Raw genomic sequence first — 64,938 nt, forward strand, 5'->3', positions numbered from 1 at the left:
TGTCCCATTGTCTCCCAGGCTGATCCCCACGGGAACAGTACCACAAAACCATCGTTTCCTTCCTGCACTGGATTGAATAGTGTCCCCACCCCTCCCACGTTCATTTCCACCCGGAACTTGTGAACATGACCTTATTTGGACACAAGCCCTTTGCAGATGGAAGCAAGTTAAGATGAGGTCATGCTGGATTAGGGTGGCCCCTAAGTCCAATAGGATTGGTGTCCTTATAAGTAGAGGGATATTGGGCACAGAGACACAGACGCACAGGGAAGAGGCCGCGCGAGGAGGGAGGCAGAGACTGGAGGGATGTTTCTACCCGCCAAGACACGCCAAGCGTTGCTAGCAACACCCAAAAGCCAGGAAGAGGCGAGGAAGGAATCTTTCCTAGAGCTTCCAGACAGCACAGACCTCTGACATTTAATCTTGGTCTCCAGAGCTGTGAGAGAATGCATTTCTGTTGTTTTCAGCCCAGGTTATGGCAATTCCTCCTGGCAGCCCAGGAATATGACACGCCTCCTATCAAAGCGATTGGGCCAGAGCCCCTGTGCTGTGGGACCCAGGGCAAGTCAACCTCTCCTCCCAGAGCCCCGGTCTCCTCCTCTGTGGAGCCGAGACGTGTATTCCCCACTCCCAAGCCTGGACTGGAGGCATCACTGTGAAGGGCCCAAGTCGGGGCCTGGCGCTCAAAAGACTGACCGTATCATCGTTGCAAGAGTTGACGGGAACTGTGATTTGCTCGTTCAGTAAGTGCATGTCCGTTCCGTGTGCCAGGCTGGCATCCGGTAGGGTCAAGACAGACGAAGCCTTTGTCTTCGTGGAACTCCCACTCCAGGGGTGGGAGAGCAGGGAGTGACAGACAAGCCACTAACGCGGATACTTTGAGGGAAGAAGCCTGGTGACGTGGGCTTGTTCCTCGGGGCTGGGCTGGGAGACCTTGCCCCGACCACCCTCCTCTGTTCCTGAGCTGCCCCCACTTCTCCACTCTGTGGTTTAACACGTGCCACTGCCTGAAGGCCCCGTGAAAATGCAGATATCTTGGCTCTTCAGCCTCTTTGGTGGGCAGTCGTGAGCACCTGCTGTACGCGGGGCCCCGGGAGGGAGCGGGACACACGAGCAGGCGTTGCGGCGGCATTGACCCAACGCCACTTCATTAAGCACCGTGTTCATTTCTTAGGGCTTGGGCAACAAATATCACACACTAAGTGGCTCACGCAACAGAAATTCGTTGTCTCCCAGCTCCGGAGCCCAGAAGTCCAAGAATAAGGTGTTGGCATGGTTGGTTGTTTCCGAGGCCCGGGAGGAAGACCCTGTTCCATGTCTTTCCTACTTCCTGGGGGTTAGCTGGCCATCTTTGGCTCTCCCTGGCCAGCAGACATGTCACCCCAATTTCTGCCTTCATCTTTACATGGATCTCCCACCCCACCCCCGTGCGTCTGTCTCCGCATTTTCCCTTATTAGAAGGACATCAGGCGGACCCTGACTCCACTACTCCATTCTGATCTCGTCTTAACGAATTACAACCCTATCTCCAAGTAGGGACACATCCAGAGACCCTGGAGGTTAGGACAGGATGGCCGTCTATGAATTTGTGGCGGGGCATTCGGCGTGGGGTGTTGAATGTCCCGCTGTTTTCTTTTCAAGCCGAGGACTTTTGCAGAACACCCAGCTCTGCTGGGCAGAAGGCAGTGTGTCTCCTCATATCCCCATCCCCCGTGTCCGGCACTGGACTTGGGAGTTACATGTCACCAGGGTCCAGGCCTCTGCAAATTGAGGCTTAAACATGCTGTTGTGAGGAGTAAATGGAACAGGGGCGCCTGGGTGGCCCAGTCGGTTGAGCGACTGACTCTTAGTTTTGGCTCAGGTCTTGCTCTCAGGGCCCTGGGATCTAGCCCCATGTGGGGCTCTGCGCTCAGCACGGAGTCTGCTTGTCCCTCTCCTTCTGCTCCTCCCCCACTCCTCTCTCTCTGGAATAAATAAATAAAACCTTAAGGAAAAAAAAAAGAAGTAAATGGAATAGCCCGCAAAGTGCCAGGCACAGGGCCTGGCCCATGGTGAGCACCCCCCACAGTGTCAGCCAGGACCTGAGGGCCGTCACGGTGAGGCTGCAGGCATGTGGGAGGGAGGACGGCTGCCTGCCCCCACTTCCCATTCCACTCACACCTGGGATTAAAAGAGAGGCCTCCGGGGTACAGGGCACAACATCCGCAATTTATACTCCCTTCTGTCTTTTTTCTGTCTCCAATAACCCAGTTTTCTCTACCCCACTCAAGGCCAACAAGATGGCAGCGTGGGGAGGTGACGTGTCTTGCTGGGTCACTAACAGGGGGGGAGACTGGACTCCAGCCAGGTCCTCTAACTCTCCAGCTCCTGGCTGGATCCTTGTTACCTGAGTGTGGGCCCCCCCCGGAGGTCCATCCCTCCCGGTCCTGCTGGCTCAAGCCTACTCTGCTCCCTGGCCTCCAAGCCTCACTGACCGGGCCTCCAGGTAGCTTCTGTGTCCCTAGAGCCCAAAGGGGCCCAGTGTTAAGGTAACATGCAGACAGCCTGGGAGCATGGAGGCTTTCATGCCGTCTCTGTGTAAATGTGTCCCCCTGCCGTGGGGAAAGGGGTGTCCAGGGCACATGGCTGCCCATTGACAGAGGGAAGCCCTGACCGGGTGGGAGGCTGTCCCCACCCCCGCCCCTGCCCACGGCTCTCTGAGCTCTTGGGAAGTTGGCGCCATCGCCCCTTGCACCCTTGCTTTCAAACACCCCTCTCAGCACTTTGCTGCCCTCCCCCAGGGCTAGCCCCTCCCCCCCAGGCTGTGGCCGATCAATGGCCCGGTGGCCGCCAAGTACAGAGGACCTCGATTGCACAAGATTTTCTGCTTTTCAGACTGTGCGGCTACTAGCCTGTCCGGTCCGCGGCCCGGGCCACTTTGTCTTCTGAAGGACAGGATGCGGTCCAGAGACAGGGCTTGGGTCTCTTCGCCCCCGCCCCCCACCGAATCCTGTCCCCCTGGGAAAGCTTGAGCAGCTGGGGGGGCGGGACAGGGCCTGAGAGGAGGGGAGGATGGAGGGAGGAGAGAGCACAGCTTGGGGCGGGGGCTGGGAGAGTGGGGTGCAAGGAGGGGGCCTTAGTCCCAGGGTCCCCACAGGGGCAGGGCTGAGGAACAGGAGATGTAAGGGAAGGTGACCCCCACCCGGGTTCCCCGGCCAGCCTCACTGCAGCCAGCGCGCGGGGCAGAGATCGTGCCCAGAGCCCCGGCTCGGACACCGGCTCCTGATGGACACACCCCAGGATGCACATGGATCTCTCTCTCATACACACGCCTCACACTCCGCACTCACACACCTCACACCCCATACTGCTCACACACACACCCCTTACGCTCCACACACACACACGTCATCCCACTTCACACTCACGCACACCCTGGGACCCACATAACACAGCACACAGGCTTTCAGGCGGGCAACCCCCTCACAGGATCACTTGGACCAGCCTGTGCGCACCCAGGACACCCCAGTTCACGGCACGTGCTCTGGGGCACACGCGGGTCAGCCCCTCCATGCCCACTGCGGCCCTGCTCACTAGCGCTGGGATGTGAGCCACACGTGTGAGCTCGGCGGGCTAGGAGCCAAGCTACAAAATATAGAGAGAAGCAGGGGAATTGAATTTTAGCCATGTTTTTACTGAATCCAATATAGCCACCATGCTGTCATTTCAACAGGTCATCAATGTGAAAATTCTTGGGATGTTTTACGTTCCCTGTTTGCACTGTCTTTGAGACCAACTGCGTATCTTTCCCACGAAGCGCATCTCGGGTCAGAATGGCTGCATCCCAGGGGCCCAAAAGCCATGGGTGGCCAGTGGCCACCAAAACAGAGAGCACAGCTCTAGAGAACCATGGGGTAATTCAAATAATTTCCAGCAGAACAGAAAATAGGATCGAACCCCACCCCCACCCCACTTTCTCCTTTTCTGTCCCCCTGAGCTTGTGGGCCTTCCGTTCTCTCTCTGGCCACCGGACCCTCTGGTCTCACCAGTCTCGGTAAGGAGACCCGCGAGAGCCCCTGCCCCACAGCACGGGCCCCTCTGCACAGCCACCCCCGCCCCTCCATCCTCAGCCACCCCACCTCCTGCTCTAGGGGACCAGGGGCTGTAACCAGGCAGGAACGTCACCAGGCAACAGGCCTCAGGGGAGAGCTCGGATCTCCCGCACCTGCCTGCGAGCCTCCGGGGTGCCTCCGGGGTGCCCACGGGGCGGGGTGGGGCGGGGCGGGCCATGCCTGGCTCCTGCCTCCGGCCTGTTTACCTGTGCTCAGTCACAGTGCCGACCTGAACCCGGCAGAAGGCCCATGGAGCCCGGGGCCACAGGCCACAGGGGACAAGGGCCAGACACCCTGGCCATGGCTCTGGGCCATTGATCCAGCCCAGGAAGGCTGGGTGGGGGTAGGGAGACCTTGGCCTGGACAAACAGAGGCTCTGGGGCCTGCGTGCCGGCCCGGCACCCACCTGCCACTCCCAAAGGTAAGCGGGGGGCCTCCAGAACAGGGGACCGGGATCCAAGAATGACCTGGTGACGGTGTCCATTCGGAGAGCCAGGCCTGTCTCCCTGGGGCTGGAGCCATTGGCCCTGCTCTGAGGCCAAGATCGGCAGGGCCCCATCGGCCAGGCAGTGACTGGGTAAGCAGAAGGCAAGGGGCCACAGAGCGGGGGCTGAGGCAGAACAGGGTGTCGTGAGGCCAGGCGTATGGACAGGCGCAGGGGCTGTGGAGGGGCTGCAGGTTTGGGGTGCTGGCAGGCCTGGGTTCAGGTGGGGCTGGTGGACTCTGGAGCAGGGACTGGGCGGAGGGGAGACACCGTTTGCTAGGCTGAGCACCCCACCCTCACTCTGCAAGACTGGACGTGCCCCCCTCCGAGCCTGCATTCCTCCCTGGGCTTCCTGGTGTGGGAGTCTGGCCCCGAGCCTGACGCTGCACTGAACTGGGGACCCTTAGCTCCCAGGCTCAGACTGAATGCAGCTGGCTCTGCGTGCGTGCGTGTGTGTGTGCGAGAGTGAGAGTGCACACGCTCTTGCACGTGCACACGTGTGTGAAGTGCAAGCAATGCATCCATGAGTTTGTGGGTCACAGGCAGGTGTGTGGGTACCTCCCTGGGTCTCGGTCTATGCACACCCATGTATGCATTTGTAATGCATTTGCGCTTGTGGAAGGGATTTCCATGCACACAGTCCCACACTTGGGCACGCACGAAGTGGCTTGTAGCAGGGATCTACTCTAGGCCCTGGGGGGCCTCACTGGAAGCTGCCTCCCATGGCCCTAGATCAGGTTTCTCGTTCTGTTCCTCCTTGCTCTGCCCTGCCTCGGATGAATGACCCTGGCAAGTCATTTTATGTCTCTGCACCTCATTTTCCCCAGCTATTAAATAGAGATAACGAAGCACATGTCCCCGGCTACTGGAGGCTGAAGGAGAATGTGGCTGGCGGCATTGCCCAGCAAAGTGCCCGCAGGCGGGAGGAAGTCCAGCCCCCACCCCCTCGGGAGTTCTGCTTCCAGGGGGCAGCCTGAGGACACTCCAGGGGTCAGAGAGCAGGAGGAACAGGTGCCAGGGAGGGGGCCAGGTGCTGGGGTCAGAGAAGAAGCTTGGGCCACGTCCAGCCTCTCCTTCCAAGGGGCTCACCATCCGGGGGCAGGGGATGCCCCCACGGTGAAGGGCGCAGTGATGGGGGTGGCCCAGGATGCTTCAAGAGAGGCAGCTGCTGAGCCCTCTGGGAGAGCTGCCAGGAAGAGGTGGGAGCTGGGCTGAGGTGTGCAGGGGTCAGCTGGGAGCTGGCCAAGGCAGAGGAGGGCAGCCCAGGCAGAAGGGAGAGCGTGTGGGAAAGCCAGGTGACGCGGGTAGGAATTTTCAGGGTTCGAGAAACAATCCATGTGACGTTCTTCATGCTACGAGCCCTTGCTCTGTAGAAGTTTTCTCCCATCTGCGTATTGATAGAACGGATAGCCGACACGTCCAGTGTCACTGGGGTGCCAGAGGGGAGAAGAGGGAGCGGGGAGAAAGAAGGCCAGGCCACGTGTGCCCACAGCACCCTCCAGCTGTTGGGAAGGAGCTGGGATCCTAGCATTCAGTGGCTCGACAACGATGATGGGGTGCCGGGCTCTGCCGTCGGAGCAGGGCACGCAGCGGGGAGCAGCATACGCCCCTGCTCTTGTGTCACTTACAGCCAGAGAGGAGACAGACAAAGGACACGGAAGCCTATCATGCAATTGAGGGCCTGAGAAGTGCTATGAAGAAATTGGAGCAAAGACGTGAAGGAGGGAAAGGAGCAGGCCATGGGGCAAATGGAAGGAAAAGCGCTCCTGGCCGAGGGAACAGCAAGTACAAAGGCCCTGAGGCAGCACGCACTTGATCTGTGGAAGGTCTGGCAAGGAGCCAGGAGTGGCTGCAGTGGAGGGTGGGAGAGGACAGAAAGACCAGGGCCATGTCCCCAGGCCCTTGTGGGCTGGGATCTGGGCTTTGGGCTCTGTTCTAGGTGGACGAGAGCCATGTGAGGCCCATGAGCAGGGCACACAATGAAAAGTCCACTCCGGTGGTCATGTGGGAATTCGCTGGAGAGCATGAGCAGGCGGCTGGCTATTGCAGTGGTCAAGGTGACAGATGATATTGACCTGGAAGATGGTGGGAGCCATAGAGGTGCCAGGAGGGGTTGGGTTCTGGGGGCAGTTGGAAGGTAGAGCCAAAAACCCTTCTGATAGACTGGACCCTCGAAATAATGGGGATGGGGGGAAAGGTCAGCAGGGAGTTGGCCAACTCAGGTAAAATAGTAAAAGACAAGAGCGGTGAGTCATCTTCACAGCACTCAACGGTCACCACTGCCCATCTCCTGCTGGGCTATCAGCCCCAAGAGGACTGGAGAGAGGTCTCCTGTCCCCCAGTATGCCCCCCCCCCGCCCAGAGCAGAGCCTGCACAAAGCAGGTGCCTGACAAAAATGGAATGGTTCAGTAACCAAAACCAGGCCTCCATATGCAGACAAGGCATGTAAGCCCCAGCCCCTAGCCTCCCAAGTCCAGCTTCCTGGAGGTGGGTATGTGTAGGAGAGAGCACTGCACCAGGAGTCTGGAGACCCTAGCCATTCACTCTTTCCTTCATGCAGCAGGGCCTGTCCTGGGTTCTATGGGAAAGCAGGGTTGAATGAGACACAGACCCGTGTTTCCTGTAGGGGGAGAGAAACAGAGCCAAAGGCAGGCATACTAGGGGCGCCTGGGTGCCTCAGTGGGTTGAGCGTCCGACTCTTGGTTTCGGCTTGGGTGCTGATCTCATGGAGCCCCTCGTCGGACTCCACCCCCAGCAGGGAGTCTGCTTGAGATTCTCTCTCTTTCTCTGCCCCCACCCCGGTGCACTCTCTCTTTCTCAAATAAATAAAGACGTCTTTAAAGAGCACATACACACCCAAGCCAGGCATACTGCTGACCTGACCCAGGGCTGCCCAGGCAAGGAGGCAGCTTACCACCCAGGGCCTAGAGACCCATCCCCGGGGCCGGTGGCCTTGCACGCGGGCCTTTAGGGAATCCCTGCAGTCCTCAGGCAGAGGGCCGGGCGGCACAAAGATGCGGTTTTGTAGGCCTGCAGGGTGACGTGCCTGATGGCAGTTAGCCATCAGAGTGGCTATTAGCCACAAGGGGATTCTGAGTGGTGGTGGGTGGCTGGCGGTGGGCAGGGAGGGTTGTCTTGCAACAATGTGAGGACATGTTGGAGGAGGAGATGAGAGACAGCATGCCCAGGTAGGAGGCTGCCCCAGGAGTCCAGGTGGGAGGTGATGGGGAGCCCAGGTGAACTGCACCCCCTCACCTTGGGCTGTATCTTATCTTGGGTTTTTACACAGTGGCTTTTCTAGAAATGGGCTCCTCTGAGATGCTCACCGTCCTCCCAGACAGGAGAAGAAGGGAGGGGAGGTCTACTGAACCTCCTATCTTGGACTGCTTCCCTTGGTGCCTCCTCTAATAGACGTCTGACCTTCTCTGCGCCCCATTTTCCCCGCCTGTACCCTGGTGATGTGGGAGGCCGTGGAGTGTAGGGGTGAGGGCACTACTCTGGAGATACACCGCTTGGCTTTGCAACCTGGCTCTGCTGCTAACCAATGGGGAGACCTTGGCCAAGCCGCTCAACCTCTTTGTGCCTCAACTTCCTCATCTGTAGAATGGGGGTGATAGAAGAACCTAGGTCCACAGGGTCTCTGTAGGTGTGCAGGAGACAGTGTGTAGAAAACAGTTGAAATAAATGTCCCCAAGGCTCTGTGAGTCATCCTGAAATAGCTCCTTAGTGATCCAGACTCAAGAGTAAACCAGGGGTGTGGCCACCTGGGGCAGAAGGGGTGGACCTGGGCTGAGAGAGGGCAAGGAGTCGGCCTGTCCCCTGGGTGCACCCTGATCTAGCCCCGCTCAACTTGTCGGGACAGCCTGTTTCTCTTTGCTGTGGACACTTTGGGCAGTGGGCAGGGCTGTCCCTGCCATTGCAGGATATGTACCCTCCTGCACTGTGGCCCCACGAAAGCCAGCAGGACCTGCCCCATGTGTGGTGATGTCTTGGGGTGGACGGGGTCTCATGCAGCTGAGAATTACAAGCAGTCCTTCCTCCCTTGCACTGGGTGGGGACAGAGAGGGTCACGGTGGCTGGGTGCCAGAGCAATGCTAGGAGGAGCGACAGGGAGCAGGGAAGCAGGGAGGAGGGCCAGGAGGCCCCTTGAATCCAGGTAGAAGGACTTCAAACTTCACTGAGGAGCCCCATGTTCAGAAAACCCACTGTGTAAAAACCGAAGACTTGGCTCCAAGGAGACCCCACCTCCCAGACCCACATACACATCGGGGCTGTATATTAAAGCCCCTGCGGCATTTACGGATGCATAAGAGGCGACCTCTCGGTGGTCTAGAATCCTCGCTCTGCTGGTGGGTGGGTGGCTGGAGGGCCTTCTCTGTGCCGTGGGAAAACCTGCCTGAGAAGCTGAGTAGCTTTTTGGCGGGGGGAGGGGGCATCTGAAGATACAGCTGCAGCCTCAGGGCACTGAGAGGGGCGTCACTCAGTTATTATTAAATCATGATTGTTCATTAACAGCTCATTGAACAGGAAGCAGCCCAGGGTGGTGGGAGGAGCAGGGGGTCAGACACCTGGACTTGGCCCCCCCACCCCCGCTTTCCCGCTGTGTGACCCTGGGCCAGGGGCTTAGCCTCCAGGGTTCAGTTTTTTCATCCGTACAATGGGGTTGATAACAAGTGACAGATATTCCAATCACATTGGGAGAAAGAGGCTAGGAACACCCCGGACTGAGTTGAGGCTAAAACACTCTGGGTCTCAGTTTCCTTCTCTGTCCAATGGGTACAGAGCCTTGAATGGCGTTTGGAGGTTCAAGCAAGATAGTACGCGTCACGTGTCTGCACAGAGTGGACCTGAGGAAGAAGAGTGTGTGGGGACAACAGTCCCCACATCCCTGGACAACCAGAGGATGAAATGAAATGCGTTCCATAGATGCTCAGTGACTGGTAGTTTGTGCTTCCTTCTCTGTCCCGAGGAGACCTTTGGTGGGGTGGGGTGGGGAGACCAGAGGGATGGGACTCCTGGAAGGACAGCTCCTTGGCCCAGCACGGTGCTGGCTCAAGGGGCTGCCGGGGGAGGACCTAAGTGAATGGAAGGCATCAGTATTTTGGGAAGCTGTGCTTTGGAAAACCAAGAGGGAGGAAAAGCACCCAGCAGAAGGAAAGCCAGAGGCACGAGGAGCTGGTTTATAGACATTTGTACTCCACATATTCCAGGTGTGGAAATAATCTCGGGGGGGGGGAGGGGAGCTCGGGCACTGAAACCTCCATCTGTCCTCTGACCATAGAGGGGCTGGTACAGCTGCAGAGATGGGGGCTCCCCAGCCAGACAGGGTCCGGCTCTACTGTGTGCCCTCTGGAGCGAGCTGCTCTGAGGTTTGCTTTCCTCCTCCGAGCTGCCTTGGGGCCCACTCTTGATCACTGGTTCCTGGAGTTAGGATCTTCCTGTCTGAGAGGCGGGGATGCTGTCTTACTTCCGTGCACCATGGATCTTTGGCAAAAGCTCCTGTGCATACGTCAGGCCATTTCCAAGCCTGGTCTGTTTCTCCACCAGGATGCCCGTGGCCGAGGCGCCCCAGGCAGCTGGCGGACAAGGTGATGGAGGTGACGGTGAGGAGGCAGAGCCGGAGGGGATGTTCAAGGCTCCTGAGAACTCCAAGAGAAAAGCCCGGGACTACCTCCGCCTGGCGCCACTGTGGCTGGCCCTTGTCGTGCTGGCTTCAGTGGGGGTCTTGCTCTGGTATTTCCTAGGTAAGCGGGGGGGCCCTTTTGGGCGAGGCAGCTGGCGAGGACTTGGGATGGCTGTGGGGGGTGCAGCAAGACAGAATTCCAGGCCCAGCAATGCCTAGCAACACACTGCGTGAACTTGGGCAAGGCACTTCCTTTCTGAGTCTTCCTTCTGTCCTGGGAGATCAGAGAGCTACCGCACCTATGTTCTAGGTCCTGGGGCTCCGGCCAAGTGCAAGTTCCTTGCTGGACCCAAGTGCCCCCAGCTCCCATCAGCTGGGGAAAGGAGTGCTCTCGCAGCACCCCACTCTTGTGAACCACCAAGTAGGAGTGTAACCATTGCTTCCCCTTGTCTGAAGCCCTCCTGGGTTGCCCCTGGGCTCGGAGCCAGTTGGCTCATGGGAGGAGGCCCAGTGGCGCCGGTGGTGCCTGGCACGAGTTAGCGCCTCTGCTCACTTGAGCCCAACCTGAGAACTTTTCTAGGGTGGGGACCACAGCTCTGTCACCTCTGGGTTTCCAAGGCCCCAGCATGAGTGGGGAAAAAGGGGAGGGAGACACAGGACTCGAGTACCCAGGGGGGTGTCCTTGCACAGAGCTGGCTTTCATATCCCAGCTTGGGCACGTTTGCAATTCAACACGCAATGAAAGGGGATCAAGAGTATCCCAAGCAGGCAGCCCGGGGCCCCTCCCTTGTCCTGAATCTGGCCTCCCCCTCTGGTATCACAGCCCTCAACTAGTCCCCTGGAGCCTCGGGAGCACCTGGTCCATATCCTGGGTCCATTTGTCTATCCTTCCATTCATTCATTCTTGCATGCATGGATTCGTTCATTCATTCATTCATTCATTCATTCATTCAATAAACACTCTTTTTTTTTTAAGATTTTTTTTTAAATTTATTCATTTGACAGAGATAGAGACAGCCAGTGAGAGAGGGAACACAAGCAGGGGGAGTGGGAGAGGAAGCAGCAGGCTCCCAGTGGAGGAGCCTGATGTGGGGCTCGATCCCAGAACGCCGGGATCACGCCCTGAGCCGAAGGCCGATGCTTAACGACTGCGCCACCCAGGCGCCCCTCAATAAACACTCTTGAGCTCCTACTATGTCCTGCTCCGAAACTGATGGAGAGTATACATCATTCCTTCTGCTCCTGGCAATGGGAAGGGACGGATAAAGCGCATTAGAAGGTGCCGATGAAAACATTCCCCTATGCTGCAGAAGACTCATTCACTCATGCATATTCACATATTCAGTACCAGGCACCTTCTGTGCCCCAGGCTCTGGGCCAAGCTCTGCAGATCGCCCCTGCCCTCACCAGAAAGCATGGCATGGGCTAGGACAGAGGAAGCTGCGGGCCCAGGGGAGCCATGGTGGAGACAATGCACCTTGCCCAAGGGATCAGAGCCTTTCCATAAATATTCGTACTGATGGAATTTCAGGCCCTTTGAAAGGAATAGGGACCCATTTTGGAGTATCATCAGGTTGACCCTCCGCCCATCTCCAAGGGAGGTCTGGAATCGGCCCCTGGGCCCAGGCCTGCCGCAGACCTACCTACCTCTAGCTCAGAGGGGGCCGTGAACCTTCTCGGAGCCTCAGAGCCGACAGAGAGTGATGTGGGCGGGGGCGGGAGTGGTGGTGGTGGAAGCTGTGTGCATTTCACCACCGGCAGGAAGCCAGCACCCCAAATAGCGCAGGGCCGCCAAGGCCTCCTTAGGCAGCCAGATAATTAGCCTTTGGGGTAAACCTCGCTGTCAGGCTGGAGGGCCAGGAACTCGACTGCCAATTGTCTTTCTTTGGAAGTCTAATTTCTCCTGACTATGCTCCAGGGGTGAATCAACCCTCAGGGAGTGGGTGCTCCATGGGGCTGAGGACCCAGGGGGTGAGTGCTGCAAAGCCTTAGCTGGGGGAAGCCAACTGCTGCACCCCCAAAGGGATTTAGGGTAAAGGCGGCACTTAAGGAGCTGTTTGAGGGCTCCCTCCTGACCAGGCTCAGGCTGGGCTCTGGTTACCGGGCACTGGGCAAAGACAAAGAGATGCATCTAGAAGGGGAGAGAAAGGGACCTAGTCTACGGGCACAGGAGAAGCTCAAAGTGAGTTGCCAATGACTGGTTGAGTGGCAGTCTGACGCAGAAAGGGGCCCGAGAGGAGAGGCGGGGGTGACAGCTGGCTCTGTCCCGCACCGCGGGTAGGCCCGGGCCCCGGGGGTATCTTCTGCTTGTGCTGGGAACCCTTAATACTGCCCAGCTGTATCTTCCTCATACCTTCCCCCTCCTGCTCTCCTGGCTGACAGTTCATTCTTTCTTCCCAAACCTACCCACCCACCCACCCACCCACCCACCCACACACACACACACACTTTGCCTCCTGTTTCAACGGGTAAATGGAACCATTCAGAAGACAAGCCCCATGGATGCTGGCCACACACCTTTCCAGATACACCCATGGGATCTGCCCTCCTGCCCCGTCCCCCACGGGTGAACCGTCCCTGCCCCTTCCAAAGGCAGCTGTCCTCCAGCGCGGTGGCCGGGCTCCCGCAGCGGCCCATCCCTTACAAGCACACTCCTTGCTTCCCGCACCAAATCCCGCTGGTGCCCCCCATTTCTCTGCTCCCCCTGGCAGCAGACTTCTTGAAAGAGCTGTCTCCAATTCTGTACCCCCAGCCCCTCGTGCACGTTTCCCAGCTGGCTCCCCGCCCCCCTCCAAGGGTGCTTACCAAGGTTGCCAATCGTCGGCTTGCTAGATCCGACCAGTCCCCAGTCCTCATGGCATCCCAACCATAGGCAACACTTGACCAGGCACCTCACTCCCTCCTCCTTGAAACCCTTTCCTCCCTTGGCTGCCAGGGGGCCCCACATTTCTTTTCTCCCAGCTCATAGCTGCTGCTTCTCCTGCTTCTCCAGCAGGATGGATGACGGCAGGAGATTCCTGTGGGTCTCCTTGCTTCTGCCCTTGCTTCCTGAGAAGCTGTTCTCCACACAGTAGCAAGGGATCATTTCAGAAAGCATCTCAAAGCCCCTAACCTCTCTGCTGAAACCTCCCACAGTCAAAACAAAGTCCCCCCGTGGTCGGCTAGACGTTGTGCGGCTGTCCTCTCCCCCTTCTCATTGCTTCCTGCTCTCCTCTCCTTCACTCTTTGCTGTTTCTCAGATCCACCAGACGAGCTCCTGCCTCAGGGCCTTTGCACTGGCTGGTCCCTCTGCCTGGACCGCTCTTTCTATAGATTAACATTCACGTAACTGACATCATCATCCTCATCCCTGGCCTCCATGTGACAGCCCCCCCTCCCTGACTCCCAGGACACTTATACTTCTAATGTGTTGTATACTATGCTTGTTTATTGTCTGACTTTCTCGCTAAACTACAAGCTCTTAAGGGCAGGGTTCTTTTTTCTGTATTGTTTTATTCATTGTCATACGGCTGTATTCCTGAGTGCTTTAGACCTGTCCCTAACGTAGTAGGTTCTCAAGTAACATTTGTTGAATGAATGCATAAATGAATGACTAGGGGAATACGCCCAGGGCTAAGAATCAGTCTCTTCACATCAGCAAAAACGGGTCTTTACAAAGTGGAAATCTGATGACATCATCCCCTATCTTAAACCTTTTGCGGTTTCCTTTTGTGCAGGTAAAGACCCAAATCCTGCCCCACTGAGGTCCCCGCTTCTTGTTGCCCCTCCCCTTACCTGATTGCTCCAGCCAAAGAGGTTTTTTAACCCAGTCCTCACCATTATCCCTCTGCCGCAGGGCCTTTGCATATGTTTTGCCTCTGCCCTGAAGGTACTTCCCTTCCTCCCCTCTTCCCAATGGATGCTCCAATCCTCCCATCTCAGCCAGACCGTCACCCAGGCCCAGGCCCAGTTTCTTTGTCATGTTCCCTCAGTGGTACCTTGGGCTCCCCTTGCAGGCCTCACAGATGGGCCTGTGTGCTGTGAGGTCATTGGAGTCATGCCTGTCTTACCCAGCATGGGCAGCTCTGCAGGGGGAGACGCAGCTGTCTTGGTTTATGAGCATGCCCCACATGGTAGGTGAGGCCGGAACACGCTGGGGAATGGAAGGGTGTATAGAGGTGCTAACCCACAAATTTGACCTTCTGGGCCCTGTGGGTTTCCTGGCTTTCATGTCATCTATATCCTGGACTGATGATTACATCAGCTTCTGACTAGGAGCCTTCAGGATACGGTCCATCTATGGGCCTCTTTCCTCCCTGTCACTAAATACACTGGGTGACATGGCGACAGTCACAGAGATGATGATGACGGCTGTGCCTCAGAGGCCCAAGATGCTGGAGGCTGAGCTGGGGGTTTGGGTGGCAGGAGAAGGCGTGGGGGAGACAGGAGCCTCCGCCGGCAGCCCCGTTGGTTGACCTTGTTGGTTGCGTCCTGGGCAGGGTACAAGGCGGAGGTGACGGTCAGCCAGGTGTATTCCGGCAGCCTCCGCGTGCTCAATCGCCACTTCTCCCAGGACCTCGCCCGCCGGGAGTCCAGCGCCTTCCGCAGTGAAACTGCCAAAGCCCAGAAGATGGTAGGGAAGGACTGCAGGGATGGGCAGGGTGGGGAGGGGTGGGGGATCTGGCCCTGATCATGCCAAGCCGATGGGTCAGTCCCTTCAGAGCACGCCCTGGGAGCAGAGTCCTGGTCCAGGCATGATGGAAGGGGATGTGGCCTAGGGTGGTGGGAAAGGTAGTGGGCTCTGGGGTCAAAGGCACTCAGATTAAATTGTGATTGTGCCACGTACTAGCAGTGGAAGTGGGGGGAAGACAAGGCAGTGCAAGGACGCTGTCAGGACCTAGCCCCGTGCCCTCCCATCCAAGGCAATGTTTTCCTGCCCTGGGGAGGGTCTCTGGCTGCCAGCACCTTCCATCCTTCCGCTGTGGGACTGCACCCTGCCCAGTAGGACAGGCCGGAAGTGCGGAGGAGTGGTTAGCCCTAGGAACAACCCTTGGGTGGATCAATAACCCGGCTCCCTCAGCCTTGGTGAGGGGACAGTTCTGAGGATGCCCCTACTCTCTCCCAGAGCTCCGTGTCAGTCTCTGTCTCAGCTGCCCACGGCTCTGTCCTGCTCCTTCACAGCCGCGATGGCTGTCCCCCTTCTGGTCCGTCTTCCTCACCCCCCACTGGTGTTCTCCAGAGTCACCTTCAAATAAACCCCTCTTCCCACGTCCCTGTCCTTGCTTCCGGGCGACCCCCCCAAGGCTAGCTTCCGTCCTCTGAAAAGCGGATGAGGACAGTGCCTGTCCAGAGGGTTGTGGGCTGAATGAGATGATGTGGACATTCTTTCTCTGCTGTTCAAAGTGCTTTACAAGCAAACAGTCCTGTGGCCCCTGTCCCGCCATCAGCCCTGGACTTGAACCCGTGCGCACACCGACCAGCTGAGCTCCCGTGGCTGGTGGCTGGTGGCTGGGAGTGAGCAGTGGACTCTGGAGCCAAGTGGGGCTTTCCAGAGTTGAGGGGTGACTTTTCACAAGAGGGAGAGGAGCCGTGGGTGGTCTGGTGTAGGCCAGAGCTGGTGGAGGGGCAGTGCTGGGGGGCAGTGCTTAGGTACGGGGGGAGGGGAAAAGAATGAGGGTGAGGCTCGTTTCCCTGTGTGGCCACGGCCTGCCGGGTGACCAGGGGCAAGCCCCTCTACCCCGCAGATTCCTGTTAAGTAGGGCTGCCGGGAGGGGCACAGGGCATGCCAAGGCAGGAAGGGGGTTTCTGCAGATGGTCACCGGGGGGGTCTTGCTTCCCCTCCTTCTAGCTCAAGGAGCTCATCGCCAGCACCCGCCTGGGTACTTACTACAACTCCAGCTCAGTCTACTCCTTTGGGTGAGTCGCCCTGGCCCCCCAAACAGCCCTCACTAGAACCTTAGACTCACAGAATAGGAGGGGTTGCTGTAGGCTTCTGATGCAATGCCCTTGTTTTTAAAAATGGGGAAACCGAGGCACAGAAAGGCAACTCGGCTGCCTGTGTGTGACCTCCCTTCACTGAGCTTGGTTTCCTCATCTGTAGAATGGGCACAACGATATGGTAGGGATGCGCGCTAGACAATGGCTGCAGCGCGCTTGGGCCTGGCACGTATTAGGCGAGGCCGTGGTGGGAGCGGGAGTGGGGGGTGGCCCCGCCGTGCCTCTGATCGGTGGCAGACACCCCACCCTCTGGTGCTTCAGGGCCTCCCTGTGACACGGGGAGGTAGAGAGCACCTTGGGGGTTGTGAGGAGGTTTCCATGAAGGTAGACAGCAGTGCCTGGGAGGTAGGAAGTGTGCAGCGGGCGTGAGCCACGCTTGGTGGTCTCCCCCGACAGGAGCAGAGGGCTGGCTGGGTAGGGCCAGATTTCGGGCGCCTTCCCAGCCCCTCTCGCTTCTGCCTGCCTTAGGGAGGGACCTCTCACCTGCTTCTTCTGGTTCATCCTCCAAATCCCCGAGCACCGCCGGCCGATGCTGAGCCCCGAGGTGGTGCGGGCGCTGCTGGTAGAGGAGCTGCTGTCCACGGCCAACGGCTCGGCCCCTGCCCCCTACAGGGCCGAGTATGAGGTGGACCCCGAGGGCCTGGTGATCCTGGGTCAGTACTGGGGAGGGCGATGAGGGACGGTGTGGCCGAGGGTGGCGCAGGCTGCCTGCCGGGGCTGGACGCTCTCAGGGTGGGCCTCCCAGCAACCCCGGAGCCAGGACCGAGGCTGGGCCGTGGCAGGGGTTGGCACTCAGGGTCCATCTCGGACAGGCTGGCTCTGATGGTCTCTTCTGTTTTTAGTTTCATTTTTTATTTCGCTTTCTTTATTTACTTTTGGTCTTTGTTTATTTGTTTGTTCCTTTCCTTTTAACAGAAGCCAGCGTGAAAGACATAGTTGCACTGAATTCCACGCTGGGTATGCACTTTTGTTTCTCCGTCTCCACTTCCTTTTGAGTTGCTGTTTTGCTCGGCTTGGTCAAGTGTCAGGGGACCACGTGGCTTCCGGTGGGCGCAGGGAGCAGTGGCCTGGGGTGATCCCAGGGGTGCCATGGTGGACTTAGTGATGAGTCCTGAGGAAGGCTGGAGCCTGTGCGGGGAGGGGATTGCGCGTGTGTGCGTGCACGTGCATGTGTGCGTGCGTGGCCCGCGTGGGGTGTGAGAGTCAGTAGCAGGTTTAGGTGGACATAAACGTGACCACTTTTTTGTCCTGAATTCAATTCGCTCCCAAGCTAATTTCCACCCATCTTGGAGATGTTTCTGTCATATTCAAGGATACTCCTGTCACATTTTCCTTCCCCTTCTTAGCTGAGGTCATCTGCTCTGCCCTCCAACCCCACTCCCATGCCATATTACCAGAGTCACCTGTTTTCCTCCCAGAGGTTCCATGGTCTTCCTCCTGGGTCCTGGGAAGCCGAGTACCAGCAGGGCCACCATACTGCACAGTGCCAGGGAGCACTATCCACGTTGCAGTCTGTGTGACTGGGGACCCCTGAAGTTGTGCAGTGCACCACCTGTGCTACTGTACCCTGTGGTCCCGAGCACAAGCTCTTACATTCTCAGATTCTTCTTATGCTACCTAGAGTTTCTACCCAGAGCTGAGGCCAGGCTGAGGGCATCAGCCCCCTCTCAGGGAAGGAGGCAGGATTTAAATCCTCGTTATACCCTCTTTTATCTTCTGGCTAGTCAGATGCTCACTTTCTTGGTGGATGGAGGCAATGAGGTCAAAGAACAGTTTTCAAATTGCTAAAATCATGATTCTCAAGTAAAACTGTAGCGAGCACACATCAAAGATGTATTTAACTTATTAGTGAGGGAACCAGTAGAATGGTAAAACTGGTTCAAAGGAGAATGTGAGAAACCGATCCACCTGGCTACCTACCTACCTACCTACCTACCTACCTACCTATCCTCTATCATCTCACACTGCACTGCTACTCACATCGCCCTGATCCTTGATCTGGGATGAGCCTTCTGGCTGCCCTTGCCCGTGCTGGCTGTCCATGTGTCCCCAAGTTTTCGGCAGTTGCCTTGTAATTATCTTGATTTGGTTCAGTGCACGTCCGGAGTCCCTGGCCTCCAGGTGCACAGTGTCTCACGGGGCGAGGATGACAACTCAAAGCCTTTATACAGGCTTCGTGAGCATTTCCCCCATGCCAGGCCCCGTGCCTGCTCTGGGGATGCGAGATGACCGTGTCCTCACCCCTGCCCTCGGAGGAGCTCTGAGCCCATGAGAGAGACAGACAAATAAACAGAATCTCATCACAGCAAGTGCCAGTGCTAGAATAGAGGTCCCAGAGGCAGTGGAGAGGGGGAATTGTTCCGCCCTGGGGATGGGGATGGACACCAGGGGCCACGCTCCAAAGCAGAGGAAGGGCCCTGCCCCTGGGTGTGTGTGTGTGGGGGGGGGAGTTGCTCCTGCCTGGTTGGGGCGAGGTCCTGGCTACCCTCAAGGGGCCAGGCATACACTTAGGCATGGGACATAGGTAGGAATCTGTCAGGTAGAGGAGAGGAAAGGGGCACTCGGGGCAGAGGGAACAGAATGAGAGAAGGCCAGGCGAGGAGAACGCGCTGGACATGTGCGTGTACTTTCTCCCAATGACCCGAGGTAACGGGGTCACCCAAGATGTGTTGGATTATCAACAGAGACCAGGACATACCTCTCCACTTAATTAGCCTCAAAAAAAAAAAAAGTAATTATTAAAATGGCAAAAGCAAAGCATCAACTTGGAGCAAGATTTAAAGACTACTAACGCCCAGAAACAAGCAGAAGGCTCTCCCCTGTCTCTTCCATTGGCAGGAGTCACAGGTCTCCCCCTGGGGAAATCCACTCCCCACTGGAGTCAGGATGCTGGGGGGCGGGGATCAGGAGGAGGGGGTTGAAGCAGCAGCATCTGAGCAAAGCCTGTTCAGCTCCATTCCCTCACTGGTCCTCAGAGCACCGGGAGAAGGCGGTGGGATCCAGGGCTACTGTAGGGTTCATTTGCCAGAACCGGGTGGCCAAGCCACTGGCCCAGACTCACACGGCTGACGGGAGATGGCTCTGGGACCGCAGGGCGGGGTGTAGGAGCTCCCTGCACACCGGGCTGCCCCGCACATTCCAGGGGCTCGTTCCCACATCCCCACGGCCTCACGGGCTACAGGAAGGTTTCAGGGAGATACTTTGGCTCCAGGGGAGCAATGGTTTGTTCTCTGCGGGTCCCTGGAGCCTAAATCAAACACACAGTAGGTGCCTGACAATGATGTTGCGTGAATGGGCGCGTGCGTGAGCTATGGTGTAGGCGGCAGGGCACTGCCCGCAAGCGCATGGTTCCCGACCCCAGGACGGGAAGCATCGCGCAGGGGGTGGGGTGCCGCTGGAGAACGAACCAGGTGAGAAGTGAGGGCGGCCAATGAGACTGGCTCTGTCTGCACCTCCAGGGGGGCCAGCCGAAGGGTGACAGGTCTCAGGACGCGCCCCCCCAGCCCCGCCCTCCGCCTCGCCCCACACCCACCCATAGAGCAGTCACTGCGCACACCTGGCCCCTACTTAGTGCGAGCCCCAGGTCCTAGGCAGCCGCGCAAGCACGCTTCATCCCCAAGCGTGTGACCACCCCGTGAGGCTGGTGCCACGGCCCCCATTCTCCAGGGCAGCCAACCAAGGCCCAGAGAAGGTTAGATGAGCCGGGGTCTGTCTGGCGCAGGTCTGTAACCGGGAACACTGACAGCAACTAGTTTATGGAGCCCTCCCGCAGGTGGGCATCAAATGCTTAATGAGCGCAACCTGCTTCATTCTCGGCGTTTCCTGGTCCTCAGCTTGCGCTCGCCCCCTCTACCCTGGGCGGCCTCCCGGCCCCACTGGAACGCGCTCCCTTCTCTCCACCCTTCTCCTCTTAGGGCACAGCCACCTTGCTGGTCTCCCAGCCTGCTCAGAGTTGCTCCCAGCAGCCAGGGGAGTCTGTGATCCAAGTCTGGTCCTGTCCCAGCCCTGCCTAACCCTCCATGGCTCCCCATGGTCACGGGAGAGAGCACTTCCTCTCCTCGGCGTGATCTGGGCCCTGCCTCCCTTCTCCAGCTTCCTCTCTGGCCTCAAACCCCACCCTGGCCCCCGGCCCTTTGCTCACACTGTGACCCTGTCCCCCACCCCCCAGGTCTTCCCTGCCCTACAGCCAGGCTCTGAGTCCTCACTTCCTGAGCTATTACCGCTGGGCTCTGTACCTGCCCTCGCTGTTCTTGGCGCTCCCAGGCAGTGACTAGACCTTTCTCTGACACTCACCTGCCATGGAGAACTCAGTGAGTGCTAAGTGAATGAATGAACGGACCATTGAGTGAATGCGTGGATGGGGAGACTGGACATGGAAACCAGCAGGGAACCAGAGAGATGGGACATAGCCCATCTGGGCTGATCCCCATCCGGCGGCTCTCCCTGCACCCCCGCCCAGGGAGGACCAGCTGGCCCCCCGGGTCTCTCCTCCTGGCTAACAGGGGTCAGGGGGCCTGTCCCTCTCCCTCCTCCAGGCTGCTACCGCTACAGCTACGTGGGCCAGGGCCAGGTCCTCCGGCTGAAGGGGCCCGACCACCTGGCCTCCAGCTGCCTGTGGCACCTGCAGGGCCCCAAGGACCTCATGCTCAAACTCCGGCTCGAGTGGAAGCTGGCCGAGTGCCGGGACCGGCTGGCCATGTACGACGTGGCTGGGCCCCTGGAGAGGAGGCTCATCACCTCGTGAGTCCTGGGAAGGCGGATGGGAGGTTGGGTGGGAAGGGGATGGGGATGTGGAGTCAAAATCACCCCGCATCTGGAGAGGAGAGGCTGGGTGACCCTGGTCCTTGGTACCTGGAATCTGAGAGACAGCGAGGCTAACCCACAGAGAAGGAGAAAGGAGGCTGGAAATGACTGTGTGCTGTTGGCAGTTCCCTTTCTCTCCCCGAGCCTCAGTTTCCCCCATCTGTAACAAAGCAGTTGTACTAGACAACCCCTCAGGTCCTCTCTGGGAGGTGACGTGGCTTGTTAGAATGCTTCAGAGTCTGGCAGCCCCCTGCTCTGTTGCTTCTTAGCTGCGTGTCCTAAGGCAAGTGGCTTTGCCTCTCTGAGCCTCAGTTTCCTCACTTGTAAAACGCATGCACAATCACACCCACGTTGCAGGGTTATGGTGAGGATTTAAATCAAACCAGCTGCGGGGCGCCTGGGGGGCTCCATTAAGCATCCGATGCTTGATCTCAGCTCAGAGCTTGATCTTAGGGTCGTGAGTTCGAGCCCCGTGTTGGGCTCCACGCTGGGTGTGGAGCTGGCTTAAATAAATAAATAATCAAGCAATCAATCAAACCATCTGTGCCAAGACTGTCACACACACTAATGCCATCCACGACGACTACATGTTAAATGTGCCCACTAAATATCCAGAAACCGCTGCTGGTGGGGTGGGCTGGGGGGGCGCCACGCTGCTCCCTTCTCTGTCTTGCTTGGGCTGGCCCAGCGTCCAGGCAGGCGCGGGGCTGGGAGCTGTGTGTTCAGATCAAGGGCAGTTCTTGAAGGTGAGAGGGGACAAGGTTCTCCGCAGCCCCCTCCCCCACCGCCCCGGGCCTCTCTGAACTCCTGGCTCTGAGGCTGCACGCTCGTTTGCACCACCCCCGACGTGATGACCTCAGTCTGGGGTGTGCGTGGGCTGGGTTCCTGGAGGGCTCTGGGAAGTGCAGAGAAGCCAGACATCATCTGATTTCCAGGCCTGATGGGGCTGGGGACGCTGATGGGCTTCCCCTGGGGCTTCTTCAAGTATCCACCCCCCCACCCCAGCCTGTTGTTAGGGAGGGAACCCAGTTCAGCCTTGTCCCCACTCACCGTGGCACTCTGGCAGCCCATGCCTTCTCAGAGCCTTGGAGGTCTAAAGTGAGGGGTCAGACAAGGTCGGGGGATCCTGACCCTTGCATCCCAGAGCCACGACAGGTCTTCAGGGTGATAAGGAGATAAAGCAGAAGGGACGTCAACCAATTTTAACCTCGTGGCTTGTTTCCTGGGCTCCATACCCTGGGAGACTAGGAGGCATTTTACCTACAACACGGGCTCTGCTGCGAAGTAAAGAAAAGCAAAGAAACCCCAACATTAAGGCCTGCAGTGCCCATTGCAGGGGACCTCAGGTCCCTCAACCCTGAACCCTTATTTCCATGCAGGGTACAGGCTGCGCACTCGGGGGGCGCAGGGATCCGGAGGGATGGGGGTGGGCTGGGTAGTCTGGGCAGCCTCCTGGCCTCTCTCACCTGAGGAGCTGGCCTGACCCTTACAGGGCCTCCGGTCAGTCTCCTGAGCCAGAGAGGGTCGGAAACCTGTGCGTGGGCACACAGCAGGCTGGCCAGACTCCCAGTCCACCCGACCCCCTTCCCGGGCCCACCCACCCTGGCCACCTTCCTCTGTCCCTCCAGGGTCTATGGCTGCAGTCGTCAGGAGCCGGTAGTGGAGGTCCTGGCGTCTGGTGCTGTCATGGCGGTGGTCTGGAAGAAGGGCCTACACAGCTACTATGATCCCTTTGTGCTCTCCGTGCAGCCTGTGGCCTTCCAGGGTGAGCGGTCAGGGGTCCCTCGGGCTGGGAGGGGCGCCATGGCAGAAACCCAGGCCGCAGGCCGGCGTGCCCTTCACTTTCTTTGCCATCGTTGGGGTGGGATGGGGGCAGAGGGAAGGTTCTGGAAGCTCCTCTGCTCTCCACCCTCACATGCCCTTGGCCTCTGTTCTCTCCACCCTCTCCTGTCCTCTGTCCTCACTCCATTTCCCCACTTTCTACCTCACTCTCCTACCCTCCCTGTCCCTGTCCCTCTTCTCCCTCGTTCTCTCTCCTGCCCTCTTTCTGTTTTTTATCTGTTTTGTCCCCATCTTGAACGCATGTCTTCTCTCTTGGCTCCTCCCCTGGGCTTCTTCCCTCTGCGCCTGCTGGTGGCTGGAGGGTAGGTCTGTGGTCAGGAGGCCTGAGAACTTCTGATTCACCCCAGACCGTCCTCTCACATCAAAGGTGAGCCCCGCAGATCTCCTTGGCACTCAGCTCAGGGAGGCCACTCAGCATTTCCAGGAAGGGCTCTCCAGGCTGCCCGCTGGCCTCTTGTTCCGGGTCTCCCTCCCTCCTTCCCTGACCCCCTTTCTCAGGAAGAACCCCGCCCTCCATGCCCTGGCTGTCCTTGGGCATATGGATTGGCCAAGCAAAGCTTGCAGGTTCCAGAGGTAGCGGAAGAAAGGGTTGTAGACAGGAGACCACAAGCCACTGCTGCACCGGACCCCCGCCTTTCCTGGCAATCTGCCTCTTCCCACTTAGTTCCCCTTCCTCTCCTGGTGTTGACCCCAGAGGTTTCCTGGCAGTGGTCCAGGTCGCCAGCTGCGCGTGCCAGGTTCTGGCGGCCCTCTGGGGGTGCCCGGGGCTGGCTCTAGTTCCATGGGAGTCACTGACAACAGCTCGGGGACAGGGGAACAAGGGGACCCTGACTCCAGGGAGAGGTGTCAGGGCAGCGGGGAGCCCTCCTGATTCTTCACCCTTTCGCTGTGTGACCACAGCCAAGGTCCCCCCTCTTCTCTGAGCCTCATCTTCGAAAAGGGGCATGTTCCCCCCCCCGCCCCGCCATAACCATGAGGCTCGCACAGTTGTGAGTGCTAGGAGTAAAACGGTCAAGGGCAGCACCCTCCACGTGAATAGCTACCATTTACTGAGCGCTTACTCCCTGTCAGGCTGTTCCAGCATTTCATGTCTATTTAATCTGCTTAACTGCCCTGTGAGGTATGTGCTATTATTGTCCCTGTGGGACAGATGGGGAAACTGAGGCCCAAGGTCACACTCCACCGCTAACGTCTACTGTTTAGTGGCAGGAGGGTGGTGGGGTTGCCGCTGCCCCTCACCTGCTGGGAGGAGCAGTGATCTGGGGCCGGGGGACCCTGTGTAACAGCTGTTCTCGGGGCCCAGCTTGCGAGGTGAACCTGACCTTGGAGGGCCGTCTGGAGCCGCAGGGCGTCCTCAGCACGCCTTACTTCCCCAGCTACTACTCGCCCAGTACCCACTGCTCCTGGCACCTCACGGTGAGCCCCACACCCTGCCACCCATCTGCCCTCTGCCCAGAGCACCCTGTGGCCCAGCCCCAGCTGGGAGGGGACCAGTGTTCTGGCTCTGCTGATGCACCCGCAGGCCGAGCCCTGGGTGCAAATCCCTCTGGGAGGGGGGTGACAGGGGTGGCCAAGGTCTGCCTCTGTGGGCCACTGTCATGCCTGTTTGTTGAGTGACTGACCAACCTCAGCCCCAGCTGGGGCTCTGTGTGGGCGGGCCTCCTCCCCTCTGTTGTCCTGGGAAGTGGGGTCACCAGCCCAGTGACAGCCCACAGGCCACTTGGTGACCAGCTCCTCTGTCCCAGGTGCCCTCTCTGGACTACGGCTTGGCCCTCTGGTTTGACGCCTATGCTCTGCGGAGGCAGAAGTATGACCTGCCATGCACCCAGGGACAGTGGACAATCCAGAACCGGAGGTACCTGCCCCCGGGACCCTCTCCCTCTCCCCATAGTTATGCACCTTGGGAGCCCCAGTCCCAGGCCTCAGAGGGGGCAGCCCAGGAAGAGAGCATAGGCCGGGGTGTTCAGCCTGTGGCCCCACCCCTTGACCCATTCCCTGTTCCGTCCCCCATCCCAGCCTCCCCTCCTGCCACCCAAAGGTCTCCACCACCTTGGATGTTAAGAGTGAAAGATTTCACTTCCTTGGGTGTTGTCACCCCACTGTCTGGTACCCCCAGTCCTTAAATGAGATGGTGCAGGAACTGCAGGGCTGCCTAGAGCGCCTGCCCCAAGCCCATCCCTGTGCAGTCGGAGGCCCCTCTTCCCTTCTCCTGCTCCCTGCTGTTGGCCAAAGTCAAGTGGCTTCCTGGCCGGGAAGCTGCACAGCCAGGAGCAAGGCTGCTTTTGCTAATCCAACCATTTCCACAGGGACGGGCAATAACTGGGGTCACTCCGTATCACCCACATGGCCCGGGGGATACTTGTCCTGCTCTCTGTCCTGCCTTTGCCCCCTGGTGACAAAGTTTCTAAGGAAGAAGTGAGTCCCTCCGGGAGATGGGACAGGACACAGTGGGGCCAGGCCACAAGGGGGGCCAGCTGTGGGTCAGTCGTGGCTGCGGTTTGATCCATAGGAGGAGAACTGGTAAATGCCCCCTGGGGCAGATAAGCTGGGGGTCACTGGTGACCCTGACAGCTGCGAGGAGTGAGGTGGGCAGGTGGTGGGGGGTGGAGACAGTGCAGACCTGCGCTCCCCTGTCGGGGAAGAAGAGGGTGACCTGAGACATTCAGGGGAGGGGATACTTATGATGGGAGGAGGGGATACTTATGATGGGACTCCATGTCTAACGCTGGGAGAGGCGTCCCCCTAGAGGGAGCGTCCCCTAGGGGGAGAGAGGGAGGTTCAGGCGCCCTTGGTGATGGGATGAGGGTTAGAGAGGGGAGGGCCAGTAGGAGGCATGTTAGGGGTAGGGGAGCAGAAGGAGGCCCTCCCATGGCCCCAGTGTTGTGGAGCAGAGGTTTGGGGAGAGAAGAGGGATCTCGAAGTAGCCTTGCAGAGCTGGGGTCTGGTCCAAGGATGCTAAAAAGAAGCTTCTGCCTCTGATAGGAGGTTGGGCCTCTGCCCTCCCTTCCAGTCCCAGGATTCGGGGGGTCCAAGAGGCTGGGATTCTAATATGCAAAGCTCTTGATTTCTTGGCTTCAGAGATTTTGAGTCTCCAAGATTCCAATACACTAGAATTGGAAGCTTCCAGGTCTCGGGAAATCTTGGATTCCGGGATTGGTGTCCACACGCACCAACGTGGACTTCGCTTGTTGGTTGGTCTGATTCAGACAAGAGGGGACGGGGATTGACAACACTCACTGACGCGCCAGCACGCTTTCCGGAACTTTGGCGATTTATCAGGGACTGTGATTAAAAGGAAAAGGAAGAAATGCCTGTTGTGTGACCTCAGACCCGCGCCGTTTGGGGGGTGACAGGAGATGGTGTGACTTCAGGCCAGTGTGTTTGGGGGGGTGACAGGAGATGGTGTGACCTCAGACCCATGCTGTTTGGGGGGTGACAGGAGATGGTGTGAGCTCAGACCCGTGCTGTTTGGGGGGTGACAGGAGATGGTGTGAGCTCAGACCCGTGCTGTTTGGGGGGTGACAGGAGATGGTGTGAGCTCAGACCCGTGCTGTTTGGGGGGTGACAGGAGATGGTGTGAGCTCAGACCCGTGCTGTTTGGGGGGTGACAGGAGATGGTGTGAGCTCAGACCCGTGCTGTTTGGGGGGTGACAGGAGATGGTGTGACTTCAGGCCAATGTGTTTGGGGGGTGACAGGAGATGGTTGATCTCAGGTCTGTGCTGTTTGGGGGGTGACAGGAGATGGTGTGAGCTCAGACCCGTGCTGTTTGGGAGGTGACAGGAGATGGTGTGAGCTCAGACCCGTGCTGTTTGGGGGGTGACAGGAGATGGTGTGACTTCAGGCCAATGTGTTTGGGGGGTGACAGGAGATGGTGTGACTTCAGGCCAATGTGTTTGGGGGGTGACAGGAGATGGTTGATCTCAGGTCCGTGCTGTTTGGGGGGTGACAGGAGATGGTGTGAGCTCAGACCCGTGCTGTTTGGGGGGTGACAGGAGATGGTGTGACTTCAGGCCAGTGTGTTTGGGGGGTGACAGAAGATGGTGTGACTTCAGACCCGTGCTGTTTGGGGGGTGGCAGGAGATAGTATGACTTCAGGCCCATGCTGTTTGGGGGGTGACAGAAGATGGTGTGACTTCAGACCCGTGCTTTTGGGGGGTGACAGGAGATGGTATGACTTCGGGCCCGCGCTGTTTGGGAAACAAAAGGCATCTCACATCCTAGCGTGTGGGTGCACTTCCGGGCACCCCGACCTTTATCCTCATGGAGTGCCCTGGGGACCCCCTTGCTGCCTGCCTGGGGCCTGCCCAGACTGAGGCTGGCTGGCCCCGCCCCTCAGCATCAGGAGCCCACAGACTGACCGTAGGACTGGCCCACATGCCACACTTGTTCGAATGATGATGGTGAGTTTTCCTGCCTCCCTCTCAACCCACAGCTGAGCCCGCTCTGTCCTCGAGGAAGAAGCAGGAGGCCCTGGGTCTGCCGCTCCTGCCCTCACCCCACCCACATGGCTATTCCATTTGCCAGGAGCCAGGCTCGTGGGCCTGTGACGTCGAAGTCCTCCTCATTCTGTTTCGCAGAAAGGGAGTCGAGGCTCAGCACAATTAGGTGGTGTCTAGACAGGCTCGCAGCAGTCAGGAACACGAAGGAAGGCCCCGGCCATGCAGCCTAGGGAGGGCCTTCCCTCTCTCTCCATGATGTAGCCAGGAGCGGTCGGGCAAAGGTCTGGGCCCTGGTTCTAGGGACTTCCAGAGCTACCTCGGGTTTTAAATGTGGGCCACGGATGGGGAGAATCCTAATTAAAAGGAACGAGGCTGTGGAGGTGGGATTTCAGGCACCGCGTCGGGCTCTGGTGAGTTGCAGGGGGCCCCCTCCCGGTGTCTCAAGGCACCACTGGGCTATCGAAAGTAGGGGCTGGACGGGCCATTGAACCCCACCCATTGTACGGGAGGGGAAACTGAGGCCCAAGACACCTAAGCCTAAAGACTTGGCTTCTTTTGCTGGTCTTTGGCCTTTCAGTGGTGGGAAGGATTTCAGGGTGCAGCCAGGTGGTGGATGGGAGGACGGTGGGGGAGCCCTGACAGGACGCGGCTCTCCTGTCCCTCTTCTCTCTTGTCCCGCGCCTCCCTGCGCTTCACGGCAAGCTGGATATGTGTTCAGGGGAGCCTACATGTAACTCCGGGTACACCACCATCCCCATCTATACGACAGAAGCGTTAGGCCAGCCCCAGGTCCCAACTTTTTATCATGAACACAGACATCTGAAGAAAGATGTCTCCCATATCGTTCGTGTTTATTCGTCGCTAGTGAAATGTCACTCCAGATGGGGCTGGTGAGGTGCAGAGAGCCGAAGACGGACGGATGAGGGCTGGAATCCTGGCTCCTCCCCTTCCTGCGAGGAGAGGGGTCACCTCTCCCAGCCTCAGGCAGCTCCTCTGAAAACCGGCCATGAAACAGACACCACCCCACCCCCAGGCGAGACTAAATGAGCTTGTGGTTGGAGGACACTGGTTCCTGGAGGTCCAGACAGAACCCAGCTCTAGAAGGTACCAACCATGAGTGAACCACTGGCTCTTGATACTGGGCCAGGCAGGCACCCAGCTGAGGGGTTTGTGGTGCCGTTTCCTTCATCCTCAACAAGGGGGTGAGGACACGGGCCCCCATACTACCTTCACTGACCAGTGAACCCAAGGCACAGAGAGGCGAAGTCATTTGCACCATCACCCAGATTGCAAGTGGGGAAAGCAGATCTGAGCAAGGCCGTCAGATCCAGAGTGCATGTGCGTCCGCACACCCGTGCCTGTGTGCACGGGTCCCTGCACGGAGCCTGCACACCTCAGTGCTCGCCCTCATATAGATTTTTCCTGCGGAGCCTCTGAGCAGCCGTGCCGGCTGTTCACTCTCTTGGCCCCGGCACTCCTGACCCATCACCCCTGTCCTGGTGAGAGGACCAACAGCTTTCATGGCTCCCGCCAGTTCTGAGAACGGCCTGGGAAGCCCCATCTCTATCTTCTGAGACCTTCATGAAGGATTCAGGGTCCCTAGGTGGAGACTCAATGTCCCCAGGCCTGCCCCCAGGCTGCTGCCCATGTCTGAGAGAGGAAGGCAGAGGTGTGCCTCCAAACCATAAACACCGGACACACCATTTCCTTTAGTTATGACCTGTTTTGATAATGATCATCCAGTGTAGATGCTGGGAAATTCTTTGAATGAGCATTTGTTGGAAAATTTGCTTGTGTGGGTGGCAGAGATATGCGAGGTCTGGGGAACAGTGGTGATTTGCTGGCACAAGGTGCATAGCAAGGGCGAGGTGCAGTCCTTGGACCCAGAATGGCCATGGGCGAGAAGCAGCGGAGGGTGGGCTGGAGAGAAGGTGATTTGCCCGGCAGGTGCCAGCGTAGTGATGGGGGAAGGCTGGCCCCGGACTCCCTCCGCTGGCTGGGCATCCTCGCGCTGGTGGCCTCGCTCCTCTGAGCCCTTTCTGCCTTTCCCCACCTCATTGCTTTCTACCTGGCTTCTCCCAGTGCCCATAGCCAAGGACTCCTGCCCTTGAAGTGGCCTGGAGGCGGGGAAGGGCCTCGGCCTAGGGGTAGTGGTCGCCGGCTGCTTGGTTTCGCAGAACCGCTGGGGCTGGGCGTCACCACGGCACAGGCTTCCCCCTTTCGGGGAATCTGCCTCCTGCCAGCTTCCTCTCCTGTGATGTCACTTTTCTTGTGATCTGCCCAATCATTTCCCCTGCCCTCCTGCTGATGGGACAGGCAGAACCACGGGCTCCGCAGGCCTGGCCTGGCTATGGGGCGGCTCTTCTGTTCCCCTGGGCCCCTGGGTGGCCGGCACCCCTGCGGCCTCAGAGGCTCCCGGTCAGGCTGAGCGCCTGCCCCCGATGCTGGGTGCTGGCGCTGCGGTGGGCACAGCTCCTACCGCTGCCCTAGACGAGCTCATAGCCGGACCGCATCAGCGGCTTGCTTTCAGAGAAGTCGTCTTCTCACCTCATCTCTCATTTTCTCATTCCTTAAAACATCCTCCAAAGGAGATATTATCACCCCCATTTTATAGACGTGAAAACTGAAGCTTGCTGATGTGCGCAAGGGTCACACAGCTGATTCATGTGGCGAAGCTGGCCTCCAACTCAGCTCCACGGCTCGGGGTCCAGCACTCTGGCCTCCACGTCAGACGCTGCCATTCTCCCTTCTCTAGTGCTTGCCTTCTGTGGCCCTCCTTCCCACTTACTGTGTCCTTAGGGAAGGGAATGCATGCGTGTGTGCGTGTATCCATCTATCCACCCACCCACCCTTCCATCCATCCACCCATCAATCCAGCCACCCACCTTTCCATCCATTCGTCCGTCCAGCCAGCCAGCCAGCCAGCCAGCCAGCCAGCTATCCATCCACCCATCAATCCAGCCACCCACCTTTCCATCCATTCGTCCGTCCAGCCAGCCAGCCAGCCAGCCAGCTATCCATCCACCCATCAATCCAGCCACCCACCTTTCCATCCATTCGTCCATCCATCCATCCATCCATCCATCCATCCATCCATCCACCTATCTTTCCTTCCTTCTATCCACCCACCCTTCTATCTACACACCTATCCATCCATCCTTCTTTCCTTCTGTCCTTCCATCCATGCATCCATCCATCCATCCACCCACCCACACACCCACCCACCTACCCACCCATCCACTTTCTTGAATTCCTGTGTGGAGTTGCTAATAGGCAAGAAGGTTGATAGGGTCCCTTCTTACAGTCTGGGTGAGGCAAGAAGGAGAAATCCCCAATCCATGGAGGTGAGAAAGCAAGCTGGCCACCGTGCAAAGATGTGCCTCAGACCCTGCACTTCGTAGCTGAGAGTGCGTTCCACAGCCTTCAGACTCCTGGTGCCTCTTGGAGAGGGCTTGTGGGGGAGGGGTGGCATTTGGTGGAGGGGGAGGAATTAGCCAGAGGATGCACACCCTCCCCCAAGAGTCTCCACAGCAGGATCCAGAAATGCAGATGCATACAGGGGCCCAGCTGAGGCATGGTTCTGGGAGGCAGGCTGAGTGGGGCACAGCGGCAGAGGCGGGGGACAGGTTAGTAGGGCCTCACGTGCTCTGCCGAATTCAGATGGCCTCTGATTACATCTAGCCAGTGTGTCCGGGGCTTGTTTTCAGAAGAAGCAAGAATCTAGGGTATTATGTGAAATTAGTGGGCAATTGAACTTGAAAAAAATTTATTTTAACACTGCACAGACTAAACAGACCATCTTTAAGCTGGGTGACTCAGCCTGAGTCAACTAGCTTATAGCCTCTGCCTTGAATTGTTGTGAGAGCCTTGCCCCAGGAATGCCGCCACCAGCCCCTGCCCTGGGCCTCCAGGGTGAGAACCACATGCTGCCCAGGGGGTGGGGGTTCCTGGGGTACCAGGCTGAGCCACGGGCTGATTCTGGACTTCGTTCTCTCAGACACCAGTAGAGGGAATGCCCTGCCAGCCCGCAGTGGTACCGTAGAGCCCTTGGCCAAAGTTCAGGGGGACCACACAGCCCTCAGATTCTTCTAGATTGAAATGTTCCGCTCCTCTCCGACCTGGCTCTGGTTCCTTCCCTGTCTCTCCACAACCTCTCCATGACCCCAAACCTTCCGCCTGGTCAGGGGTGTACTTGATGCATTTCCCCCTGCCCAGTATTTCCTGCCCCTAGCTCCCCTGTCCCCTCCTCAGGGAAACTCTCAGGGGAGTAATCCGTGCTAGCATTTGTTTCTCCACTTTAAAAACAGACAGACTGGGGCGCCTGAGTGGCTCAGTCGTTAAGCATCTGCCTTCGGCTCAGGGTGTGATCCTGGAGTTCTGGGATCCAGCGAGCCCCACGTCACGCTCTTCCGCTGGGAGCCTGCTTCTTCCTCTCCCACTCCCCCTGCTTGTGTTCCCTCTCTCGCTGGCTGTCTTTATCTCTGTCAAATAAATAAATAAAATCTTTAAAAAATAAAAATAAAAACAGACAGACCAAGAGACGGCCCAAACTCCCTTTCCTGCCTTTCTTAAAAGGCCAACAAGGGCCAGGCCTGCTCGGGGGTGCCCCCTAGTGGCATCTAGGCAGGAGCAATCTTGGTGTAGAGCGGGCCTTCTCAAAATTTTCCACCTCGGGATCCCTTTACACTCTTTAAAATTATTGGGCACCCAAAGGACTCTTGTGCAGGTTTTATTATCTGTACTTACAGGGTTACACATTAAAGCTAAGAAAATTTCAAAACCTTTATCAATTCATTTAAAATAAGCCCATTACAATTTTAACATAAATCACATATTTTAGAAAAAACTCATTATATTCCCCAAAACCAAAAGCATCTGGCGAGAAAACTATCATCACTTGACCTTTTTGCAACATTCTCTTAAACCGGATTCATAGACCAGAACTGGATATACAGCTCTGCATCTGCCTTCAATCGGTTACCGTCTCACACATCATGTAGTCTCTGGAAAATTCCACCGTATCCTTTGTGGAAGAATGAGAGTGAAAAAGGCAAATATTACCTGAGCATTATCATGAAAATAGTTTTTACTTTGGAGCCCCGGGGTCCCCGGGCCGCACTTGGAGGACTGTTGGTCGGTTTGGAGGCAAGACTAGAAGCCTCTGTAGTCAGACGGCCCTGGGAGGCTGTACCTCAGGCCCAGTCTGTGCGGGACCCGGGAGGTGTGAGCACTCAGCCCCTGGAGCTCAGGCTGCGGCGAGAGCCGAGGTGCCCATCCCGCCCCCCCAAGCTGGCTGGGTGGGTTGTCCTAGGTCCCCAGGAGGCTGGCTTCTGGCTTACCTCCACCCTTCCCTTCACGAACCTCCTCTGGAACATGGGATGAGAACAATTCCTGTCTCTCAAGACGGAGTTGCTGCCAGAACCCTCTAATCTCTGCGCAGTGATTGCCGTCCATGAGGGAGGGGCGGGACAAGACCACCTCAAATCTTTCTCAGTTGTTTGTGGATTAGCTCGTTGACTGAGTAATTGAACTATGAAGCGCATGCCATATTCTAGAAGCTCTGAGGAGGTACCTGGCCCCCCGGGAGTTAGGTGACTGGCTCTGTGGGCTGCTGCATCTGGTGTGGGATGCTCCCATCATGCTTTGGGGTATTCCCTCCTGCTCACTTGACTTCCCCCTGCCTTCTCTGCTGCGGGCACTTTCACTTCTCGCTGCCTCTTCTCTGTCCTGTGTTTTCCGTGTGCTTCCCTTGTCTGTAAAGGTGCTCCTATTTCCTCTGTGAGGGTGCTCCCTTCCCTGTGGGGTACATTCCTCTGAGCTGAGGGGACTGACCCATCTGCTCTGTGAGGGTGTCCCACATGCGGAGGGAGGGAACCCCAGGCTGCTGTCTGGGGAGCAGCCCATCGCTCTGGGGAAGTGGTTGCCCCCACTTGGTGAAAGTGTGCCTGCTTGCTCTGTGAGGCAAGGTGTGCCCAGACACCACGTAGGATGAAGCCGTGTGCCCTCCATCCCTAGAGATGGGAAGATTCCTGGCTGCTCTCTGGGAAGAACTTCACCCCTCTGTGGAGGGTGTCCCACCTGCTCTGTGGGAACAAGAGCATCATGTTGGGGTGGGGGAGTCCAGCAGGGGTGTGAGGGTCCTCCCGTGGCTGGGGAACGGTCCCACCTTAGTGCGGCCACGCGCGGAGCCGGTGACACCCCTCACCACTGCGCTCTTGTGTCGGTCCTGGGAGCAGAAGTGGTGTCTCCCTCAGGTCCGGAGAGTCACAGGGAGACCCCAGGGCTGTGGAGGCTTCTTAGTGGGAAGGACAACGCCTGAACGGGGCACACTGCGGCCTCCTCCCCCACACCGAGCACAAGGGGAGCGTCCTCTCCTGTCTACACAGAGTAGCCCAGCCAAGGACTCTTGCCTCTGTGGATACACAAGCTCTGTCAGATTTGGAGTCAACAGAGATGATAATTCCCCTTATCTTATAAGGGGGGAAAGTGAGGTTCGTGAAGGACCTGGACTTGCTAGGATCTCACAGCTCCCAGGTGACTGGGACCAGAATTCAGACTTGGAATTTTATCCTCCAGGGAATGGGGAATCATGGAAGGTTTTTGAGCAGGGGAATGACATAGGCTGATTTCTAGAAAATGACTCTGGGGGTGAGCGGTCACCCAAGGGAGGAATCAAGACAGAGAAGATGAAGGTGGGGGTGCAGCTCCCCCTTCCTCTGCGGCTGCTCTGCCCTTGCCCTGTCCGTGCACAGAGACCTAAGCTGTCCCTTCCCTGGGGCTGGCCCGTGAGGCCCTGAGTCTGTCTCTGTCACCCCCAGGCTGTGTGGCCTGCGTACCCTGCAGCCCTACGCCGAGAGGATCCCCGTGGTAGCCACTGCCGGCATCACGGTCAACTTCACGTCCCAGATCCCCCTCACCGGGCCTGGCGTGCAGGTGCACTACGGCTTGTACAACCAGTCCGATCGTGAGTATGAGCAGCCCGGGAGCAGGGGGGGCGCCCCCGATGCCCCTGCAGCTTCTCCCTGCCTCCTTCCCATCCCCGGAAGCACCAAGAGGCTGGATCAAAGGACTGTAGGTGTGCGTATGTGTGCGCGTGTGCGTGCGTGTACTTGATACCTGCGGCTTGGCGTGTGCCCCCATAGGCAAGGCTGTCACCTGTGTTCAGCAGGCATACACGCTCATACAGACCCGTGTGTGTGCTGTGTACGTGGGCCTGGACACGTCTGTCCATGCCCAGCGTGCATACGGGTGCGTGCACATGTGCACATGTAATGTGCGTGTACTTGGGTGCGAGCATGCAAGCGCAGCGTGTCTGCACGTGTCTGCACGATGACGCGTGTCCTGATGGCACCCTCCCCGCGCAGCCTGCCCTGGAGCGTTCCTCTGCTCTGTGAACGGACTGTGTGTGCCCGCCTGCGACGGGGTCAAGGACTGCCCCAACGGCCTGGACGAGAGAAACTGTGGTAGGCAGCCCGCCCGTCCCACTGCTCGTCTCTCCTTGCGTTCTCTGTGTGCTAAGCCAAGCCCCGGTTTTTGAGTAGAGACACCCCCCCCCCCCCGCCCCGCCGCCACCAAACGTGCAGTTCCTCTTATCAGCATCCAGGAAGTGGGCTCTCTTGCTGTGCGGGGATGGCAAGATGGAAGCACCAAGTCGGAAAGTGGGCTCCCCAGGGCCACTGTTTGGGGCAGTAGCAAGGACAAGCTGGGACCCATGTCTCCTGACTCCCAGCTCACAGCTTCTCCCAACCAGGCCATCGCCCCCAGCCTTCTGTCCCAGCCAGCTGTCCAAGAAGGAACAGAGTGGATGGAGGACCAGGAAGGGGAAGGCAAGCCCTGGGTAGCCAAGGACAGAATCCTGTATCTTCCTGCCTTGAGTGGGGTCTCCACCCTTCCACTTCAGGGATTCGGACTGGAGCTGCCAAGTCTTACTGGAGTTCTGCTCACCACCGCCCAGCCCTGGCAGCAGGGGCCCTGGAGGTCCCCGAGCCAGGACTCTCTTAGAATAATGCCTCTTCCTCTGAGTCCTGGCTTCTGGCCCCCACATTCACCATCAGGGCAGCCTTTTCTTGTCTGACTGCCCCCAACCTCCCCAGACCTCCCCCAACCCCAACCCCTCCAAATTTTAAATACTTGGGGAAAGAAGCAGGAGGGAAGGGAGATGTGCTGGGGAAGGTGCCTCATATTTGGAACCTGGTTTCTGGTTCTGGCTCAGCCAGATGACCTTGGACAGGTCATTTCATTTCTGCTTCCACCCATGAAATGGGGTATCTCACAGGGTTGCTGTGAAACTCAGGTGGAAAGTGCCTAAGAAAGAGACTCACAGTCAGAGCATGTAATACAATACACGTTCTACAGGCAGCACGAAGTCCCAGCCTGGCTCCTCAGGCTTCCTCTCACCTGCCCCTTCTGTGTGTCCCCATGTAGTTTGCAGAGCCACATTCCAGTGCCAAGAAGACAGCACGTGCATCTCACTGTCCAGAGTCTGTGACCGGCAGCCTGACTGTCTCAACGGGAGCGATGAAGAGCAGTGCCAGGAAGGTAGGGCAGGGTATGACCAGCTATCCGGGGGGAAACCGAATCATGGGCTCAGCCAGGACAGCCCAGCCCTTCTGCATGCTTCTTCAGCAAAGGTTTCTGCCCTCTTGTCCAAACACTCGCCAACCCGTCTGTATGGACGCTTATCAACCCATCCATCCATCCATCCATCCATCCATCCATCCATCCATCCATCCTATGGTCTCCCCAACCACCCATCTGTCCATTGATTCCTACATCCACTCATCCATCCATCCATCCATCCATCCATCCATCCATCCATCCACCTGTCCACCCACCTATCTCCCTATTGACTGAGCCATCAATCTACTCATTTATTAGCTCACCTAACTACCTGTGTGTCCATCGTTCCATCCTCCACCCATGCATCCGTGAATGCATGAATGCATGTATCCGTCCGTTGATGTAACTACGTGTTTGTCTGTTGGTCCTTACACCCACTCATTTATCCATCCTTCTAGCTGTTTGTCAGTCTCCCTACTGGACCATCAATCCACCCATTTGTTGGTCTGCCCAATCCTATCTGTGTCCATTGTTTTATCCATCCATCCATCCACCCACTCATCCATCCATCCATCCATCCATCCATCCACCCAACACCTGCCGACAACCCAGTGATAGGGAAGCAGAGCGAGGAGTGGGAGTAAAAGACACCAGAGAGGCGGTCCCTGCCCTCTGGGGTTGTCCGCTAGCAGGAAGACGTGACGGGTGACAGTCTCGGGCCCAGTGCCTTCTGGACATGATGTCTAGTAGCATGGGAAGACTGGAGTGCAGGAGGACGTCAGGCAGGGAAAGCTTCCTAGAAGAGATGGGCTTTGAACTTGGCTTTGCAGAGAGGTAAAATTTAAATAGGCAGGAGGAAAGTGGAGCAGGCTGAGAGCAGGTGGGATGCAGAAGTTCTTCACGGTGAAGACAGTGAGGAGCCGGTGGGCGGCTGGGTGGGGCCAGGCTCTGGGGGAAGGTGGGGCTAGGAGGGGAGCCTTAGACTGACGGGAAAGTCAGAGCCCGGCTCTTGGGAGCCTACTGAAAGTGGAGACACAGCCTTGCTCTTGACAGACCAGTCTGAGGGGGGCGAAGGGACATGGGGACGGACATGGCCTGCCTTTTTAGGAGACCCTACAGGAGCCTCGGGGGAGGCTCAAGGGACCCCTCCCCAGGCTCCTTCTGGCCTCTTCCAGGCTTCAGCTTCCCTAGGCCTTGCCTCGGAGGCTCCCTGGGACTCAGGGACCCACCCCCCGTGCCCTGCCCCCACCCCTTCTCCCCCAGGGGTGCCTTGTGGGACATTCACCTTCCAGTGTGAGGACCGCAGCTGTGTGAAGAAGCCCAACCCGCAGTGTGACGGGCTGCCCGACTGCAGGGACGGATCTGACGAGCGGCACTGTGGTGAGCCAACGGAGGGGGGCGGGGGGAGGCAGAGGACCCTCTCCACCTGCTGGGCCCTGGAGTGTGGGAGGGAGGGACGGGCTGCACTGGGAAGCTGAGGGAGAACTCACTCTTGTCTTTCTGTCCCGCCTCTGCACCCGCTCTGGGCCCTGCCTCGCCTTCATTCTCTTCCCCATCCCCCTCCATCTTTCCTTTGGCCTTCCTCTCCGCCTCCCCTTCTCCATCTCTCTCTGTGTCCATTCCTCGCTGGCTTCTGGCCTTTACTGTCCTTCCCCGCACCCCCAGACTGTGGCCTCCAGGGCCCCTCCGGCCGCATAGTGGGCGGGGCCGTGTCTTCAGAGGGTGAGTGGCCCTGGCAGGCCAGCCTCCAGGTTCGGGGCCGACACATCTGTGGGGGGGCCCTTATCGCTGACCACTGGGTGATAACGGCTGCCCACTGCTTCCAGGAGGACAGGTGAGCAGGGGACAGGGGGTCGGCGGAGACCACAAGAGACGGGGGAGGGGAGGGGAGGCCTGGCAGGGAGGGACAGTGGGTGGGGTGGGAAGGGTGGGGGGAAGCCCATCAGACTTGCTGCTCTGACGCTTGGGTTCAGTCCTGGCTCTACCACAAACAGTCTGTGGCCCTGGAAAGGTTGCTCTGCTTTCGGTATCTTGCTTTAAGTTGGGTCAGTGATTCACTCACTCATTCATTCCTGTATTCACTCATCCATTCAGTAATATTTACTGTGCTCCCACTGGGGAGCTGTGCCCAACACGAGGGCTACAGCAGAGAACAGAATGGCCGTCCTTGGCCATAGGCCATGCCCCCCCTCTGCCAGGTGCTTGTGACCTAGTGAGGGGGGCCCAAGAAGCCTCCAAGAAGGGACATCGCACCCAGCCCCACAGACATCTTCTCCATCAGCATGGTGGGCTGACAGCACCCCTCATCACCCCCAGCCCCATCTCCTGGGCCCCACCAGCCCCGGATTGCCCTTCGACACCTCCTCTTCTGTCCTGGGTCCACACAGTCCCCAGCCAAAGACCAGGAGCCACCATGGCACCCCACCCCACACCCCTTACATCCAGAGCCAGACGGCAAGGCCTCTCTGTGTGCTGGACCCATCCTCAGCTGCTGCCTGTCCACACTCTCCCCAGCACCTTGGGCCCCCCCAGGCAGCCCAGAGCCCAGCTCCACTTTGCATCCCCTACCCAGGGGCCTGGGGGTTCTTCCTGGGGGCCGTCTGACCACCTCACTCTCTCACTGCCTCTCTGGCTCCCTGCGGCCTGTGTGGTAAAGAAAGCCCTGGACGCTGACCTGGCATCCAGGGGTCTTCAACGCCCTGTCTCTGCCGATGGCTGCATCCTCAAGGCCCACCCCCTCCCAGGGAGGACCAGCAGGTCTCAGCGAGCTTACAGCAGCCCCATCTGTAAGGTGCACAGACACAAAGGAGAGAGATATTTGTCACTGCCTGGCCCTGGGCTAAGTTTTTACATGCACAGTCTTACTGAACTCCCCCCAGTAACATATAAGCAGAAGATGCTATTCCCATTTCACAGACGAGGAGACTGAGGCCTAGAGAAGCACACATATATGTCTAGGGCGGCATGAAAGTGGGACTGGAACCCCGGCAGGTAGACTCTAGCATCAGCACCACGGGCTGTACCACCCGCCAGCTACACAGCTTTCCAGAGCAGGGAAGGGGCCGGTGTGTCGGCCGGTGTCCCAGGTGGGGAAGCCGGCTAGCCTAAGGGTCTGCGATGAGAGAGGCAGCGGCTGATTGCGGACCCTCTCCCCACCGCCAGCATGGCCTCCCCGGCGCTGTGGACCGTGTTCCTGGGCAAGGTGTGGCAGAGCTCGCGCTGGCCGGGGGAGGTGTCCTTCAAGGTGAGCCGCCTGCTCCTGCACCCTTACCATGAGGAGGACAGCCACGACTACGACGTGGCCCTGCTGCAGCTCGACCACCCGGTGGTGCGCTCGGCCGCTGTGCACCCCGTCTGCCTGCCTGCGCGCTCCCACTTCTTCGAGCCCGGCCTGCACTGCTGGATCACCGGCTGGGGTGCCCTGCGCGAGGGCGGTGAGCCCGCTGGGCTGCAGGAGGGTAGATCAGGGCGCGTGGGGTGCGGTTCTGCTTCCCGAGGATTCTGAGCCTGGGGGGGGGGCGGGGCAAGGGGCCCCTCTGATCCTGGGATCAACCCGGGTTGCATGTCACAGAAGAAAACGAGTTTTTACTATAGTGGTGGCTCCTGCCTTCCAGGCCCTTCCCTCCTTCCAGAACGTGTTTGAAGGGCTTCGGAGGTTACCCTGGGGGATATATGTGAAGTGATGGGGCAGGTTAGGAAGCCAGCAGCCCATGCGCAAGCTCCAATCTCTGCTCCTTGGACCGAGATGACTTTCTACATGGAGGTTGGAATTTAGGGAACATGGTCTCATTTAATCCACCCAGTACCCCTAAGGGTGGGGATTATGGTCCCATTTTAGCAGTTGCTGTAAGTCACCCAGACAGAGAGGGTTGGAACAGGGATTGGCACCAAGGACTACCTGACCCCGGAGCCCTGCTGTTCTTGCTACTGTCCCTGAAGCAGTGGGTCTCTCCCCTTCCCACCTAAACTGACCATCCCCAGGGGCCACCTCTGTTCTGTGCATACAGGCCCAGGCTGGCATAACCACAGCCATGCCCTGCACCCTTAAAGCGTGTGGCTTTAAAGATGGGGACAGTGATTTACAATCTGGAGGCAGGCAAGATTGTACAGGTAATTTAAAGATGGGGAAACTGAGGCTCAGATGAGAAGTGACATGTTCAAGGGGATGATGGAGGACAGTGGTAAAGCAAGGATTGGTTCATTCGCTCGCTCATTCAAGGACACACTTATGAGCACCTCCTCTGTGGACGCCTTGAGTTGGGCAAAGATGGGCTATAAAGATGAAAAGAGAACATTCTTGGGGGAGACAGTGCTAAGAGCTGACATGGGTGGGGAGGTAGAGCGGTCAGTGGCAGTAGCGGGCAGTAGCCCAGAGAGGTGGCTAGCCAGGTGGGGTCAGGGAGGCTTCTGGAGGAGGGGCTGTCTAAGCTGAGGCTGGGAGGACGAGTCGGCAGTGTCCAAGTGAGGGAAAGAGGTGTCCCGTTAAGGACACAGGTGGGAACCCAGGAAGTCCTGAGAACACCCTGCACCAGAAGGGAGCTGGGGGCAGGCGGATGTGGGCGAGGACTGGTGGGAAGGACAGGAGGGCCTCATTGGCCATTGTAAGGAGCTTGAACCAGGAATTCGGCTGACTTGCACTTTAAAACCCAACTGAGGGCTTCCAGAAAAACACCAACATTGAGCCCTACCCTAGCCAAACAGACCAGCTCTCGGGGTGGACTGGGCACAGTGCGGACTGAAGCTCCCTGGGGGTTCTGACAAAACCCTGGGCTGGACAGTGGGGAGACACTGATGAATTTTAGGCTGAGAATGTAGGGGTCAGATGCATGCTCTGCAAAAGTCTCCCTGGGGCTGTCACAGCACAGGGGGGAGCCGGCCAAGAGGCCTCAAGCAGGAGGGAAGGCAGGGAGAAGGACACTAGTCCAGGTAGACTTTGGGTGGGGACTCTGTCTCCGTGGGCCACGAGGAGCCAGAACAGAGTGACGGTGAGGCAAGGTGGAGGGGTAGGGGGCGGGCAAAGCAGGAGAGATGCAGGGGGGCTCCTGAGCTGCAAGGGGAATGAACATCGGGAGGAAGGGTCCACTCTCATCCCTGCCTTCCGCTCCTGACCCCACTGGGCAGGCCCCACCAGCAACGGGCTGCAGAAGGCGGACGTGCAGCTGATCCCGCAGGACCTGTGCGGCGAGGCCTATCGCTACCAGGTGACGCCCCGCATGCTGTGCGCCGGCTACCGGAAGGGCAAGAAGGATGCCTGCCAGGTGATGCCTGTGGGGGGGGGGGGGCTGAGAGGAGGGAGGGAGGGCGGCGCTCACATCACGCAAGGCCTGGCCCTCTGCTCCCACCAGCCTGCTGAAGCCCCATGGCCTCCCAGCAAGGCGGGGATGGCTGGCCCAACTTTATTATTAAGGAAACTGAGGTTCGGGGAGGTGAAGGGACTTGAGGCAGGGCTGCTCTGGGCTCTCTCCATAGATCAGGAGCAGGGCAAGTAGAGGCTTCAGAAGAGTCTCTTGTTGTCACTTGGAAAATTCCCGGCAGTCAGGAGCCCCAGCTTACCCTGATGCAGCCCTGTCTCTCCTCTCCCCCTTTCAGGGCGACTCGGGAGGTCCGCTGGTGTGCAAGGAGCCCAGTGGCCGATGGTTTCTGGCGGGGCTGGTCAGCTGGGGCCTGGGCTGTGGCCGGCCCAATTACTTTGGTGTCTACACCCGCATCACAGGGGTGATTGGCTGGATCCAGCAGGTGCTGACCTGAGGAGCTCCCCTCCCTGCAGAGCTGGGGCCCACCTCCTGGACTCAGGGAGTCCAGGGCACCTGCTAGGCAGGGGAGCAAGTATTCTGGGGGCAGCAGGGCCCCATGGAGGCTGGAGGTAACATCCCGTCGTCCCCCAACCTGCTCCCTGACATCTGCCCCAGGGAGGGCAACAGGAGGAGAAGGGCCGTTAGCTGGTGGTCAACTCCCCCTGCACCCCAGGGCCCAGACAGTCAGCAGGCCCAGCTGGAGGGGTTCACATCCAGCCTATTGCCTCCTCCTTCCCCTGCCTCTGCTACTGATTTGGTGGTGGTGGGGGGGAGCAGGGAATAGTTCAGCAGTGATAATGGGGCTTCCGGGTCCCAACAGGGGTGCCTGAGCTCCCCTCTGCCAACGCAGAGAGCAGATTCAGCCTGTGAACTTGAGGGGTGGGGATGGGAGGCGCCCCTAAGGAGGGGCCCCCAGAGCCCTGGAGACAGCCAAGTGGGCCAGCTGCCACCATAAGCCAAAGGGTGGGGGGAGCCCCGGGTCTAGGGTCCTCACCCCACCCCTACCTGCCCCTGGGCCTCCACTGCCCACTCTCACCTGGAAGTGAGCTCCACTGCCCTGTGGAATAAAGCCATTTGATCTGAGGCCCTGCTGTGGGGTTTGAATGGGGCCCGGGGCATCTATTCCACACTCTTGACTGAGCGAACTCTGCTTCCTGCTCAGTCTCTTCGTCAAATGGCTAGAAGGCCGAGGTGGGGTCAGTGGGGGCAGGGGTGACCTCCAGGGCAGTTGCTCAGGTCCCAAGAGCAACCCCAGGAAGGCGGTGGTTTGGTGACCCCTCGGATCAGAAGGAGGGAACAAGTGATAGGCTCCGTCTGCAAGCTTGGGAGGAAACTGAGGCAGAGGGGCGGAGCAATCCTCAGGATCACACTGGCGGGTTTGGATTGAAGCCTGGTGTGGAAGTCCTGCCTCTTGGTTCCCAGTCCACCACTTCTCAGCGCGACACTCCCTTTGCATTCCTGGGATCCTTCATTCAGCAAGCCCTCAGTCTCCTGCTACAGGCCACAGAAATGCACAGAACTCGGCTCCTTATCTCAGGAGGGGTGGGGATGACAATCCAGTGTGAAGGGGCTTGGGGGTAGCCTGGAACTCGGGAAGTCAGGGAAGGCTGCCTGGAGGAGGTGAGACTTGCGTTGCGGCCCAAAGGTGGCGAAGGTGGGGAAGGGCATTCCAGCCAGGGGAACAGCATGTGCAAAGGTGTAAGTCCCAAAAGAATGGGGCACATTGATGAGCTGTTTTGAGTTAAAGAGAGGTTGAGAGGGGAGCAAACTGAGATCAGATGACAAGGAATTTGAAGTTGAGTTAAGGACTTGATGCTGGGTGCTCGGGTGCTCTGGGGAGCCACGGAGGAAGGCTGTTTAGCAGGAGAGTGATACGAGTGGATTCACGTTGTAGAAGGACCACAGGCCCTGCCGCCTGGCCTCGGGCACCTGGGGAAGGAAAGGCTCTGAGGACTCGTCAGAGCTCGGAAGGCCTCTGGGAGGGAGGTGTGCAGGAGATATGTGGGGCCTGAGGTCTGGAGGAGGGATTTCAGAGCCTCTCCGCAGAAGGTGAGTGGGAAGACTGAAGAGGCGGGGAGACAGACACTACAGATGGGGGCCCACCAGGGAGGCTGAGGGCTGTGGCCAGAGTGGGAGCGGAGCTGAAGGGTGGAACCTTAGCCAAGTGGGAGTGGTCAGGGAGGGTCAAGGGTGCCCTCTGGGTGCAGCGGTGGAGGTAAGGAAGGGGGGAGTCGAGTCCTGTGGACAAGTCTTCCTTGAAGCCTAGCTGGGATAAGGAAGGGGAGCCTCGGGACGGGGTGGGGGAAAATTTCAAAAGCAGGGAGTGGCTATGGCTGCACATCCAAGGACCCCAGTGCCTCCGATGGCTTGCCTGCTGGGCCCACCTGCAGTGGGGGGGCGCGAAGAGGGGGAGGGAGGGAGATAGAGGAGACAGAGCAGACCCAGCAGACGCTGCAGGGGGTGGGGGGGCCGGGCACAGCTCTGGGTGGGGCAGGATGTTAAAGTATTCCACCGTGGCCTCTCAGGCTTCTCACCGAGGCCGAGGCCAGCAGGCGCAGTGTTGGGCCCTTCGCTAAAATGCAAATTCGTGGGCTCCACCCCAGTCTTAGTCAGAACTGGGGGGTAGGGGTGGACAATCTGTTCTTCTAACAAGCCTCCTGGTGACTTTTTACAAAGTTGGACACAGAATGTGAGGTCAGTGCAGCGAGCAGGATGTCCCAAGGGCAGTGGCGAGGGGCCCCCAGGCTTGAGTGGAGCAGGGGGAGCCTCACCTGGCCCTGGGGAAAATCTCTGCCTAGGGGACCCCTGCTTTGCCGGGATGTCCCTAGCAGCGCTAAGATGCTGGGGCAGGGGGGCACGGTAGACACTTAGCGGGACAAGGTACGTGAAGGGACCGGCCAGGCGGGCGGGGAGGAGGTCCTGCTGAAGCCCAGCGTCCAGCGCGCTCGGAGAGAAGGTGGAGCAGGAGCCCGGGTGTTTCTATTTCCTGGGACTCGGGGCAGAAGGATTGGTAGCGCTAGGGAGGGGTGGAGGGGACCAAGAAAAGTCACAAAAGGAAGCAGAAGGGGTGTCCCCGGGTGGGATCGCGATGCAGAAGAGGCTGGAGCAAAGGGCCACGGGAATGGTGGGGTGAGGCTGGGAAGTGGGGGGCCCTGCTCTCCTGATTCCGGGAACATCCCCAGTTGGTCTACGGCTGCCCAGAGGCAGGAAGAGACCTGCATGGCTCCAGGGGCTTGGAAGTCCCCCGGTCCAACTCTTCACTTCACAGATGCGTTAACTGAGGCCCAGGGAGGGCAGGCACCTGCCCAAGTTCTCCCAGCAAGGCAGAGTTGGTGCCCTTATTGTGGGCCACTGGGCAGAGGATGGAGCCATGACCTCCCTCCCCCAATACACAGGACAGTGACCGCAGGGCAGGGCCCAGGGCTTTAAGAAAAAGCTCCATTACCTGTGAGTCATTGACCCCACCTTGAGTTTCGCTAGTCCCCGAAAGTGGCCCAGAGGAAGAGAGGAAGGCAGCCCAGCGGCTGTTTCTGCAGGTTTTATTACATGGTGGGGTTGGACACAGCCCGGGGGATCATAAGTGCAGGAGGGGCCTCTTGCTCAGCCCCTGCTACCCCCAGACTCTCCCCTGGGCAAAGAGAGGAGTGTCCCCCTTACCCTTTTCCCTACTTCCTTCATGGCCACCATGCCCCTGCTGGGCCCCCGCCTGCCCCTCCTGGACCCAGCAGGGCAGACAGGGATGGGAGCAGCCAAGGTGAAGGCTGGGTCACCCTCCGTCTTCTTCCCACAAGGCCAACCCCCCTCCCACCCTTCACCCCTCCAATACCTGACTCTCCATCTGGGGCTGAGCAGGTTCTTCCCCCTCTGAGGGAAGGGCGGAGGCAGGGCCACGCTCCAGTCGGGTGCTTTGTACACTCCCCGAGGGCGTTCTGGGACCTTGCTCCTCTTTGTAACCCTCACAACAACCCTGTGAGGTAGGCGGTGGCGGCGGGGAGAGCAAACCCATTGCACAGAGGAGGAGACTAAGGCTCAGGGAGGAGATGTGACCGGGTCAGGGGGGGGGGTACCATTCATGCAGCTGGGAGACCCAGGGGAGGGACTATGGGGGCGTGGGAAACACAGCTGGACAGCGCCACACTTTGGCCACAGGCAGGCTGCTCTGCCCAGGGGTCCCAGGGCCCACCTCGGGCCTTGAGAGGTCCCAGCGGGCCCCCGCCCGGCCCCCAGAGGCAGGGGGAAATCACAGCCCCGCAGGTGTAGACAGAAGTGGCAGGGGGGAGAGTGCTTCCTCCGCCTGGAGCCAGGTGCCCACCCCGCGGTACAAAAATAAAGGATTTCAGATCGGAACCCCAAGTCCCTGGAGGTGATCTGGGGCCTCACATCCGGGTGCCTCTGGCTTGTAACAGCTAGAAAATAAGAGGGGGAAGGGGCAGGGGGACGGGTGGGAGGGTGGTCAGAACACCAGGACGGGGAAGAGAGGGTGGGGCCAGTGAGGAGGGGTGAGGCAAGGCCAGGGGAGGGCAGAGAGGAGATTGAAATGGAGGGAGGGGCAGGGAAGAGAGGGAGAGAGAAAGAGGTAGGTGAGTCACAGGCTCCCTTCTGAGAAGAGGGTGGGGGGCTGAGGCCCAGAGAAGGTGAATTCAGAGCCGAGGAGGGGGAGCAGGAAGGGGACCCAGCTCGCCCATCCGGGAGCCCCATGCCCCATCCTGGGCTGGGTGGTGGCTGCCTCGGAGGCCAGAGTCACCAAGACTCTGGCCAGGGGGGTCAAGGCCAGGTCCCTGCTGTCTCAGGCAAAAGGTCACAGACAGCAGCTGTCTGTCTCCATTTCAGAGGCAACTATGGCCCAGAGAGCGACTTGCCCAAGGTCACACAGCAGGCAGATAAGATTGAGGAGGGGCTCGGGGGCACCAGGCCAGGACTTTTTCTGTGACACCCCGATCCTTAGCCAGCTCTGGCTGATTCCTTGTAGGCCAAGGGAATCCAAGGCCCGCCATCCTTCCCCACCCTCCCCACCCCCCCACTCTCCCCAAGAGCCAGGGAATCCCATGGCAGGGGAGGCTGTGATGCCGGCTTTCCCCTCCCTCCTTCCCAGCCCGGCTCTGGAGCTCTGGTTCTGACGGATGGCTGGGAACGAGGCCGGCCCCCTGACATTCCTCCCCTCTCAGCGCCTCACAGCCAAGGCCAAAACAGGTGAGGGGAGAAAGTCAGCGGAGCGCCGGGCTCGGGTCCAGGAACGGGAGCCGCGCCCCCTCCTGGCTTCCGCCCTCCCTCCAGCTCCGCCAAGCTACAAACCAGGGATGGCGGCTCTGGGGGGCGGGCGAGGGGCCGAGGAGGAGCCCTCACTGCCAGCGCAGCCTCAGGTCGGAGGGGTGCGGACGGGAACCTGCAAGGAGGAGAGGTGAGGAGGAGGCGAGCAGGTGAGGCTCTGGCCCGGGGCTGCCCGGCCTCAGCGGCGTCCGGCGGCCGCGGCGGGGCTGGGGGGCCCGGCGGAGAGGCGGCGGGGGCCCACGTGCCCGGGCCGGGGAGCGGGAGGTGCCAGCGGGAGCGCGGGAGGCGGCAGGCGGGGCGCTCGGGGAGGCGGGGCCGGGGCGCCGGGGCGGAGGGCGCGGGGGGCCGGGCCCGGGGCGGCCCCGGGAGGGAGGGGCGAGCAGGCGGAGAGGAAACCCGGGCAGGGGCAGAGAGGGAAGAGGCAGGGTGCAGATGAGATCCAGGAGGAAGAAGAGGTGGGTGGAGATGAGGCAGGGCCTCCGGCGGGAAGCGGAGGAGGAGGAGGCGGTGGTGGGAGGGAGAAAAGGTTAGCGGGCTCCTGAGATGACAGGGCTGCAAAGAGAAAGTGAGAGAAGGGACGGTTATGCGGCCGCGGCGGGCGGCGCGGCGGAGCTAGCCCTGGCGGCCCGTCCCCCCGCAGGCCCCGGCCCCCGGGGCTGCAGCTGGCTCCAGCGGGCAGTGGGCGGGAGGCTCCGGCTCTTATTAGCAATCATTCTCCTCGGGGGGTGGCTGCACCTTTCTCCTGGGTATCTGCCTCCACCTGCACCCGTTCCACCTCCACCATCACCTCCTCCTCCTGCTGCCGCTCCTCCTCCAGCTGCTCCTCGGCGCTCTGTGCACCAGCCGGCGGACCCAGGGAAGAAAGAGCGCACAGCTACCGAGGGGCCGGGCCGGCTGGCGGCTGGCCCCGCGGGCCCCACCTCAGGGCCGGACGGAGGGGGACCTTGAGGAGGGAGAAGCTGGGGCGTCTTGTCCAGTCCCCTGGGAGCCTGGGAAGGGACTGGAGAAAGGGCCCAGAACGGGCCCCTGCCGGGACCTCACCGATCAGCCTGGCTGCCGTTATCCGGAGCGAGACCGGGTGAGGGGCGGGAGAGGAACGGGATGGGTGTGGGGCCAGGGTATCCTCGAGGGGCTCCTGGGAAGGCCCCACTTTAGGAGGACCCAGAGTAGAAAGGAGGCCAGGGGAGGCCCAGGGCGGACACCACGCACATCTGGGATGCCCTCCACAGGCTCCGACACCCCAGGCTCTGAGGCTTTGGCGGTGCCAGCCACTGGCCCTGATGGGGGTAGTGTGGGCAGGGGAGGTCACAGGACAGGGAGGCAGACAGATAGGAAGCCAGGGTTCATAAGTCTCCAATGCACGGAGACAGGCCCCCGGGAGGAATGGTCTCCCTTCTTCCCAGCCTGGCTTGCTGCCCTGCCCCATGGGCCCGCCCAAAGGCCCTCGAGGCCTCTGACTGGCTCTGGGTTCAGGGTGGCAGGACCTCTGCTCAGCCCCCTTCCCATGGCCGGCTGTTGCTGTCCCAAAGGCCAGGGCCAGAAACACATGGCTGAGCCCCATGGGGTTCCTGAACCCCCCTTCCTGCAGAGCACCTGAGAAAGGGGCCCGGGAAAGGGGCAGGATTCACACATTCGGCTTCTCTGCCCTGGCCCAGACCAGCTGGGGACATTTACCAGCCTCTGGGAAATAAACTGGCCATTTGGATCCCAGAAGTTCTCAGCTTGACGGTACCACAGAGAGGACGTGGTCTACCCTCAGCTTTCAGAGAACACGACAGGGGGGCCGAGAGGGCCAGGGCTTGTCCAAGGTCATGCAGAACACAGCACACCATGCCCAAACTCCTGGTTTCAGGAGCCCCTTTCAAACGGCATCTAGGTCCCCTCCTGCTGTGCCCTAGGAATGGTCCTGATCCCATTTCACTTCTCCCCCCGCCTGGGCCTGGGTAACCGCCGTGAGCAGATGGGACCATGGGTGGTATGGGATGGATGGCATTGGCTGTGACCGGGTGGTGATGTGTGTGCAGCAGGAGGGAGAAAGAAGCAGGGATGGCTAGGTGGAGGGGAGGGAGGCAAGAGTGGGGCAGGGAAGCTGAGGCTGGGGGCTCACCTTGGTTTTGCGGCTGGACTCCGAGCTCAGCCCGTGTGGGGAGCTGTAGAGCTCCTTGGACACCACGCACAGGAACTCTGCCTGGTCCTCGCTGCCGTAGTTGTAGGAGGAGCCGATATTCACCAGCTGGGGGGCAGAGCATGGGGAGAAAGATGACGGGCTGGGTGGAAGGCAGCCAGCAGGGAAGGGGCGTTGACATCCACACTGGTCAAGATACCAACTTACGTCCCGATCTGGCTGTTCAGGCCCAGCCCTGAGTTTCCGCAGAAAGTCAGTCTTCTTCCCATCCCCCACCTAGGTGTCTGGCCGGCTCCCAGGCCCAGCCACCCCCCTGGCTTGGCTGGGCCTGTTCCTTGGAAGAAGGCTGCCTTATCTTTGCTGCTCCCCACCCTGCACCCCAGCCCCAGAACTAGGGGCCACTTTCTAAAAACAGGTGGAGGCCGATGATGGGCAGGTCGTCCCCCTCTGTTCCAGATGTGGCTGAAGCAGCCCCAGAACCAAGTCGTAGGGTAGGGTTGGCATGATGGGGCCCCAGAGAATATTCTGTTCATTCTTGGAAGCAGAGGTAGAACAGGTTGTCCATTCCTTAGGCCAGCGAGCCGTCAGCCCGGCCTCTGAGAGCCCATGCGATTGCCAAAGGCTCCTGTAGGCTCTAAGAGCAGCCCCACTTTTGTTCTGGGGTCCCTGGCATAACCACAAGCACAAGGCCCTGTGCATGACGTTCAGCCCCCAGGGACCCTCAGCCGACAGGCCGTGAAAACCATCAGCCCCTCTGGCAGACAGGGCTTGAGGAGGTGATGAACCTGCAGAAGTCCCACAACCAGGACGAGTGGAACAGGGATTCGAATCCGGGATCCTGAGTCCTCTCTGGAGTCTTGTAGACTTACAGACCGAGAGTCTGCGTGATGCTGGCTGCCTCCAGTGTCTGCAGCCCTACCCTCGGCTAAGGACTTTATCAACGGCCCTTCCCATGTTCACGACAGTCCTGCGAAGCGAGCACTACTGGCCCACATCACAGATTAGGAAACTGAGGCCCAGTGAGGAGATAGGACTTGCTCAAGGTCACGTGGCATGTTAAGTGTTGGGTCCAGGCCTCTGGCTCCTAGACAGGGCCTGTTCCTCCATCCTGCCCGGCTGTCCTGCGGAGCCCCAGCCTTCTCCCTCCTTCAACCTCCACAGGCAAGGAGCTGTGCGTGGACGCAGGCAAAGGGCTAGCCAAACCCTTTTCCTTCACTAAGGGCCCATGTGACCTTGGGTTAACTTGCCGGCTCTGCTCTTCTGGAAACTGAGAGGAGGGCCGTGAGCTGCGTGGCGAGGGCAACACCACTTGTGTTAAGTGTCTCCTGATGCGTAAACTGCACGCGAACCGGGGGATGATCGGTCCCTGTGAATCCTCGTGGGAAGCCACTGCTTGGGCTTCCCGGACGTGGCGAGGCCGTGACTTGGCCTGTCACTTGCGGGGACCCTGGGACCTGTAGCTGTGCACTCGTCACAGAAGGTGCTGACCCGAGGTGGGAGTCCACTCACTCATGTGGCGCTCGTCTCCTTGCCCCTGAGCTGTTGTTTGGGGGCAAGAGACCTGCTCGTCCTGCTGTATAGACCACTCCCCGGTGGCTGTGAGAACCCCTGTGCCTCCGTGTGGCCTTTTCGAAACCTTGCTCGATGTGACGGCTGGGGGTCTGTGGCAAGGAACCCAAGCCTGGGGCTGCGGAAGGGAAGGGCCTGCCTTGCCCGGAAGCTCAGAGGTGGCAGGTGGGGCCCCAGGGCCCCCGCGCACCTGCTCGAAGCGCCAGCCGTCGGACATGGTGGACACCATCTGTGTAAGCTCCTCCTCCTGGCACTGCAGCACGCGGTACACGTGCTTGGGGGGGACCTGCAGGCAGAGAGGCGACGTGGAGGACACCCGCGGGAGCGGCAGGCGCACCTGTCAGCCCCCCAGCTCCTTCTCTCCCCACCCACACCACATACCCCGAGAAGGAGAGGAGGCGGCGGCCATGTTCTGAGTACCTACTACGTGCCAGGCACTCGACCTGCGGGATCACTTAATCCTCCACACACCCTAGGAGTTATGGGATTTTCACAGAGGCTCCGAGGGGGTCTTACTCGCCCACGGTCACCTAGCTGACGTGTGGCAGAGCCAGGACATGGGTGATACAAGGGGGCCACAAGGACGACATGGAACCTCCCTGCTTTGATCTCCGGGGGCTGGGAGAGGGTGCCTCACCACCTGCCCCCCCACACACACCCATGTCGCCCCCAGGGTGGCCAGAGAATCCCTCTAGCTCCTCCCAGACTGGGCCCAGGGCCCAAGCTCAGAAATGTGAACTCCAGCGGTTCGTGCCCTGCCCACCAGGGGCCTACCTGATCCCACGAAATGGGTCATTCGCTCATCCTGCATTGCCCCCACACGGCCCCCTGTACCTCCACACGGACCCCATTTTGCTTGTGAGGAAGGGAAGAGTGAATGTCTCAGCACCTCTATATTCCACAAGGGGAAATCAAGGTCCAGAGAGCGCCGTGATGGGCCCAGGGTCATACAGTGAACAGAGCCACGTCGGGGACAGAACTCAGTGTGCTTCTCCCAGTCTGGGGCTTTCGCTGGGCAGCCTGGGAGCTGGACCACACCCTCCCTTTACAGGCTAGCTTGGCCTCTCCACCTCTCTCAAGCCTCCTCCCGCCTACCCCCCCCCCGCCCCCCGGCCTCCTCTCCCACCACAGCTGCCCTGGCGCTCCTGACCTGGGTGACGGGGTAGTCCTTCTCCTCCATTCTGTCTTTGATGATGCGGATCAGCGGGCCGATGTTGTAGAACTCGGCTTCCTCTAGGACGCCTAGCACACACCGGGCAGCCCACGGTCACTCGATGGTCCCCGTGCCCTCTTCTCCCCTTGTTCCCTCTGCCTCCACACCCACTCCCATGCCCGTTACGGGCAGTGATGAGCATCTCTGAGTTCAGGGCTCAAGCAGGAGGGAACGTTTCCTTCCCTGGATCCCACACTCTCCGTGGAAGGAGATGCTGCCATCCAACCAGCTCTACACCCCTGCTGTGCTGGGCCTGGTGACCGAGGGACACCTGCCAGTGCCCTCATCTGGGGGCTGCTCTGGGGCTGGCAAGAGGCAGAGGCTTGCTGGGACTGGAGCCTAGAATGCCGCACCACGAGAAAGACCTTGGCGGACCCCCTATGACATGTTCCCCCTCATGAAGCACGTGCTCGGTGCAGGTCCTGGGGCTAAGCGTTTTATGTTCTCTCCTGCAGTTCATTCTTAGCACCAGAAGCAGGTACCTTCGTTGCCTCCGCTGAACAATTGGGGAAACTGAGGGCCGGAAAGAGAAGCAGCTGTCCAAGGCAACGCAGCCAGTAAGTGGCAGAGCTGGGATCCAAATTCAAGCTCCTCTGACTTCAGAGCCCACTATAAATGCATAATCTCTGTGCCCGTGCCTCTCCCCCACGCTACAGTTTGCAAAGCCCCTCCTGCGCTCATCATGAGCCCTAGGGACAGGGGGAAGCAGGCATTATTGTCCCTTCACAGCTGAGGGAACTGAGAGTCTCGGAGACTAAGTGAGTCACCTTTCCAGTGAAGGGGAGTGGCCCCACGCCTTTGGATTCCCCTGAGTTCGTACAGGGCAGGGGCCCCCTCTAGTCCTTTCCTTGACCGGCCTCTGGGCTCCTTGAGGACACGGCCCATGTCTGATCGACCCTGCTGTCCCAGGCGCTCACATGGCACCTGACACAGACTAGGCGGTCACTAAATGTTGCTGCCTGAGGACCCCTTGTGAGCCCTGCAGATGACAGACACACGGCTAACGTGGCATCACGGGTCCTTGGTGCCGGGTGCTACTGTCACCCCATTTCACAGATGGGGGCATGGAGGCACAGAAGCATAAGTGACTTTCTTGGTGTCACGCAGCTAGTAAATCTCTTCCCAGGTCCTAAGGCTCCTTCCGTGAGGGCCCCGGCCCTGTCTGAGGTGCTGGGCATGGCAGAACTGGGAGAATCCCAGAACCTGTACACAGATGTCAGCTGGGACACAGCTGGAGTGTTCACCTCCCCTCCCCGCGGGTCCTGCTCCTGGGCCCCGGGTATCTGTGCTCCCTGCAGAGCGCCCTGAAAGCGGCGGGACTGGTGCCCACAGTGGGCTCTGAGAGTGAAGCCCTAGTCTGCTGGGGAGCTACCTGGCCTCTAGATCACCAGGTCCCATGCGGGTCAGGAAGGAAGACCATGGGCTCCGAGTGAGGAAGGATGGGCTGTGCTAGACACCCACAGGGTACAAGCACCAGGACTCAGGACACTTGTTGTCCCCAAACATGCTCTCACCGCCCCTAATTTATATACACAAGTGGAGGCTCAGAAAGGAGAAGTGACATGTCCAAGCTGGCCTGGCTGGGTCGGTTGACCCAGAGCCACGCCCTGTGCCCCAAGGAAGAGTTGACTTGGCCCTGACTGTAGTCCCTGCCCCTGGCTGAGGCTTTTCCAAGAGGATATTCTCTCTGGCACGGCTTCTCCAACCATGGGCTGGAGCCAGAAGTGGGCATCTATGGGCCCAGCCGGCCCAGGCCCCAGAGGAACCAAACCCCTGCTGGGGAGCAGGCTCTCCTCCCCCACCTCCTCCCACAACCAGCTGTGCTACAGAGGCCGCTGGATTTGGGGGAAGAGTCCCCTGCTCCACCCACCTGCTGACTGCCAGCCCTCACCAGGCATCTGAGATAGCGGATCCCCCACAGAGAGAGAGCCAGACCTCCTCCTCTCAGCCCATCTCCACCCATTCACACCTGGCTTCCCAGGAGGTCAGGAGAAAGGGCATCCCTGCCCACAACAGAGGCTGCCGGCCTCACAGGCTCCCTCTATCCTCTGCCTCTCTGTTGGCACTCAGCAAAAGCTCAGGCTGGTCAGCTCGGTAGAGCCCCGAGGCTCAGTCCAGGCAGAGGCTTTGGGATTCAGCCTGGTCGGGGATAAGGAGGCAGGCAACAGGAAAGAAGTTAAATGTCCCCCCTGCCCTGACTGGGAGAAATAGCTTTGGACCTCCATGGAAGGCCCTGGCAGACTTCAGAGGGCAGAGCTAGGATGAGGGTCCCAACCGGCCCCCTGGCCCAACTCACCCTCCTCAGCCATGTCCTTGTCTAGCACCAGCTTGCCATGCCGAAGAAAGTTCAGGATGGGCCCAAAGTAGGTGGGGTCACGGTCAATGAGGTAGGCCCCAGTCTCATCCTATGGAGATGAAGGGCACAGGCCGTGAGAGGAGAGTGAGGCTCCCCCCTCCCCCCGCCCTACTTCAGGCCCAGTATGGATTGGAGGGAGGGAGTGAACCCAGAGTCTGCTCTTCCCTGGAACAAAGGGGCATGATGAAGCAGAAAGGCTTTGGGGTCAGAAACACCTAGGTTCAAATCCTGCCTCTGCCTTTTCCTCACTGTGTGACTTTGGGCCAGTGACTTGGCCTCTCTGAGCCTCGCTCCGCTCCCCCATAATGAGGGGTCATTGTAAGCATGAGTTCTGAGGGGCACCTGACCCAGAGTAGGGTTCAGTGATTGTCCCTCTTAGAGACTGTTCCCCTGAAGCCTGCCCTACACTATCTCCATCAGAACCCCAGTCATTCTGGGGATGTTGGATGTTTACAAGTTTCCAAAGGAGCTGCGATCTCATTGGACAGGCACGGCCTGCAGGGAGGCAGGGTGGGAGTCCATACAACTCTACAGGGGTAAAACGGAGACATCAAGGGGTGAGGGGACTTGCCCAAGGTCACAGCATCAGAGAGTCAGGGAATGAGGGAGAGGGGGCCCTAGAGGTCTCCTCCAGACCAGCCTCCTCTGGTTACAGACAGGAGGCTGAGCCTGGAGCAGGGAGGGGTCTGACCCAAGGTCATGCAGGCAGTTTGCAGCAGAGCCGGGATGGGAGCCCAGAAATGGTGCCAGAGAGGCCAGGGCTCCTCCCTGATGAAGCCCAGCTCAGAAGGCACCCCAGGACTTCTCCACCCAGCTCCCTGCACTCCTAGGCCACCCACACCCCAAAGGGCGGGGGAAGCAGCCTCAGTAACTCCCTTCCCCAGTACGGGAGTCCCGTTTGGGAAGGAGGGCAGGCCCTAAAGGAGAGGGAGAGTCCCGATCCACCAGCCTCCCGGAGCGGGAGCCCGGGGCAGTGCTCAGAAGGTTCCAAATGGCCGCGGCCTGGCGTTGTCCCGTTGCCACGGCAATGGGCACATCCCTCACTCTCCCATCCACTTCCTCCGGCCAGTTCTTCCTGCCTCCGGCTCTTGGGAAATAAAACCAGCCGGGTTGCCGGCCAGGGCGGCCCCGATTCGGGCAGGCAGAGGACCCCCCGCCCGACGGCCGCCCACCGCGAGGGCCTCACCCGGTCCGACTGCAGCTCTTCCCCCTGGCACAGGCGGCTGAGGAAGGACTTCTGCTCCCGGCACAGCGTCTGCCGGGTGGTCAGGAACACCGTGCCCCCCACGTTGAGCCGCACCCACTTGCCCCAGCCGCCCGCCGCGCGGCCGCCCATCCCCGCCGGCGGCGCTGCCTCCCCGGCCTCCATCCTCCCGGCTCGCCCCGGCGTCTGCATCCTCCGGGCGCGGCGGCTGGGGGCGGGCAGGTACCGCGCGCCGGGCATGCCGGGAGCTGTAGTCCGCGCCCCCGGAAGGGGGGGAGGCGGGGCGGCCGGAGTGGGGGGGCGGGGTCTCCGGAGCCCGCGAGCCGCCCTCCCAGCCCGACCCACTCCGCGCTTCGTGGGCGGCCCGCAGACCCGGCCTCTAGAAGAAGCCCTTTGGCCGAGTCACGGTGTTTGGGGAAGGTCAGCTTCGAGGTCACCGGGACAACAGAGTGTGCTACTCCAAACCCGCACTCCTCCCTCCCGTGTGTTCTTCACATGACTGTTTTCTCTTTGTCGGGTCTGGGTCATCAAACAGCTGATAACGGAAAGAAACTACTGCTCCCAGGATTCCGCAGCATTCACCTGTATCTATTTTCCAAGATGCACTCATACTGCCCTTTGTGTGTGGGGGTGGGGAGCAGGCCGGGCTCCTGGCCAACGGAGGTTCTTTGAGGACAACATAGCTGGGCTGAAAGTTGACCGACCACCCACTGTATTCCAGATGTCTCTATTAGTCACTGAAGCTCTCAGCAGCCCTGTGAGGTTGGTATCACCATACCCATATTGCACAGGCGAGGACGCAGATGTGAAGTGAGCTCCCTGACTCACACAGCTGGTGAGTGGCAGGCCGGCAATCCAGGTGGGTCCGGCCAACCCATGGGCTGCCGGTGCTCCCTGGGAAAGATGTCTAGGGAGGAAGGGCAAACAGGGCGCTGGATCAAAGTCTGGAGGACTGGGTTTTCATCCCGGCTTTTGTAGGCTGAGGTATTGGGCGAGATCTCAGTTTTCCATCTGTAATTCGGGAGGGGGAGGAGGGATTGATTCTGTGGGTCCCCTTCTAGGCCAGATAACTTGGAGTTGGCACTGACATTGTGGGTACTGCAGGGTGGAGGAACAGGGGCAGCTCCTCATGTCATCTGGGACCAGGTAGGGACAGGGGCCGAGAGGAAAGCTGCCCTCCTTATCTTTCTCTCCTAGATGTGTCTGTCCTGGTCCTGGATTAAGGGGGAGGGGTCTGAGGTTCCCCTCAGTGATCCCGGGTCCGCCCCCCCAACACCCTGGGTTCCCCACACTAGGCTGCCTGGCCTTGTGCCAAAAGTTCAGTTACCATCCAAGGCTCTGCCTTCGCCACAAAGCCCTCCCCTTTGGCAGGGAATAGGTCACAGCTGCTAGAATGTTGCTCCTGAGAACTCACCAATATGTTCTTGGGCAACTTCCTCTCTGAGCCTCTCTGAGGTTTTTTCTTTTGCAAAATGGGAATTATAATAGTTGCTCCCCCAGAGCATTGTTGTGAAGATTATATTATATAATGTCTGTTAAACACCTGGCATAGGCCCTGGCTTTCAGTATATTGGGTGGATGGATGGACAGGTGGACGGGTGGATGAATGAAATGGGACACGGACTGGCCTTGAAAGCTCAGCAGCACTCCTGGAACATAGTGTGAGCCCTCAACCATTGTCTGCTAAAACAAAGCTAGAGCAAGAAATATTTCTATATCCACTTAAAGGTGGTAGGCAGGGAGCGATATGGTCAGCTTGGCCACTTGGACCACTCCGGGGGCTGCAGGGAGGATGGCTTGAAGCACTGAGAGACCAGTTAGGAGGCCACCTGGGTCAGGACGGGGGGAAGCTCAAACCAAGGCAGTGTCAACGGGCCAAGACAGAAGAGGGTGGATTCGGTGGCTACTTAGGAAATGGAAGTAAAGACTCAGGTTCAACGGGCTGTGGGAAGGAGGGAGGAGGCAGAAGTAGAAGGTTCTATGAAGCAGGAGAGGCAGAATAGGAGAGGCAGATCTGGGGAGTGAGCAGGGGGGTGAGGAGGTCAGTTTGGGGACAACCTGTCTTTGCAGTGCCCGTGGGGGAAGTGACAGTTGTCTCTCCAGGTGTGATACTCAGGAGAACTACTTGGACTGGAGAGGACAGGTGGGGTTGTCCTGAGCCTCGGGAGGGAGGAAGAACCCCCCCCCAAAAAAAAAAAGAGAACATGAAACATCCCAGGGCTAGGGGCTAGGACCCTAGGAAGGCTGTCCGGGGAGGTGGTGAGAAGGGAGGGGGGGATCGAGTCGGGGGAGAAGACAGTGCAAAGTCTGGAAGGGGAACAAGAGCCAAACTCCAGAGACCAAGTGTGGGCCAGTTCGAAACAAGTTCACATGAGGAGTAAGTTGAGAAAACTGAAGGTTAGTGCCTTGGAGCTGCTGGAACCCAGGGCTGGCCTGACCCCACCTGCTCCTACACAGGTGGCTCGGGACTGGAGGCACAGTGTCACTTGCACAGGGTCACTCAGCAGGACATGATCTGTTCCCACTTCCATCGTACAGAAGACAAGACAGCGGCTCCAAGACCGTGGGCCTTGTAGATCGTGCCGGGAATGGCTCCCGAGTGCAGAGGCAGCCTCCAAGCCTGGTCTCGTGGACTCTGAAGCCCGGGCCGATAAGCACTCGTTCTCCTGCCTCCCGCGGAGTCCCGTAGCCCCTTTGTGCAGGTGTCCTTCACCCTGAAGAACAGATGAGGAACCGCGGTCACGGGGAGGATCCCCTTCCCTCCGCCCCGAACACCATTCGGTGCCGTGATGTCCGTTGAGCACTGGCTGTGCGCCAGGCACTGAAACACAGAGATAAAGATGTCAGTGGTGGTCCCTGCTCTAGAGGGGACTTCGGGTTGTGGAGGCGGGCTTTGAGAGGCTTTGACAAAACATAGCATCCCAGGTAATCCTGTTTCTGATTACGGACTGGCACTCTTCATGGTTCTTTTCGCCTGTCTTCCCCATTTAGAGGACAAAACCAAACATCCCGGAGACAGTTTCTCAGGATGATGGTTAGGGGGAGGAGAACCAAACTTCAATTGCTTCCTCGTTACACTGCCCCCTGCTGTCCCCTTCTGGGAAGAGCAACTTTCAGGTGTTTCTTAATAGGGCTCTGAATTGGGCTTTTGAAAGCAAGTGAGACAGGAGGAGGGCTGATTCAGAGGCACAGGCTCCCAGACAAGGATGCCAGCTGGGTGACCTTGGCAAAGTCACCTAACCTCTCTGCACCTCAGTGAGGATAATAATAGTACGTAGCTCATGCAGTTGTGAGGACTCCCTGGGCTAAGACGGGAAGGCAGCGGAAGAGCACTCAGAACACTGCCTGAGCAAAGCTTCAGTGAACAGTGGCTTGGTTGGAACCAGTCCTGCCTCCCTGTCTACTGCTGGTTGGACCCGAGATCGGGGCCTGGGGCAAGGCACCTTCATGGACCTTCAGGTCCATTCCCATTGCCCAAGGATAAACCAACCTCAGCAACTCCTCCATGCCGGGGTTGGACGGACAGGCAGAGAGAAAGACCACCCCCAAGGACCCAGACTCCAGAGCACAACAGCTATCATTTCCTCACGCTAAACCCCTGGGACCCACAGTGACCTAGGAGTCCCTCTGCCACCCGATGGAGCCGAAGGAACATACAATACATCCCCAAGTCCTCACCTGAGCTCATCGCCGCAGCCTGTTTTGAACCTTCTCATGTTAGCAGCTTCCCCCACATCTGAGTGCCTTGCTTCACATCTTCTGTCAGTTCTGTGACTAAGATGTCACTCGGCCCTGCTGGAATTTGGGGTTCAGTCCTCCTCTTCCCACGTTCAGATGTCAGAACATTCTGATTAGCCTCGATTCTGTTGTGTTTACATCCAGTCCAATCCAGTCGCTGCCTTGGCCCTCAGTTCTGTCTCCTATCTCGGAGTGGGGGATGTTGATTCTGAGTCACATTTTCGGGTCACCTGAGGTGAGAAACAGGCATATTGAGTCAGAAAGAGTGTGTCCTGAGCAGCCAGAAATATTCAGACAGGCTTTCAGAGGCCAGTGGCCCAGGGTATGGACTCCATGGCTCTCGGGCTATGAGACATCTGGCCAGTTACATAACCTCTTCAGCCCCCACTTTACACCACTTGCCATCTTACATCATAATGTTACTCATACTTTTTAGTGCTATTACATGCAGTGCATGTTAGCTATTATAACTGACCATTTACGATGTGCCATGCTGGTGCTGGAAGTTATCATTCCAACCTAGGTCAGTATTAGTGTGCCCATTTTAAAGATGGAGCTCGGAGAGTCTGCATAACTGGCCCGCGGACTTGACTACTTATAAAAGAACAAATATGTCTCGATGCTTTCACCTAGAACTTCCTCTGATTGTCAGCATTCACCAAGCCTGCCCCCAGCTCTGGGCTTTAGAGTTTCAGAAATTAAGGAGGCGCAGACCTTCCCCTGGAAGAGCAGGCCCATAATTTCTGCGGGCCCCAGGGGGCGCCATTCGTCCCGCGAAAGGCCAGTCGAAGGTCTGGAGGAAGGGGCGCCTTTCTCCAGTTGGCAGAAAAGTGCTGCCCCAGCTGGCGGTGACGCTGCCCTCTTCAATCAGGGCATCCCGAGCCGGCGGGAGGTGCGGGCGGTTCGGCCTCGCCGGCAGGGGGCGCGCCAGCCCGCCCGGGTTCGTGGAGAGCACCCCCCTACCCCCACCCCGCCCACCCAGCCCACGCCGTCCGTCTGCTAGGGCTGGTTCTCTTTTCAGCTCAGCTCCGGGGAACTGAGGCCCTGGCAATCAGGCTCAGTCTTATCTGCCTCCTGCAGGGACCTCACTCTGCCCTGCGAACGCCCCTCTGGCTCCGGCTGATGTCCTGCCACAGCTCGAATCAGGAATCACACAGAACCAGGCATCTACTGCCCATCCCCCTGGGCCCCTCGGACCCTTGCTCCTGTTGCCCCAGGGACATTTCTGAGCATTTCCATGGGCCCAGCTCCGCGCCAAGCACTTTCGCGGATTCTCTCTTTTAATCCCAACCCAACCGGAATATACGATGGTAATTGCCATTTTACAGTGGGGCACCCCTGGGGGTGTTCTGTGTACCTCCAGATTCTCCTGCTCCTCCACCCTCCTCTCCACGGCTCCTCCGTGGCTGGTGTGGAACGGGGATGGGAAAAGAAAGGGAAGATTCTCCTTGCCTGGCGCCCATGTCCTCTGGTGTGCTTTTGCCTCTGGCCAGAGCTAAGATTCAAATTGCCTAGGTTTTTTCCCAGGAGGATTGTTTTGAGGGTTCTTTGGAGCCCGGATTGCTAGGAATGCCTCACACTGTACTATCCTTCCTGGGCAGGGCCTCCTCTGATTGGCTGCCTGGGACATTCTACTCAAGGACCATCTCCATTGGGTCCCACCGCCCACTCCCCTTCTGCCCCAGCTCCGAGTCACCACTCCTCACCCAGGTCCTCGGCTGGTCCCTAGGAAGCCAAGGCTCCGCACATGTGATTCCATCACGGATTGGCCAGCCAGGTCGGCATCCCTCCTGCAAGCTTTCCCAGGCTTGGGTCCCACCCAGCCCCTGAGCATCCCTGGAATCAAGGACACCCAGGCCAAGCTCTGCAGATGGGATCCCTGAAGCCCTGCTCACTCAGTTTTCCAGGAGGGGAGCCCCCCCCCCACCGTGCACCTCCCCCCATGGGGCGGGAGAAGTAGAACACCCCAACAGCTCCCTACAGAGAGAGCCCCCCTCTGCCTTCCAACTGCTCCTGCCAGCCTCTCTCCCCGATGTAGGCAGGAGGGGCCGTCTCCTGAGGTTTCTAAAACTAGTTCTTAACCACCTGGGTTGAAAGAACTGCTTGAGATGGTCTTGCACCTTGTTTTAGAATGTGGGTGCAGTTAGCATCTCTGGCTGAAACTGGATCAGAAGAGCCTGCGTTTAAAAAATAGCATTTTATTTTGAAGCAATTTCAGACTTGGAGAAAAGTTGCAAAAATAATTCCAAAAATCCTGGTGGAGCCTCCGCTCACATTCACCAAATGCTCACATTTTACTACATTGGCTCTTCCATTCTCTGAGAGCAAATCACAGAGTTCATGGCCTTTCGCTCTTGAACTCTTCCGTGTGATCCACACCTCGGGACATTCTTTTATATAATCACGGTGCAATTACCAACGTCAGGAAAGGAGCATCGGTACGATACCATGAACTAATCTACAGATTTCTTCAAATCTCCACTTGTCCTGCTAATGTCCTTGACAGCAAAAAAGGGGGGAAGTCCTTGAGGATCCATCCAGAAAGCATTGCCTTCCATTGTCTTGTGTCTTTACTCTTCTGATGTGGACCAGTTCCTTGGTCTTTTTTTGGCTCCAATTTTTGAGAATAGACTGTTTATTTTGTAGAATGCCCTCAGTCTGGGTTTGTCTGATACTTCCTCATGATTATACTCATTGTGTGTATTTGGGGCAGAAACCCCCAGAAGTGGAGCTGTGTCCTTACACCTCCGTTGAGAAGGGACACGTCAGCTCATCCCGTTGCTGGTAAGGTCAACTGGCCACTTGTGAAGGTGGCGTCCGTCAAGTCACTGATCGGTACAGTTCCCGTCTTCACTTTGAACTCATCAGTATCTTATGGGGATATACATGGAGCCTATATTAATATCCTGCTTTCCAGCAAACACTTTTATCTCATCATTAATTTTAATTTCCTTGATGATTCTTGCTATACCTATTACTATAATGATTGCCAAATTGTGATTCCCCCCCCAATTCCATCGTTTCTTCTACATTTCTTAGTGGCATTCTGTTGTCGGATGGGAGCTGTCAGAGCAGACCCCACAGTGAGGAAGGCCAAGGGCCAAGTCAAGATGGCGGAGGCGGGACATGAGTATCAGGCCCCCGAAGGGTGGTCTGGGTGCCTCCACAGGCTGTGTGCTTTGAACCCCGATCACTAGTACTTCTCTACAAGAAGTCTGGAGGTGTGGTCCAGGGAATTCATAAAGGGGCTGTCGGCCCCATGCAAAGGTGCTTCTCAGACCCAGAACCATCTACTCTACCCTCTCCTGTTCTGTGTTCCGCCTCTCAGATACTCCTCACTATACCTGTCGTGGTCTGTCTGTCTGTCCTCCCCACTAAGCCAATTTCCCCTCTCGGGGTCTGTCTTTAGCCTCCGTGCCCCCAGATCCTGGTACAAGGCCTGCCTTGAAAGCGCGTGCTGGAGTTCCTGGATGGGGCAGGCTGCGTCTTGGTATCTTGGGTGTGGGGTGGCAAGAGGCCTAAGGCAGTGGGAAGAGGGGTGGAGCTCCACAGGCCTGGGTGCCGACTGACTGTGGGTGAGGAAGTAGGATCTGGAGACTCACTACCAGGTCTGGGCATAGGTGACCCCTTCCTTGGTGGTGGCCGTGCATACTGAGATGGGGAACATGGACAGAGGGTCAGCTTTAGGGGCGCAGCAGGCAGCGGACACAAGGGTCTGAAATCAGTAGGGATCTGGGGCCGGCAAACGGCTGCCGGCCCGGATTTGAGAGTGACTGGTTCAACAAAGTGGGTTAAGCCACTGGCAGGGCTTATTCATTATCCAGAGGGCGCGGGCCCACCTGGAAGCAGGCGGAGACTCTGAAGAACGTGACAGTCACAGGAAGGTCGGGCAGCAAGAATAATCCAGACTTGTAAGGACCTGGGGAGTGACAGCAGCTGGGGCCATTTAGCTTAGAGGCAGGCGGCCCCAGAAGGGATCACTGCAGTGCAATGGTAAAACAAAGCCACTGGCTGGTCAGGAGCCCTCCGTATACCATGTTCCACCCCCAACAGGTAAGGATCTTGAAAATTTCAGTGCTTAAAATTAGAAAGCTTGGGTAACCTAAAAATTCCATCTCTTCCTGAATGACTCATTCCCCCATAAATTCAGAAATAAAGCTCCATTGTGCTTATATAGCTGGGTTATTCCAGTAGGCGTGACACCTTATGTTTTGAACTTGACCTTACCAGACATCACCCCTAGAATTTGCTCCCATTTCTCAGACGACTGAGGTCCCACCCAGAAGGTTCTGGAAGGCAGCCCTTCTGGGGCCTCGTGCAGAACTGGTTCCAAGCACCACGACCAAATCGGAACACTGATTCATGATTGAGTCCACTGTGTGAGGGGTGGGGGCTTCGGGCCGTGAACCCTCGTGGCAACGATCCAAGGAGTGAGTACACATTCCCATGCAGCTGGTTTGACAAGGTTGGGAACTGTCCAACTGTCCCTGACACAGAGAGGTGCTCAGCAAATATTTGCCAAGTGGACAAAAATTTCATCATTCTTGTCCAGTGTGGCAAGTTGGAACACACGGGGCGGGGGGGGGGGGCGCTGGCAGAGGCAGGGGCCCTGCACTGAGCGGTTAATCATTCTGGGAGTTCAGACTTGTAAGAGGCAGGGCGGCACCCAGTCACCTCCTCAAAGTTAAACAGCAGCTCTGCGAATCCTAGAAAGGCAAAGGCTCCGTTTCCTTTCTCCCGCCTCTGGGCCATTCTCTGAACCTGTCCAGACCCATCCGGGACCTCCCCGGGAGGAAAGGTCTCAGCTTGGATCAGTCTGGGTTCCTGGCTGGGAGGAGGACTGGGGTGGGGGAAGACAGCCTAGCCAAACCCCTTGCTTAAATCATGTAGCTCAGAGTGTCTCCTCCTTGTGGAGCTGGGAGACACCTGGCCATCTTCCCTGAGCTTGTCACTTTTGTTTCCAAACCCCAAGCGACCCTCCATTCTCCCCTCGATCCTGAAATCTGGAAAACCACCAAAGGCAAGACCCACTGGAAGGGCTTCCACCCTACGATTTCTAACTCCAGTTAGGCCCCTCTCTGGAACTAGCTGTGTGCCCTCAGGCAAATCACTCAGCCTCTCTGAGCTTGTTTTTCTCACTTGTAGAATGAGTCTGTTGCCACTTCACAGTCCTCCCTTCTCTCCGGAAATACGATAGCGCTGGGCGGTTTCCCTCCCTGGCTGGGAAGCTTTTCGAGGGCAGGAACACAATTCTGGTATTTGCTGTCCCCTCTCCCCAAATGTCCCGAGTCTAGGAGGCACTCCACAGGCTGAAAAAAGTAAAAGTCCTTTAAAAAATAACAGGAACACTTGGCATTTACTCTGTGCCCTGAACCAAGCAGCTCAACAGTTTCCGAGGATTCTTTCCTGTAATCTCCATAGTGCTCAAGGGAAATGCGATTCCTCCCGTTTTAAAGAGGAAGAAACGGAGGCGCAGAGAGGCTCAGCAGTGTCCAAGGTCAGGCAGCCTTGTATGGGGTAGCCGAGACAGCAGCCAGATCAGAACTCCCATGCCTTTGCAGACAAACCCCTCTCTCTGAAGACGCAGGGACGTTTCTGGGAGAGAAAATGAGGCTTATCGGAGCATCAGAGGAAGAAGGCTTCTGAGCTGCTCAATGTAGCCTACAGGGGAAGGGGCTCGCGATGGGGAGACGAGGATTCCCTGCCCCCTGGGATCCCTGTCTACACTGTTCCTGACTGCCGCGCTCAACTGTTACTTGCTCCTACGGTGGCTCTCAACAAGAGTGATTTTGGCCCCCCAGGGGATATTTGGTCACGCCTGGGGACATTTTTGGTTGTCACAATGGGTTGGTGCTCCTGGCATCTAGTAAGTAGAGGCCAGAAATGCAGCTCAACAGCCCGCGAAGCACAGGATGGCCCGGCAACAAAGAACGACCCCGCCCAAATGTCAGCAGCCTTGAGGTAGAGAAACCCTGTGCTAGAAAAATGGGACTCTGCAGGGGTGCCTGGGTGGCTCAGTCGGTGAAGCATCGAATTCTTTGATCTCAGCTCAGGTCATGATCTCAGGGTCCACAGATCGATCCCCATGTCCCCATGTCGGGCTCCGAGCTCAGGGCAGAGTCTGCTTGTCCCATTCCCTCCCCCCACTCGTGCATGTTCTCTCTCTAAAATAAATAAATAAAATCTTAAAAAAAAAATGGGACTCTGCAATGAGCTCTTGGCTAAATCTTTGTCTGAAATCCCTCCTTCTGCAGTATGCATGCTTCCCATTTTACAGGTGACGGAACAGACTCAGAGAGGCTGGGACTTACTTTAGAGCCCTCAGTCAGAAAACCAGGATTCTGTCCTGTTG

The 64,938-nt window shown here is 58.5% G+C and overlaps 2 protein-coding genes across 5 annotated transcripts; one reads left to right on the forward strand and one right to left on the reverse strand.

The window, feature by feature from the left end:
* Nucleotides 1-4,301: 4,301 nt before the first annotated feature.
* On the forward strand, nt 4,302-42,196 carry TMPRSS6 (transmembrane serine protease 6). 4 transcript variants are annotated; one of them, XM_048217979.2, is made up of 18 exons: nt 4,302-4,512; nt 10,124-10,320; nt 14,678-14,811; nt 16,027-16,094; nt 16,644-16,828; nt 17,091-17,132; nt 20,711-20,915; nt 22,607-22,743; nt 24,124-24,236; nt 24,566-24,675; nt 34,079-34,224; nt 34,625-34,723; nt 35,685-35,798; nt 37,083-37,199; nt 37,485-37,653; nt 38,982-39,277; nt 40,941-41,077; nt 41,409-42,196. In XM_048217979.2, exons 2-18 carry the CDS (start codon nt 10,125-10,127, stop codon nt 41,565-41,567), a joined length of 2,427 nt encoding a protein of 808 aa, XP_048073936.1. In that variant the 5' UTR covers nt 4,302-4,512; nt 10,124; the 3' UTR covers nt 41,568-42,196. The 4 variants fall into 4 exon arrangements, with proteins under 4 accessions (XP_048073936.1, XP_048073938.1, XP_048073935.1 ...); XM_048217981.2 differs by having other exon boundaries at nt 38,982-39,253; XM_048217978.2 differs by having other exon boundaries at nt 4,323-4,668.
* A 3,164-nt stretch (nt 42,197-45,360) lies between these two features.
* Nucleotides 45,361-55,051, reverse strand: KCTD17 (potassium channel tetramerization domain containing 17). The gene is given in 10 exon segments (XM_057316519.1): nt 45,361-45,519; nt 46,406-46,425; nt 46,427-46,479; nt 46,482-46,496; nt 47,117-47,213; nt 48,489-48,614; nt 50,266-50,361; nt 51,226-51,317; nt 53,585-53,693; nt 54,831-55,051. Coding segments are annotated over 10 exon segments (888 nt in total). The 5' UTR covers nt 55,041-55,051; the 3' UTR covers nt 45,361-45,449.
* Between the last annotated feature and the right edge of the window lie 9,887 nt (nt 55,052-64,938).

Source organism: Ursus arctos, unplaced genomic scaffold, assembly GCF_023065955.2.
Source record: "Ursus arctos isolate Adak ecotype North America unplaced genomic scaffold, UrsArc2.0 scaffold_21, whole genome shotgun sequence".
In the NCBI taxonomy this organism is placed as follows: domain Eukaryota; kingdom Metazoa; phylum Chordata; class Mammalia; order Carnivora; family Ursidae; genus Ursus; species Ursus arctos.

Bases quoted from the DNA above. Each gene is read 5' to 3' on its own strand.
- TMPRSS6 (XM_048217979.2), top strand. From the start codon at position 10,125: ATGCCCGTGGCCGAGGCGCCCCAGGCAGCTGGCGGACAAGGTGATGGA. The intron at 16,829-17,090 runs GTCAGTACTGGG...TCCTTTTAACAG, and splicing joins CGAGGGCCTGGTGATCCTGG to AAGCCAGCGTGAAAGACATA. The intron at 22,744-24,123 runs GTGAGCGGTCAG...CTCGGGGCCCAG, and splicing joins GCAGCCTGTGGCCTTCCAGG to CTTGCGAGGTGAACCTGACC.